The sequence below is a fragment of the Drosophila willistoni genome, assembly GCF_018902025.1.
Source record: "Drosophila willistoni isolate 14030-0811.24 chromosome XR unlocalized genomic scaffold, UCI_dwil_1.1 Seg143, whole genome shotgun sequence".
NCBI classification, from domain to species: Eukaryota; Metazoa; Arthropoda; class Insecta; order Diptera; family Drosophilidae; genus Drosophila; species Drosophila willistoni.
In genome coordinates, this window is record NW_025814056.1 from 2,495,179 (window position 1) to 2,556,126 (window position 60,948).

General features: G+C 34.8%; 2 protein-coding genes across 7 annotated transcripts; one reads left to right on the forward strand and one right to left on the reverse strand.

The window, feature by feature from the left end:
* Positions 1-3,545: 3,545 nt before the first annotated feature.
* LOC111519107 lies at positions 3,546-4,079 on the reverse strand. The gene is made up of 2 exons (XM_023178112.2): positions 3,941-4,079; positions 3,546-3,879 (listed from the first exon to the last, which is right to left on the reverse strand). The coding sequence occupies exons 1-2, from the start codon at positions 3,988-3,990 to the stop codon at positions 3,582-3,584; spliced, it is 348 nt and encodes a 115-aa protein (XP_023033880.1). The 5' UTR covers positions 3,991-4,079; the 3' UTR covers positions 3,546-3,581.
* Positions 4,080-20,749: 16,670 nt separating this feature from the next.
* LOC6646404 (gamma-aminobutyric acid receptor subunit beta) lies at positions 20,750-60,631 on the forward strand. 6 transcript variants are annotated; one of them, XM_023178094.2, is made up of 10 exons: positions 20,750-21,058; positions 32,389-32,486; positions 33,046-33,113; positions 43,470-43,696; positions 45,740-45,822; positions 51,051-51,188; positions 54,941-55,225; positions 59,482-59,756; positions 59,841-60,074; positions 60,145-60,631. In XM_023178094.2, exons 1-10 carry the CDS (start codon positions 20,919-20,921, stop codon positions 60,304-60,306), a joined length of 1,710 nt encoding a protein of 569 aa, XP_023033862.1. In that variant the 5' UTR covers positions 20,750-20,918; the 3' UTR covers positions 60,307-60,631. The 6 variants fall into 6 exon arrangements, with proteins under 6 accessions (XP_023033862.1, XP_015033069.1, XP_015033068.1 ...); XM_015177583.3 differs by having other exon boundaries at positions 59,844-60,074; XM_015177582.3 differs by lacking the exon at positions 51,051-51,188 and adding an exon at positions 48,711-48,848 and having other exon boundaries at positions 59,482-60,074.
* The last annotated feature ends 317 nt before the right edge of the window (positions 60,632-60,948 follow it).

Sequence of the window (60,948 nt, forward strand, 5' to 3'; positions counted from 1 at the left end):
TTCTCCATCTACCCACTACTGACTACCGTCAAGCAGCCATCTCCATTTTGCCCTATCTTTTCGTCTTGCCTGTCGCTCGCTTGCTCTATGTTTGGTATTGTTGCTGTTTTTGTTTCGCTTTTGTTTCGAACATTGTCGCTGTCGTTGTCGTCATTGCCCCTACTGGCCCACTACCATTTGCCGCTGTCCCAGGCCAGGGCAAGCAATGCCATGCCATGCCATGCCATGCCATGCTATTGCCAGGACATGCCAGGAGGACAGGGCAAGGCAGGCATTGTTGTGGGGCTGGCCCCGATTGTCGTTCTGTGAACGCCCCGAGCATAGACAACTTTAATGAATTTCCAGCGCTGCTCATGTGGCCTTCCTCTACACCCAGAACCAGCAGCAGCAGCACCAGCGCCATCTCCATAACCACTCCCCTTTTCACTCATTGCTCATTGCCCATCTTTATGCCTCATGGCTCATGCCTTCCATGCCTCCATGACTCCATGCCTCATGCCTCATGCCCTATGCCAAGTTATCTGGCGCAGCAGCCACAGAGCAACAGAAAAGGGTTAAATAAGCGGTTAATTATGTGTTTAAAATTTCTGACATGACGCAGTGCAAATTATTTATTTACATTTTATTTTTAGCAGAGCATTTTGTGGTGGCTGCCAGGCTTGTTTTCTGTCTCAAATATTGTTCATGTTGTTGTTGTTGTTGTTGTTGTTGTTGCTGCTGCTGCTTCTGATGTTGCCTTGGATGTGTATTATGTGCGATTTATCTTATTTTATTACAAGCAAACAGCAATCGCGCAATGTTCAAAGCATTTTTAGATGCATAAATTTTAAAAAACTACGCGGCATACATATACATACGTAACGCAGCAAATACATTCAGTCAGCCATAACGTATACGCAGCGTCATGCTCAACAACAAAAACAATGACAGTAAAAAAAAAAACAACTCTGGCCAAAAACTTTTGCAAAAGTATTTATCTTTTTAGGTCAAATTGTAGCAGCAGCAAAAGCATTACGTTACGTTTTATTTGTCGATGGCCAACGGCTACGGCAAACGGCTACACGGTCGCGCAGCCATTTTGGTTAGCCAGCATTTCAGCTTTTTGCCAGAGTTTTCATGGCATTTTGCACTGGTGACCACTTAATTTGTCCTTGGGTCCCACATCGTGTCGCCGCCGCTTTCACACAGCATCGGCACAAGCCGCAGTAACTAGCGGCAAGTGTAATTAATAACTTTGTTTGCATAAGTGACCCAAAAAACAATTCCCTCCCCAGCCCCCTCCTCAACAAAAAAAAAAAAAACAAAAACGATAAAAAGAACACAAAGCACACACAAAGAGACAGAGAGCGAGAAAGAGAGAGAGAGGAGAGAAAATGAGCTGACCTAACCAAACGAAGATCGCCTTCTAGGACAAAAACAAAAAAAAAACATTATTTATTTTTCAAGTTTTACTTTAGCTCTTTCAGTTTTCCAGTTGCTGCTGCTTCTTCGCAATCGTCGATAATACAGATTATGGCAAAAATATGCAAAACAGCGCCAAAATATCGCAGGGTATGAAAACAAATGCCACCAAAAAAGAAAAAAAATTTGAACCAACAACCAGCTTGGCAGTAGCATTGGCACTACCGGCACCGGCTCCAAAATAAAGGAAAAAACTGAAAGACATCAACTCACGCACCAGTTTTCGAGAGGCGCATTCAAATGAGATAAGGCAGCAATTTTTTTCCTTTTCTTGGCAACTAACTCTCATGAGTGTGTGTGTGTGTGTGAATGGATATGTGGGTGGTTGGTTGAATGTACCCGACACTGCCATTAGATGGCAGCCAGAGCCAGCAATTGTACGCAGTTACGTTTCTATTAAGCCGAACAACATTCCCCATTCCCCAATCCCATTCTGATTCGTTCACATTCGCATTCCTCAGTAACCATTCTGCCAACAGTCGTCCTTGTCCAAAAACGAACATTTTTTTGGGCGCATAAAAGCAAATGGAAACAAGTATGAATTTCATTGAGCCAAGAACGAGGATCAACGAGCTGAATATCCTATATATACTTATATAAATAAAGTACCCTTTTAGATAGTATTGATATGTAACTTGGAAAGCTATCTGGGACTTTAAGTTTTTTGTTTTTGAATGTTCATAACACTAAAAAAGAATTATTAGGAACGTTAATTAAACTTAGGAACTTAGAACCGCCTGTAACATAATGATTGGGAAGTCTGAAGGATTTGAAGTAAACAATGTACGAAATAAAACATTTTAATATGGTTACAGTCATTCATGTATATACTGTACTTTGATTTTATATAGGGTATACATAATGCATTCAGCTTCTTGCCGACAAAATGGAATAACAGCACTAACATACACTCACATACAGTCACTCACATACACTTATGGGCAAAAATGTGCCTTGGCTGGCCATTTTTGGTTTGGCAATTTCATGGCGGCGTCTTTAAAACGCCATTCGTTCCTGTCACAGTCACATTTACACACTGGCACACAGATAGTCACATATACATATGCAAAGTGTATTCACACATATAAACACACACAAGCATACAGAGAGTCGAATAAATCGCAGCGAACATTTGTTTGTTTGGCTTGCCTGACGTTAAGATTTCCGTTTAAATAATTCAAAAATTTGTCGAAATGACAAATTACGCGACTCTGCATGTGTTTCATTAATTTCGCTTCAAATACGCACAAAGAACCACACACATACACACGCAACAGACAGACATACATACATACGTGCCAAAAGCGGAAAAGCGGAAAAGCGCTGCGTGGCATTTCATTTTCATAAATTTTAGGGACCGCCACAGCGACAAATGACAACGGCAGACTCAATCAATTTGCGCCCTTTGTGAGAGGCGTTTGGTCAGGGTTTGGAGGAATCAGGCTAAAAACGAGAGAGTGGGATAGAGAGAACGAGATACGAAGAGGAGTGTGTGTGTGTGTGTGTGTGTGGTTATGAGTATGTCAAGTGTGTGTGTGTGTATTTCTGCGGCTTACCCATATTGCTTTACGTGCCAAAATGTATGCTTATTAAAAAAAATCAGCAGTGCGCATCGAAAAGTCAACTTTGGTTGACATCGTCAGGCCAGAGTCAGTTCCAGGGCCAGAGACCCAGAATCATACCCAGAGGCGGTACGGGACAGGACAGGACAGGACCAGAACAAGCCGAAGGCGAAAACTCTATTTCGTAGTGACACCCACCATGTTGTCCTGTGGCCACAAAATGGCCGCCTGAATGTCCATTTGCCAAACCAGTTTTTGGATTCTGCTAACTGTATTTCAAATAACTCTGCATCTCTCTCTATATGTGTGTGTGGCTACGTGAGTTTCTGTGTTTGTGTGTAATAAAAACGGAAATGTATTTAATGGTTAGCGATATATATTTTAAAAGCCCTTACTGCATATGACAATGAAAGATACATTGAGTCCCACGTCGTTCAGGATTGAAAATTTTCATTGCTAAACCAAAAAAAAAATTCCAACTCACATGTAAATAACCAAATTTAGTTTAGCACTTTAACTAATCCGTTTTTTTGTTTTTATTTTTCTCTTTTGCTTTATTTACTTTTCATCATCTTTTATTACTAAGGCCTCAATATCTTTCAGTAACTCTGCATCACGGGGATCCATTTCTGCTGACTCATTCGGAGGCTGCTCGTGCATTTCCTGAGTAACCAAATCCAAGTTAAGAAGACTCTCAAGACCAGGAAAATAATAGTTGTGCTGAGATTCCAATTCGGGAAATGATACAGGATTGATGGTATAATCCAGTAAATCCTTGCCACAGGGCAGAAATTTGAGGTCCGGAGCCACATCGGGTAAGTCATTGGTATACTTAATATCTCCAAGAAATTCATCCCTGATGAGGGGTCATATATACATACTTTATTTTTCTAATACTATGTCGCTTTTCTACTTACTTTTTATCTTCCTTTTTCTTAGGTTTTTCAGATTTATTGGGTGCTGCCATTATGAAAAATTTAATAATCTTTAGCTGGTTGGCACAATGACTTTCCTCTCCGCTTTGTCACGTTGTAATAGAATTTGACAACTTTCTCGTTCGGTAATGTGACCAATCCAACTTTAAAAAAGCCTGCTGTTTGTTCTTTAAAATGCCATATTTTATTTTAGCTAAAAGTATTTTCATCTAGATTATAGCTAAAAGTATTTTCATCTAGATTATAGCTAAAAGTATTTTTTTCTGGATTATAGCCAACAATAGCTGTTTCTGGCCCAAAAAAAAGCTCCACTTTACTCTACAAGCAAAAATACTGTTCAGTTTACAATATTTCTTGTTTTCATAGAAACAAATATTTGTTTATTTATATTAAAGCTAGGTATAGTTAAAATTAATCGTAACTTATGTTAAAAGCGCTGGCTGCTTTTAACTGGCCTTCGGCTTGTATTGGTTACTTTTCATTTTGGTATACTATTTACATATATTAAATATTTACATTATATATTTATTTAAATAACATTAACCTGTTCTCTTAGAATGTCTACAATTTATACGGTGTGGTATGTATTTAATTGTTTTAACAATTTAATTATTATTATTACAAAATATATTTCAGTGCTCCGTCAGCCGAATATTCTTCTATTTTATAAGACATATTTTAATAAATTATATAAATTATAATTCGAATATTCTGGTTTGGCTGCCAAAGCAACCGAATATACCTCTATTTCATTAGACAAAATACGGTTTAGTATACAATATTTGCCTGCCAGAGTAGGACCGAATATTCCTCGATTTAAGGAAACCAAGTTTTGTACAAAAATAATCTGGCTTACGTTTGGCGATCTGGGTTTAAATTAATAGGGTACAAACTTAAATACCAAAATAAATACAACTCAAACTACGCGCCAGAAAAACTAACAACAGATGGGCAACGCCATAATCCACTAAAAATCGCGTTTATCAACACTTAGCCTCACTTTAGCCAATATTTCCGCCGCTATGCATCTTTCAACACTCAAAACTCGAGTAGCTCAAGTAAATATTTACCCTACATTAAACAATACCGGGAAGAGCCATTTTTCAAGAGGTCTTTTGTTAGTATGAGTCAAATTTGGAAAGCATTTTTTTACCATACACCCATAGGGTGAAATGGTATATTAAAAACGCCAAAATGTATGTAACAGGCAGAAGGAAACATCTCCGACCCCACAATATATATATATACATATTCTTGATCAGGATCAACAACCGAGTCGATCTAGCCATGTCCGTCTGTCCGTCCGTCCGTCCGTCCGTCCGTCCGTCTGTATGAACACGCAGATCTCGGAGACTATAAGAGCTAGAGCCACCAAATTTGGTATGTAGACTCGTGTGGTAAGTAAATATATAGAGTTAATTGGAATTTTCACCACGCCCCCTTACGCCCCCAGAATTTACATAAAACTGTTTTTCTTAAAAAGTATAACGGATAGAGACCTCAAATTTGATTTATATACTCGTTTAGTTAGCGCGCAAAAAAAACTTGTTCCAACTTTTTGCCACGCCCCCTTCCGCCCCCGGAATTTACAAAAAACAGATTTTCTTAAAAACTATGACGGCTACCGACATTAAATTTGGTATGTAAGCTAGCTTAATAGACGCGCAGATATTGACTATTTCAAAATTTTGCCACGCCCATTTCCGCCCCCGCAAATTAAACAAAACAGATTTTCTCGAAAACTAAAAAAGCTAAAGTCACCAAATTTAGTATGTATACTGGCTTAGTATGCGCGCAGAATACATATATTTTAATATGTTGCCCCGCTCACTTCCGCCTCCATAATTTAGAAAAAACCGATTGGCTCTTGCAATTTTTTGACCATCGCGATCAAATTTGGCAGACTAATAAATCTTATTTATTTATTTATTTGTACAATGTTAGCTTATAGATAAATCTATAGCTACAGGGAGGACAGCCATAGCTGCTAAGGCCTTCGGCACTAATAAATCTTATTTCTACCTATTTCTACCAAACTACCAAATTTCATTGAAATCGGACTAGAAACATGCAAAATATACGTATGAACGTATTTTGCTACGCGATCCATAAGGGCAGAATTGGCCGTTGGCTAGTGGCGGCGCTAGAGTGCTTGTATGTTTGTAGAGTGAGCGAGATAGCATATGGTATAAGGGCATGTTAAGACAATTTAATAGACATCCATTTGGTTTTCGAAATTTAAAATATTTGTTTCACCTGCTGTATGGACTAAAAAGATTACATATATTAGATCTTCCAAATAGGATTTAACTTTTGTATTATATATGTACATATACATAAATATAAATATATATACCATATAAAATGAATATATAATAATACACATGTATAAATACTTAAGTAGATTTAATTACTCGTCTGTACAACTTAGAGTTTATATATAATAGTTGACTCAGTGGAGCCGACTATTCCTGTTATGTTTTTTATGTATCTCCAAATTTACTGATTGTCCAAGGACAGATTGTAAATAAAAAGAATTGGTAAAAAAAAAAAAAAAAAAACCTGCTGTATGGTATACCCAAGTCGGCGAGACGACTTACTTACTTCATTTAAATTTGATTACTTGCTGGTGATATTGATAACCACAACTAATAAATGATAATGATAATTCTTATTGCAAGTATTTTAAAATGTGTTAAAAAGTTCGTCGGTACCTCGGCTGACCCGGTAGATAAATTATTATATGACAAAATTGTTATATGGATACCCGTTAAACACGTTCAAACCATTTATTTAACTTAAATGTATTTCATACGGTTAATATTATATAATACAAACTTTTTCGCTAGCGATTTGTTTTTTTGGCAAAAAAAAAACATATTAATACGAATGATCTTTATATTGTTTTATTGGATTATTAACATCACTAAATTTGACACCACGATTTAGATTGACATCGTCTGTTAGAACGTGCTTTGCTAGTTTCTTAAGTCTATTTCCCTTATGTTTTTGCTTTTATCAAAGAAAGTACACTATCATAGTATTTAGAAAGAGTGACATATATATAATGCATATGACAGTAGTAAAATAGGTGAGTTATAAGATTTACAATTAAGTAAAAATAAGTATTTATTCTTTATTGTTTTTTGATGTTGAGTCGAAGCCATTTGATGCAAACACTGAGTAAAGCGAGGTACATGTGTATTTGCTTCAAATATGATGCAGAATTGGAGTATTAGAGTATACACTCGAATTGAGAGATGGTATTTAAAAAGTTTCTATATTTACATTTATGACAGGATGCAACTAGGAGTTCAGCTTTAGGTATCTTTATTAGTTCAGTTCAATTAAGGATTTATATGAATGTTCTTTTAGTAACACAGTTCTTATTCACGGTTAGGTTAGGTACACAATGGGTGAACTTAGAATTAATTACACGACCGCCTTGTTCAACCGTTTTGCTTAGACCAGGGCCCGGCACAAAGAAAGCGCTAAAAAAGTTTAGTTGTATGTGTGCACTTGCTTGTATGCGTATGTTGCTTTACACTGCGCAAAATTAAACTTCATCAAATTCTGCCTCAAATCAAGAAAACTAGTGCAGCAAATAATCTTACGCAAGAAAAAGATAGAGAAAACAAAGCAGCGATAAATTTTTTCATGTGTGTTCTCTCAACAAAGCGACTTAGATCTGCTTGCGTCGAAATGCTGAGTGAAACTAAAACCCACCCTCATCTTCTGTGAGAGGACTTCGGCAGCCGTTCGGTTACACGCATACGAGGTGCCGAACGTGTTCGTCCCCCGGGGGATATGAGTGCCGGGCTCTGCCTTAGACTGGCACGCTTGCTCTCTCTCATAACTCTCGCTGATCTCATAATCGTTCGCTCTCTGAGAAATATGCCAGAGTGGTCACAGAGAGAGAGAGAGAGCCTGCTACAATTCGGCCGTTCTGACAATATAAGATCTCCTGATCTTACTGTTCATATACGCTATACAATTCAAGCTTAAAATTTAACATATACTATTACAAGATATACTTATGTTATTTCTTTTATACATCTCCTATCCATGGTTTTATGTTTTGTCCACTCCGTACTCCTTGATATGGGTTTCTGGAAAGTTGGAATCCTTCTACATCTTTTAATAAAAACCTATCATTCCTTAGAACCTTTTGTATGACGTATGGTCCCTTGCTTTTTGGGATAAGCTTACGAGATATACCTGCTGTGCTGTCAAAGTTCTTAACCATAACATAGTCGCCTTCTTTATACTCTCTTGCTGAAGTTCTTTTGCTGTTGTAGAGCCCTTCGTTATATTCTTGTGATCGACGAATGTGTGAAGCTCCTAATCTTCTTATCTCTTCAAAGTCTATTGGGCTTTCTGTACTATCCAATTCTTCAATCTTTTCTCTAAATTCGTCTATAACGTTTCCTCTTTGAGCTATTCCGAATAACATTATGCTGGGGTATTGCTTGATGCTTCTGTGAAAAGTGTTGTTCAGTGCGTGTTCTACATCCTCGACAACTGTGTCCCAATGATTTCCCTTGTCTGGTTCTGCTAACTTTGCTATCATAGGTCCCATACTTCGGTTTAGCCTTTCTACTTGCCCGTTGGCTTGCGGGGATCCTGTCGCTATCTTTACATGTTGCACACCCTGACTATCTAAAAACGTCTCGAATTCTGATGAAGTGAAACAACTACCCCTGTCGGAAACTATACATCTCGGCCTACTATAACTCCTGAAATATGTTTTTAATGCTTCTATCACCTCTTTGGTACTCGTCGTCTTTGTCGTATATAGTCTAACGAACTTTGTAAACCCGTCCACTACTGCGAATATATGTTTCTTTGCTCTTCCTGCTTCAATCGGACCGTAATGGTCAATATGGACTAAGTCAAATGGTTTGTCCCCTTTTGGGATGCTGTTCAAAAACCCTTCCCCTTTGCCGCATTTGGGAGAAAAAGCTACGCATCGTAAACAGTTTTGTATATGTTTTGTCGCCTTATCTTTAAGATTTGGGAACCAGTGACTCTTCATCAATTCATCGTGGTACTTATATAGGACATGATTCTCCAAATCTACTTAAAGCATCCACATGCTGCATTTGATTTCCCGATCGATGTACTAGTTCGTAGTCATATTCTTGAAGCTCGAGCGCCCATCTTGCTATTCTGGGGTTTAATTCTACTTTGTTTAAAGTAAGCGTCAAGGAGTTGCAGTCTGTTAAAATTTTGAAACGTTTCCCTTGAACATATATTCTGAATCTACGCAAGGCATATACAATTGCTAGCGTTTCCAATTCGAAACTATGATATTTTGACTCCACTTCGCTCGTTCTTTTGGAAAAATAAAATATCGGATGCCATTTGCTATCCGCTTTCTTCTGTAACAAGGCTGCGCCAAAACCCAAAGCGCTTGCATCGCAATGCAGTTCTGTTTCGTCTCTATGATCGCAAATTGACAATACAGGTGCCTCAATAAGTTTTTGTTTGAGCATTAAGAAACAGTCTAGTTCAATCTTTCCAAATTTAAACTCTTTATCTTTCTTCATTAAATCATATAAAGGCTTGGCTATTATTGAGAAATCTTTTATAAATCTTCGAAAGTACGAGCATAATCCTAAGAAACTCTTAACCGCATGTGTTTTGTCTGGTACTGGGAAATTTTTAACTGCATCTAAGCCCTTATCATCTGCACTAATTCCATTCTCCGTAATTTTGTAGCCCAGGTACTTTATGCTTGACATAAAAAATTCGCACTTACCCATTCGTAACCTCAATTTGTTCTGAACTAATCTTTCAAATACTTCTTCTAACGTTTGCATATGATCCTTTATATTCGCACTAGCTATCATGATGTCGTCCATGTAGACGAGGACTTCTCCTTTTCGAATCATATCTTCAAAAATTCGGTTAATAAATCTTTGAAATACATGTGATGCGTTTTTTATCCCCATTGGCATTCTTAAAAACTCATATTGTCCAAGTGGTGTAATAAAGAATGTGTATTTGACTGACTCTTCGTCAACAAAGACATGAAAATATCCGTTCTTCAAATCTAATTTTGAAAAGACCCGTTTGTTTACTAGTCTGTCCAATAAGTCGTCAATTAGTGGTAGGGGGTAATTGTCTTTAACAATAATCTTATTTAACTTTCTAAAGTCTATGCATAAACGTATATCCCCAGTTTTTTTCTTTACTAACACAATGGGTGACGTGTATTCAGAATCGCTTGGCCTAATAATTCCTTCTTTTAGGTATTCATCCAGCAAAAGTTGTAGCTTTTCCTTCTCAGTATATGCTAATCGCCTAGGTGCACAACTAAACGGTTTAGAATTCTGTAAGCTTAGCTTCATTGAGCACTTGATAACTGGTGTTTCTGGTCTATAGGCATCAATATACTTGTTTCTAACTAATTGCTGAAATTGGCGACGCGTTTTATACTCGATATCCTTACTAATCACATATTCTGATTCTAAATCGTCTTCGTTAATGTGGCAAATCTTTAGCATGCTCTTGTCAAAATCCTCTACCAAGTACAATTTCTCTTCATTGTTTCCTGGTTGTTCTCTGGTTTCTCCTATGAAAGTCTCGTTTGTTAGTGTATCTTGTGGTTTGTGATCAATTTTTGTGTTTTCGTCTGCACTAAGTACTTCTTTTCTTGTAATTTTCGTTTCATTATCATTAAACATATTTTCATTCACATCTTTTGCATTACCTACTTGTTCATTAAGAGTAACATTTTCATTTACATTATTAAACTCTTCATTCACATGTTCATATTCATTAGAAAATTTGTCGTTAACATCTTTGTGTACATTAACATATTCACATACATTAAGCATTTCATCAGTTTTGTCTACCTTTACATAAATGTTCTTGACTTTCATTTCTGATATTTCACTAACAATTTCGTCTTCTTTTCCATTACAATTTTCAATAACTGTTTTTCTATTATCGTTATTTTTGTTTTGTGTTGCTGACAAGTCGCTTGTGATGATTTTACTTAAACATTTACGTTCTTCTACTATGGCAGTCTTTAAACAATCTAAATCTAATTTTATATCGCATGCTTCCAAAAAATCCCTTCCAAAAATAGCGTCGCAGCTCATAGACTCGTCGGAGACAATAACTAAGTGAAAGTAAATTTTATTTGAATTTTTCATAATGTAACATAATGTTTTTCCAAAAATAATTAGTTGGCTTTCATTAATGCCGTGATAGGGTGTATCGACTGAAGATATTTGCGCTTCGACGGGTAGGAACTTCTTCTTAATTATAGAGATTGGACTCCCCGAGTCTACGAGGCACGCTACAATAATGGAATGATAAGGAATGTCTACAAAATTTATCTTAAATCTTCTTACATAATTGTTGTTGTGCTGCGTTGTATGGAGGCGGCTTTTGCTTGGGTAGTCGTCATCATTTGGGCCGCTGCTCCTGGCTGATTCGGTCTTCCTAGCTGTTCCGTCAGGTTCTGGGAAATTGTCCTTAGTCGAATAGCGCGTCTTGGGCGGGCATTTAGATGCCCAGTGTTCCATTGAACCGCAAACATAACATGAGCCACGGGCTCTAATCGTCTTGTTGCAATCCTTCCACAAATGTCCTTTGTGTTACAGTTGCGGCAACGTAACTCATGACGTCTGGTGCCGGTGTTTATGTCCTTTGTAGTTTGCTCAGCGACATCAAGGCAATGCACCCCAGCAAATGCCTTTAACATTTGTCTAGGACTAGTGAAGCATTGGATGCGCGCTTGTGTGCGCAGACCTTTGTCCGGGATGCCTTCGATGACCTGATCCAAAAGCTCCTCGTCGTCGATGTTGACTTGATTAGCCAGCATTAGCTTATCCTCCATGTATATGGTAAATCATTCGCTTGGTTGCCATTTGCGTTTCTCGAACTGACGGCGCATCTCAGATTTAGACGTCTTTTCACCGAAGGCTGCAATCAGCTGATCGCACAGAGCTGCTACCGGGTCACGAATGCGAGAAAGTTCGGCATGTAGCCAAGATTGGGCATTTCCCTTCATTTTACATATAAAGAGCATCCGCAAGTGGTTGTCGCTCAGATTATAGACTTCGCCGATATTCGTCAATTGAGCTGTCCATCTCTTAGGTCACGAGGTGCCATTGAAGTCAAACAAAATTTCTTTGGCCAGCGAGAGAGCCATCCCTAGAGCTTCGATCACGGAGTTGCCAGCGTTCAAGTCATTGGTGGCCCCACTATCGTTATCGATGTTATCGGAAGAGTTGCCATGCTTATGGGAATTGGTGGTGGCGTTGCCACTGTTGCCCGAATTTTTTGAAGATCCGTTAGGAGCTTGTTCATGGCCTTGAACCAACAACTGAAGCTGCTCAAACAGGCGTCGAACCGACGAGAATTCGCATGAATTTACCGTTTCTTGTTGCAAGGCGTCATCATTATTGGCGTCGCTCTGGCGTCGTGATATTTGTCTGGGTAACTGCTCTGGGTGAAGCAATTCTATGTCATTCAGATCGTGGCTTGAATAATCCTGTTCGTCGTCCATAGGTGGTGCGCTGCCACGTGTCTCGATTGGAATTTGGTTTAAGCGGAACACTAGTTCGGCTTTAGGACCACTTGATGGCATTTTTAGTGCCACCAACCATTGCTTTAATTGATCTACTGAATAATCAGCTATATTTATTTCGTCACTCATTATGTATGTGGATAAGGACCACTTCTGAAGTTATGACAGGATGCAACTAGGAGTTCAGCTTTAGTTATCTTTATTAGTTCAGTTCAATTAAGGATTTATATGAATGTTCTTTTAGTAACACAGTTCTTATTCACATTTAGGTTAGGTACACAATGAGTGAACTTAGAATTAATTACACGACCGCCTTGTTCAACCGTTTTGCTTAGACTGCCACGCTTGCTCTCTCTCATAACTCTCGCTGATCTCATAATCGTTCGCTCTCTGAGAAATATGCCAGAGTGGTCACAGAGAGAGAGAGAGAGAGAGCCTGCTACACATTCTATATTAGATTTGATGGTTTCAAAGTTATCCCAATGTTTTCATACAAAATGTGATTTTTCTTAGATTTTTTTTAGAATTGGACACGCTACTTAAAAAGATATTTCTATTTAGTTGAAAAGGGAGTTTTGGACATATTTGCTAATAAGAAACTTTCACGCTCTAATTTTATATCTAATATGCTGAAAATAAAACCTTAAAACTGTCCTTTATTTCTCTTTCTTTTAAAATTATCGTTAAATTATTGAATATGAAGGATCAAGTCTGACTTCGTTTGCAGCCAAGAATGAAAGCAAGATAAGATATCTTATATTTCTCACATAGTCGATGTGAGAGGCTTACACAATAAATTTGTCCTGCACTAATATAATTCTTATACTGTTGAAATTAATTTTGTTGGTTGTTTATATTTTACTTATTTTTTCTCTCACTCAATGGTAAAATGTGAGTAATCCTAGATAAAGCTTGTTAAAATTCTGTCTAAGCAATTTAATATCTAAATGCAAAACAATGATACTTTGAATCGTTGAGGCTTTAAGCAGTTTAATAGCGATTATTATGAGAGAGATCTCTTCATCCATTGCGATGAAAAATGCTTATAACTATGTTTCAGCTAAGAGTCCACATCAACAGACACACAAATACACAAACACACACACACACACACACACACAGCCAAACACATACATAGAATCCACACAATCTGCAAACTTTGGTTGTGGTTTCTGATTGATTCCACTTCAATGAACTTAATAAAAAGCAATTTAAAGTCCACTCGATACATAGATACATACATACATACGTAGTACGTACATATACATATGTATGTATATATGTATGTATAGTGTACAACAAAAAGGTCAGTTTGTCTAGTCAACAGTTTACTGAAATTCATATACATTACGCATACGCCATGTGAGTGAGTAAGCGAGTGAGTTAGTGTATGAGTGAGTGAGAGCCTTGGCCTGAACATACACGTACACGCACAAACACACACACACACACACACACACACACACACGCACACACACATACACATACACACCATTGCAGCCAAATGCAAAACCAAACCCATGTACTCTATATATGCACCACTATCAACAACTGTGACAGCAACAGCAACAGCCCTCGTATGTTACTACTAATACAGTGCTTTAGCTGTTTTGTAGTCTTGCAACCAAGCAGCTCTCTCTTTTGCCCCCGGTCACCGCTTCTTGCCATACCAAATCCTAGCAAACTACCGACTAAACTCACCGACATCCCCTTTAGTTTTCCCCCAACAGTTACTGTGCTTGCTGTGTGTACTTGTATCCTGACGATTTAGCTGATTTATGTTGATTTGTGTGCGAGAAAGTTGTCAGGGAGGCATTGAGGGAGGCAAAACGATTCCCGGTTGTACACAAAGAGCCACACACACACACACCCAGTGCCAGAGGCAGCGAAACAGTTGCGTGTGCTTTAAGCCTGCACCAACAACAACGAAGACCTACAACAACTGTGCCAATGTAGTCCCACCGCCGCCAATGCCGCTGCCACCGTCACAACGTCACACCGCCATCGCCGTTTCGGCAAAAAGCTCTCCACAGAGTCCATCGAGCAAACGACCAAGCGACCGACTTGCCGACCGACCGACCAACTTACCGAGTTATTTGCAGCCCATCGTATCCTAGTTGCTTCTCGTCTTATTTCGTTGCACTTCGTCTTCTCGTCTGCGCTCCTGTCGTGTCGTCGTTTTGTCCTTTCGTTTCGCTTCGGCTGCCTGGTCGCACCCAGAATTTATTTATTTTATTTTGTTTTTTTTTTTTTTGTTGTTTTGCAGACCTTCGTCGTGATGTAAGTAAGGCCACTGTGACTGTGACTGTGCCAGTCGGTCGTGAGCGAGTTGATTTCAGTTGAGTTGAGTTGAGTTGAGTCGAGTCGAGACGTTGTCGTTGTCCTTAACGCCGAGCGGATAAAATTGTTCAATAAACTCTTAGGGCATAGATACATTTTCCACATTTTTTTTTCGTTTGGTATATATAAATAAAGTTTAAATATAACAATAACAACAAAAAATATTAACAATAATAAATAAATGCAAAATTAATTTATACATCTTGTGTAAAAAGAAATAACAACAACAACAAAAAAAGAAGCCGAAAAACTGAAAAAAAAGCCCATCAAAAAATATTTACATATACATATATGAATCACAAATTGAACCCAAAAAGAACTTGTTAAATTGTTATAGTAAATTTTGCTGCCAAAAAAAAAGAGAAACAAACCCCAAAATTAAAAAACAAAATAACGAAAAAAGGCGTAGCTTATGCATATTTCTGAGTATACCGAGAGCAGCGCGTCCATTTGTATGTGTTTGTAAGAGTGACTATGTGTGTTTGTGTGTATTTGTGTGAATGCGTATGAGTGTTCGAAAAAAGAAAGAAATCACACGCACAGAAACAATAAAGTGTGTTGAACTATTCTCGAACCATAGTAAAAAAATTTACAACTAAACTTTAAATTATATTTTGGAAAACAAAAGCAGGACATAAAAATTATACATTTTTTAAGCCATATGCCCACGGACAGAGAAATTTGGCCGAATTTGCTAAACACATATACTCACTTACACCAGCACACATAGCAAATGGCAAACACAAAGTCAAAGGAAAATATCAGTAAATAAATACTGAGAGCAAAGGCAAAGGAAAAAGGCAAAGGCTGCTGCTGCAACGCATGGTATTGTATGTGTGCGCGTGTCTGTTTAGGTTGTGTGTGTGTGTGTGTATATATTTTGGTATGTGTGTACATTTTGTTTGCGTGTGGTAGTCTTCGTCTTGGCAGCTGCTGCTCCTTCTTCTGCTACAATTCCCTTTTTACCGTACGCCCTTTGCTTTGTTTAATTTTCAAGCAAATTGTTGGGGCGGCCTCGTTGATTAGCCAGACCCAAAAAAAGATGAAAATGAAGAGGAAGAAGAAGAAGATGATGAAGTAAGGAGACAACGACGATGGCAAGAACATGGCCCGCATATGCTTTTAATTGCCAAAAACGTGCCCAGCCACACATCAAGAACAGCAGCAACGGCAGCAGATAGATAGAGATGGAACAAGAAAGCAAGACAAGAGAGTGCTAACAACAGACCGAGAGAGAGAGAGAGAGAGAGAGAGAGAGAGAGAAAGAGAGAGAGAGAAATTATGTTAGCAACGTGAGCAGAGTAACAAAGATAGACATGGATGGAAGTGAGATGACTGAACGTTGCTTTGGCTGCCGTTGCTGCTGTCTCATGATGATGACAGCAGCCACGAGGTTAATGGCTTAAAGTCTTAGCCAACTTAGTGTGTTCCCCCTTAGCCCTAGCTTCTTCTTCCTTTTCTTCGTTACCATCAACATCATTATCATCATCATCATCTTGGTGTTCTTCTGTCCGCATGAATATTTCAATGAAATTTATTTAACTTTCAACCCAATTTCCTATCTAAATTCAATAGACTTACATAGCAGCAGCAGCCGCAGCAACAAGAACAACAAAATACGAACTATGAAATTCATAGCATATCTTTTGGGGCCAAGTACCTCTAAATACCACCCCATCTCGAATTCCCCAAATGCTGTGTGTGCGTATTATAACCCTAAACAAAATGTTTTGCCTTAAATATAAAATCTGATTAAGTAATTAGAAAGTTGTCATACTACGGTTTTTTGTCTTTTTTCAGTTATTTTTGTATTGTAGCTTTTCTCTTGCTCTTTTTTTTTTTTGCTGTATAGCAGCATTAAATATGCAAGTTCAAGTTAAGTATGGCATATTTAAGCGGAGCCCATCAAATATGCAGCAGGGCCAAAACTCATTAATAACTGTCTTCGTTGCCACGAGTCGTTGTTGTGGGCTGTTGCTGTTTCGTTCATTTCACAATATGAAAATATTTATGCAAGCCAAACAAAAGTCGTTTAAAAAACATACACACATATGCATGTACATACATATGATGGTGTGGAGGAGGGAGAGGAAAGTGGGTAGGGTAGCATGGGGAATCTGGCATAAATTTTAATGCTTATATGTGTGTGTGTGTGTGCGTGTGTGGAACTGCAAGTGAAATGTAAAATGTCAAATATAAGCGAACGCGCACGCACGCAACTCTTGCCATTTTAATTAATGTCAAACTCTTATCATTGAATATAAAATATGCAGAGCAACACCAAAAAAAAAAACAAGAAGGAAAAAGAAAATCAGAAAAAGGGTTGAGGTTGAGAAAAAGTGAAAGGCTCCTCCAAAAGAATCGGATGTGGCGGGGTGTTGAGCTGGGTGATGGGGGGAGGTGAAGTAGTAGAAGAGGCATACACATCATTTACATATAACCATCCATCCAACCATCCATCTATACACATATATATTTATATGCATACATACATATGTATGTTAACGTTTCTTTTGTCAAGTTGAACAATGCGATTTAGCCTCCATCTCCTACTTTTTTTTTCCTTTAACAACGCGTTTGACAAATCCTTTTTTGGCTTGCCGCAAAAAGCAATCAAGGCAGCACCAACAACGGCGAAAGTGGCGGCGGCGGCAACGACGGAAACAGAAGAAACGCATGCTTACCAATTAACGAGATATGTGTGCGACACAAAAAGTGGCACAAGAAAGCGCGAAAATCTCCCCTCAACCCATTCCTTACACACAAACACACAGCGTAGACAGAAGGCATAGAGAAAAAGAGAGTGACTAGAGAGAGAGAGAGAGAGAGAAGAAAAAACTGGCATACAAATCACACAAAATACGCTTAGAAAAACTCATGCGAAAAAATTTATAAAAAACAAAAAACCAATATAAAAGCCAAATGGCTAAGGCACTGGCCGGGCCATGAGAATGAGACGACACACAAACACACTCACCCATATACATACATATACACAAAAACACACATCGACGCATATTTCAATACATACATACATACATATAGAAAGTCCACAGGACAGTTGGGGCATAGACTGGGGGCCAGTTTTCGACTTTTGGAGCCAAGTAGCAAGCGTTTATGCTAAACAGAGTGTAACTGCCGGGGTTGCCAGTGAGTTGTGTGACATTTCTGCACAGAAGAAAATGCCAAAAAAGGATAAGGAACTCGCGCTCTCTCTCTCTCTCTTTTTTGTTGGCAGGCAGCGTTCTCTCTCGTTTGTTCGCGTGCTCGCTAGTTCGCTCTCTGTTGTCCTTTGCAGATATTGTACCATGTTTCCACAGGATAACCAGCAGGAGCAGCAGTAGCAGCAGCTCGGGCTCAAGCTATTTTTGGCTCTCTCTTATTTTTCGCTAGAGAGCAACTCTCTCACACAGCCACACACACACACACACACACACACACACGCTATCTCTGAGTCTCTGCAAAAATTCTGCTCTTGGCCTGGCTTTGGTTTGGCTTGGCTTTACTTGCCTTGTTTTGGGCTCCTCGAGCTGTCCAACGACAACTCGGTCCTGCCAAACGGTGTTCAAACGCTCAACTGAGAAAATGTAACGGACGGAAAAAGCGGGCCAAGTGAATACAAAATTTGTATGTTGAGAAAACGCCAAACTCAACAGAAAACATTTATACAAAACTCAAACTGTGTCGTCTCTGTCTGTGTGAGTGTGTGTGTATATATATATGGGAATGTGAGTTAATTTGTATGTATGCGTATATAAATTAGTTTGTATGGGCGTGTATACAAATGTGTGTGGGCTTTGCTTGAGATTTTTTTTGAAGTTTTTCCTTTTTTTTTAATTTTTTAGATTTGTGTGTGTATGTTTGAGATAAAAACATTTACAAAAAAACTAAATAAAATCAACAATGAAGTTCGATTAAAAAGAAAAAAATTTCAACAAGAAGTGTAAAAAAAAACAGTGTAATAAATTCTTTTTTAATTCTAATTGGCAGCAAAACTAAACTAAAACAAACGAACAGAACACTATTCGAATTCGAAAAATTATATGCTTATTTTTTTCACGTTTTCAAATTTTTTCAGTGTTAAAATTTAGAACAAATTTTAAATATACACAAAACCAAAAAAAAAAAAACAAAAAACAAAAACATAAAAATGTAAAAAGAAATGTAAAAAAAAGTAAAGAAAATGATGAGAATTGACAAAAGCAACAACAACAAGAACAACAGCAACAACAGTAGCAGCAGCAGCAACAATAAAAATAAACGTAGAAATAAACATAAATGCAATAATCTAACAAACAATGCCAAAAGTTAAAGCGAAAGGCAAATCGAACAATCGAACACAAGTAAAATGAGACAAGTTGCCTGCAACAATAATAACAACAGCAACATCAAAAGCAGCGGCAGCAACAGCAGCAGGGCAAGATTTTGCAACAAGGCAAGCACGTTGCAGGCAACAGCAACAACTACAACCACAACAACAACAACAACAACAACAACAACTAAATAACAACGATATTTTAATTAAGCAATGAGAAATGGAGCGTCCCATTGGATGATGAACTTAACAGAAATAAAATCAGAATTAGTGCAACAGCAGCAACATATTAATAATAATAATAATACAAATAACAATTGCAGCAACAACCAAAACAATAACAAACAGAAACGAAAGAACTATGAATTATAACAAAAGAAAATGAAGAAAATTAATCCGCGAAAATAGAAAAGAGAGAAAGAGAGAGCAGAAAGCAACATACCAGAAAAGGCATTGCGGGATATAAAATGTACATTTTGTATAAGCACATTTAATACACACATTCACTCACACACACATTTACACACAACACATACATACACTCACTCACACACACTCATACATATAGACAGCAAACAAAATCCCCACAGGACATCATCATCAGGCTGACACGCGGGCAACAGAAAAATACGATACGAATTTCCGAAAAGAAAAGGCAAAATAAAACAGACTAGCAAAAGAACAGGAAAAGGAGAAAAAAAGGCACAGCTCAATTTCAAGGAATTTGCAAAAGGGAGCTCAAAGTAATTAAAAGAAAATATAAAACAAAAAGGAACAAACTCTGACAGGAAGCAGCAGCTAAAACAACATCTCGACTCTCATTCTCTTCTTGTAGCCGAACAAAAAGTGGCGATCTTCGTCTCCCAATCAAATTCCATCATCAGCCAAACAAACAAACAGAAAGAGGGAGACAGAAATGATATACAATTGAACTGGTTGATCCTGGCAAAACTTCTCTCTAGTGTAAATTAATAGAAAAAGGAAACAGGAGGAAAAAACCATTCGAAAGAAGAAAAGAAAATCTTCTCTAACTCACTCACTCTCTCGCTCTAACTCTCTATATATCTCTCTCCACTCTCCCGCAAACACCCACTCAAACACACACACATAATCACATTAAGAAGAAATAAAAAGAAAAACAAAACAAAACAAAAACAACAACACTACACGCACTGAAGTACTGACTGAATGCCTCGCTGCCTAATTAATACAACCAACTAACTCACTGACTGAGAAACTTCAGCAAGCAAAAACAACCAAAAACAAAAAAAACAAACAAAACAAGTAAACATACAAAAATAAAAGCAAAGAGACAAGAGACACTGCAAGGATAAAACGAAATCGAAACGACACAGAGCAAGATCAAGAGAGCAAGCAAGGATTCAACGAGAAAGCAACTAAATTCACAAGAAAGAAACCCAAAAAACAAAAAAAAAACAAAGGAGCGAGCCTTGACTAATAAACTGCAACTATAACTTACTTTACCCACTACAACATCAACAACAACAAGAAACAAATACAAAATTCAATTTTTAATGCAAAATTACTATAACTAAAAAGTGAAAAACCCACACCAATAACAACAATTTTAATAAAGCCACAACAACTTGTATGTAAAAAAAAAACAAAAAACCAACAGAGGAAAAACCCCTAACTTCCAAAAATTTTGAGCACCATTATCACAACTAAAAAAACTACAACAACAACAACTACCATTAGCATCACAATTAACCACAATCATAAACCAATAGAGCACCACCATGAGTGATTCAACAATGAACAAATTCGCCAAATTGGCACCTCTGCCACGGACACCTTTGCTGACCATTTGGCTGGCGATCAACATGGCCCTGATCGCCCAGGAGACGGTCAACAAACGGTTTCACACAGTACAAGCAGCGTAAGTAATTAAATCTCAATCGAATTTCACTTGATTTTTCATTTGAAACAAGAAAGAACATAAATTTGACCGCACCTAAGTTCTTATATTCTTGTAGTGTCGGTTATTTTAAAATCGTTTATTCCTTGAATAAGTTTCGTTTTTGAAGTATACTGATTTGTATATTATGAGATTTTTCTATATTATGTGAAATATAAACTTTTTTTTATACCTATACTAAGATATTTCTCAATAAAGTAGTGTTTTGAAAAAAAAACAAAAAAACACTACGTGGCCATCGTTGGCTTATGGAATCGGAAACTTCTCCTTCTCTGCGCTACAAACATCTGAGCAGTTTACGGAGGCAGAAAGGGGCGTGGCAAAATCTTTACACATACAAAATGCGCGCATTTACTAAGCAAAAATACATACAAAATATGATTTCTCTAGCTAGAATAGTTTTTGAGATGAACGATTTTTTTAAAATGGTCGGGGTCGGAAAGGGGCGTGGCAAAAATTTGAAATAAACTCGATTAGTTTACATACAAAATGAGCCTACATACTTCTAAAGACGATTCAAGAAGTAAAACAACACAAGTATTTTGAAAATCAAAAAAAGGAAAAAAGACTTTTAGTTTTTATTTATTGATGTTTAGCCGGAAAATAATATAGTTTTCAACACAATTTATACAATACATATTTTGTTAATATTTTATAGTCCAATTTGAGAATTCCAATTATATTTTAAGCATAGAATAGAATAGAGTAGCATTAAATAAAACTTTGTTTAAGAGTAAATAAATGTTGAAATATAAAATTGTTAACAAAGTATTATTAATACTTTTCAGCTGAAAAGTCATATAATAAGTTTAGACTCTGAAAAGTACTTAGCTAGCTTTAAGCTGAATATGATAATCAAGGAAATGAAGCATTTAATGATTTAAAATTAAATGTTGAACTTATATAAAAGCTTACCTTATGATTTTTTGACGTATTGACTTTAAAAGTCTTTTTTTAAATGCTCGATAAAGTTCAAGCCTTGCACTTATAATACTATGAGATAGATCTCTTCAAATAGGCTTTGAATATTTAGACGCATAGAATTTCCCCAAAATGTCTTATGCAAATGCATCATGTTTATTGGCAACGAACTAGTCCAATTATCTGTAGTGCTTAGTGGTTGGCATAAGGTGCATGTTTTTCTAAAAGTTCTATCTATTATTTCGATGGTTTTACCTGACCTAAACAACAACAACAGCAGACACATGCATGAGGGCCGCATTTGATTACTAAAATTAAACTTAACACTAAAATGATAGACATAGGTTTTTGGGGTTTCATTTGAACATGGAACACACACACTCGATGCTTATATGTGGTCGGGTCTAATGTTTGTTGTTTATTGGTTCATTTTATGATTTTGTTTTTTTCGTTTTTGTTATTGTAATTGAACACGCCCCTCTGTCAACTCGAACAAATTTTCTCCCACCTCTCGCCCACACCATTCTCAAAATGAATGAGAGACAAAAGCTGTCGTTGTTGTTGACGGTCGTCGTTGTAGCTGTTGCCGTTGGTGGTATTGGCCAATGTTGCCGTCCGTTTACACAATTAGTGGGCATTTACAACTATCAATTAGGTTAATAACTTCATAGTGGGGCGTACGCGTTTGTAATTCGCATTAAATTATGACCAAATAATGGGCACTGTGGCATAGAAACAATACATACACTTACACAAACGCACACACTCAAAAAAAAAAAAAAAGAAAAACAGAAACAAGAAACTCATAATAGCAACAATAAATTTGTTTCGCTTCTGACACTTTGCTGCAGCATTTTGGGCAAGCTTTATGCCACCCAGGTGCGTGTATATACAATGACCCATCTCCCCTCCCTCACCACTCTCCTCTCCCTGCCCTTGACTCTTTTGGTTCCAATCGCCATTTCCCCACAGGAGTCATAATTCATGGTAATTTATGATTATTCAAATTATTTTTTTGCTGCAATATGCGCTCAAATGTATGCTATGTTTTTTTCCTTTTTGTATTTTGAGAGGAATTACTTGTGACCGAGAGTCGTTTTGGTGCTTGTATTGTGCGCTAATTAGGCAGAATGACAGCGGTCAGCAAATAAAATTTCCGACTGACTTTTGAATAAATGAATGGCTATTTATTTTGTAGGCCAGATCCACATCGTCATTGTCACATTTGCATGTGCCAGTCATTAAAAATGGCCAATGGCGCGCGAGGATTGAAAAATGACAACTGCCATTCTCTCAGTTTGTCGCCCCGTTCCAGCCGTTTGACTGCTCACTGTAATTACTCACCCGTCCTCGTCAGCGTCAGTGTGGCGAACTTCGAGAGTTTTTGTGTATTTTTTTTATTTACTTTTTTGGTTCGACTAGCTGTTTGAACAGAGTTGGTGACATTTATAGGAGAGATTTAACCAATATGTAGATACACCCCTATGGCCCCCCTCCCAACTAAATAAAACACAACCCACTAAACGTACATTCGGACAGTTTGTGCAAAGAAATTGCCACAATTGTGTGACATTAGCTGTCGCGTTCTGTCAACTTAATCACACAAATTATGCAGAGCCCAGGGCTTAGTTCCTGGTTCTGGTGCTCTTGGTTGCTGTTTTCCTTTTTGGGTTAGCGCTCATTAGTAAATATTTAGGCCCAGGGTAAAATAGAGAATGTGATAGAGAAAGAGACCAAGAGAGAGTGGGAGAGAGAGAGTGAGACTGCCGCAAACATTTGCATAACATGGCAACGTGGCAAATTAGGCAAATCAAAAGAAGGAGGTCTTTTTACTGTCGACTGCCGCGCGACAGCGTTGACTGCGACGACTGCGATGACTGCGACAACGTACTTGAGTACAAATGCACGTTTATGGGATTACACGATCGCGTGCCACGGTGGCACGAGGACACGGAGATATGTACACGCGACGTGGCATGTGGATGACTGTGTGCCAAGAAGCCATGGAACAAAAAAAAAAAAAAAAGAAAAAAAAAATAGTAAGCCAAAAACCAAAACGAAACAAAATGTCGTGCCAAAAGTCGACTCATATATACACAGCAGCTGGTTGGATGGTTGGCCGGTTGGTTGCTTGCTTGGTCTGGCTGGGCCTGTGTTTATTTGGGGCAGGCTCCATGCTAGGCTCTCAAGCAACGTTTACGCTACTTTTTCATGCAACATTGCACAGGCGCCGCCACAAAGTATGCAACAGCAAAATGACAGCCTTGCCAAAGCAAAGTAAGGTAAAGGAAAAGGAAAAGCAAATGTCCCAGGACCACCATATCCATCCTCTGTGCCCACAGACCCCGCATATCCCGCACACCCCGTACACGGCGGATCGTTCTTTTTCTATGTTTTTTTTTTTCTCCCCCCTCCAGTGAAAGGTCAAAGGCCACAGCGACACAGTTTGCTCACTTTACACGCTGCCACTTCCTGTGAGGCAAAAGCTCAGGCTGCTGTGCCACGCCCCGTTGCCCAGTTCTGCCCTCTGGCTGACTGGCTGCCTGGCTGCCTGACTGCCTGCTGTGTGCGCCGTTGTGCTCCACTTGCCACACAAGTGCCCACTTCACTTGGAATTTATTGATAGCAGATAATGCCAAAGTGGTAGCGACAAAAGCAAAGACCCAGACCCGGACCCAGACCCGAACTCGAGCTTTTGTCCGAGTATTTGTTTGTGTGTGTGTCTGTGTGTGTATGGCTGCATCACTTGGCGAAGGCAGCAGCGCCAACAGCTCGCCGTCAAGTGTCATTGAGCGTAAATTGTTGTTCCTTCACATTTTGAGTATGATTGAAAATATCTACAAACGGTCGGTCCTGGTGCTCGTCCTGGTTCTGGGCCTGCCCTGGCCTCATCTCATCTCATCTAGTAGACCTACTAACTGTATCTGTATGCCCAGCCGTTGCCATTTGCCATTTTGTCGCTCCGCTTATACTCGTCTTGCCTCTACGTATACTTTCCGCTCTCTCCTATCAAATATTTAATAAAGCCCCAGACAAGGCAGCTCTAATTTTTTTCACATTTACCCACGGACAACTATTTTTATTGGCCTCTGACTAGGACTAGTCCCAACTATGCTTAGACAATTCCATGCTGCCTGCTGCCTGCTGCCAGCAGTTGCCAGTTGCCAGTTACCAGTTTGCCTCTGTTCATTTTGTGCAAAATGTCAAGGACTTGCCAATGCAATTCAATTTTTTATGCATTTATCGCCGCCGCCGCCGCCGTTGCCCCCTCTATCGGTTCTATACTATTTCACCCTATCTATAACTTCCCTTACCTTTACCATCTCAATTGCAGTTCGAATTGAGAATGGGATTGGATATGGGACTCGGATTGAGATTGGCACCGTCACCGGCAACGGCACCGGCACCGGCGCTAGCAATTGGAATTGGAAATTGAGTTTAATTTAATCAGGGACCACAACGAATGGTTTCATCGTCATTGGCGCCAGCTGAACAAAAACTGATGTATCTGCTTGCAATATCATAATTTAAGGGGCTGAAGAATGAAGCAAGCAATTATATGAAATGCAATCGAATCAATTGATTTGAATCTAATGATACTCTTAAAAATATTTCTTATACTTATGATTATAAGCTATTTATGTGTGTGTGTCTGTGTGTCTGTGTGTGTGTGTGTGTGTGTGTGTGAGGTCTTTTTTTGACAGGGCCAATTCTTAATATTGGGCGTGGCCTGGCCAATCTATTCTAACATGTCCAATCTGTCCGTTTAGTTTTCTAGCTTCCATGTTCGTCCTGCTCCATTTTGCTGGCGGCTGCCTTATTAAGCGGATGTGTTTATTTTTAGCGACTGTCAGGCGGCTGTCAGACATCGAGTTATCACTTTATTAAAAAACGCTTACTCACACACACAGCCACACAAACAAACACGAACACACATATCCCATTTTGCCAGAGGATAAAGTCGGGAAGGGACTGATGACACCCACACATAGACACAAGGGACTTTTCCTCTGGTAGAGGCATCTTTTTGCTTATCTCAAGCGTTGGCGTTGGCGTATTGCTGCTGACACACGGTCGTTGTAGGCAAGAGGGACTTCTGGTGGAAGCTGGGAAGGTACGAGGATTGGCAAGAGAAAGGAAAGATAATATTTGCTAGTAGTTTTCGCATTTCCGTTTTGTTTTAATGTTTCCCCTTGAATTTATGCAATGGCGCGTGTCCAACGCAGCGTAGACGTAATGGCCAAAGCACTCAAAATGCCACTAAAAACGACAAAGACAACGACAACAACAAACAATAACAACAATATTTCTTAGATTTTCATTTACGCTGACCACCAGCAACAGCAACAGCAGCGGCAGCCACACCCACTTACATACACACACAAATACACAGAGTCTTTTGTGTGTGTGTGTGTGTGTGTGTGGGTGGAGGGGTGTTGCGGTGGGTGGGAAACTTATAAAAGAACGTGCAGTGGCTCAAGATAAGGCTACAAACTGTGGCCAGCGATAAGATGGCAATGGCGTGGCACTTGAGGCGACACGTTTTGGGCTTGGTGGCTGTCGTGCGCATGACTTTGCATTTTCCTTCATCTTGTTGTTGTTCTTGTTTTTATTGTTCTTGAAGCAGAAAGTAAGGGTTTTTGTTTTCTTATCCTACTACTTACTTACTTACTTACACTTTGCTTCCATTCCCTTCCAACTTTTCGCCAAAAAGAAATTAAACGAAAAGTAACAGTAACAAAGAAACAAAAACTAAAGAAAATTGTTATGTACTTTACTTTACGTGAGTGCACAGCTAATTGCATGCCTGCAACTAAAATTGTATTCCACAAAGGGGAAAACGAAAGAAAACCTCTTCTTTTTTTTGAACTGCAAAATTAATGAAGTAGAAAAGAAAATTGTTAAGTTATTGCTAGTTATTGTTGTTGGCCCACGATTAGTCCAATTAGTCCAAGTAACAAAAGCCATCAACTAATTGGCAAAATGAGAATTTCAAACTGCAAAAACCAAACAAAAAGAAACTAGAGGGCTGCCCCCTGACAACTGATTGATATTTCTTTAATTAGTTAGCCAACTACTTTCTTAGCCATTTTTGACGCTGGCATTTCACTTCAATTTTGTATTCAGTATGAGTGTATGTACGTCTTCTTTGTCTATGCCTTTTTTTTTTTTTGTTGTCTTATGTTTTCATATTTTTTTTTTGCTCTTTAGCTACTCTATCAATCAATAGGCAAATATTTAGACGCTTTCAAGTACGACCTATTGACATTTTGTAGTGCTCTTAACGACAAGCATGCCTCACATACGTACACTCACATACAGACACACACAGCAACATATATAATAGAGACTCAGACACACACACACACACACAGAGAGACATTGCTGCATAAATTATTTGACAATCTTAGTTACTTTCTTACTTACTTAGCATATTGCGTATACGCCACCATGCCACTAGCTACTATGTAAGTAGTAGCTGCAATCGAAAAGTTTGTTTAAATGTTCGCGTCCTTCAAGTAATTTTTACGACAAACTTATTGACAGCACATACCACCTGGCATCCGGGTGTTAGGTAAGCCTGAACGAAAGTGTTAATAAACAAATAAACTTCTACACAGCTATAGCTAAATATATGTACATACATACTTTTATGCAGACCTCCACAGACACAATCTAAAACTCAAATCAAATAGCAATCAAAACTTTTTCATTATCAACATCAAAACCCCAACAAAGAAGAACAGAAACAGGGAGAAGGAAAAAAAGAAGAATGAAACCGCATATCAACTGTAGTCAGGCAACGAAACGAACGCAAAAAATAAAAAAAAACCTTTTGCCTTATACTTATTTTCATACATATTTATAAATAGGCCTCTGCAATTTTAGCCCATCGACTTGGGTTAAAGCTCAAGCGTAGGCTACAAGAGTGACAAGAGGTGTGAAGTTAAGGGAAAATCAGAGAGAAAAAGAGCGAGAGAGAGTAAAGTAGAGTCACGCCCCACCAAACAAATAGCGGTGGAGGTATGCGGTAGAGCGGGAATTGAACCTATACAATGATAGCATACTTTTGTGAGCTTCCGAAATTAAAATCAAATCAGCAAATCATCTATAACAATTGACTTGTGAATGCGAGAATTGTGCAAGCCAAATGATAAAAAGTAATATAGAAAATATATAGATGTATGTATTTATATGGGTACATATATATATACATATATACTTATATATGTTTATATATGGTATAAAAAGGAAAATGAAAAGCCAGCTAGGAAAATGCTAAACAAAGAGACAAACCTGCGCGCGCGCATACAAAGAGACAGCGGCAGGCAGCAGCAGCTCATTGTGTGTAAGCGTCTGTTTGAGTGTTGGCAACGCGTTGGCAAGAGGCCCTGGGGGGGCGGGGCGGTGGGGATGTACAGGGGCTTGGGTGTGTTTATTTGCAGGCGCAACTTTTATTAAATTGTGATTTCGCTCACCCACACACACACAGACAAACACTGGCATACGGAAGAAAAAGAGAGAGAAATACATAGAGCAGGAACCCAGTTCCTGCGTTGAGCTGGGTCTCTGTGCATCCAATGCCCCGACTCGACAGTTGAAATAACAACAAACGCGCTTTAATAGCACAGTTTAGCGTAGAATAGACGCAAATAAACAGGCATTGAAGTGCCTCTACCTCAAACTCTGAGCGCTTGTGTGTGCCTTCATTGCCAGGCACTTGCAATAAATAATAAACACACACATAGCACACTAATATACGTATATGTATGTATAGAAATATATATACAAACACACAGATAAAGGAGCGCACACATGCCGCACAGGAGAAACACACAACATACCCACACTCACACACATTCATGTGGGTGCGTGTGTGGGCACCGTTGATGCCGCAAAACGCAAAAGTAGCACACACGCGCACTTAACCTGCAACGCATCGCAACGCAAACGATGTGGCAGGCACCAGGAGCAGCAGCACTGCTTCTACTTCTGCCTTTGCTTCTGCCATCATTTATTGTATTCCAGGAAATGCTAAAAGTCCTTGCCACAAAATGATGCAGAGCATAGCAACAAACAAACAAACAGACAAACACAAATATTGTGCCACTTTATACTACTAGAGCTATGCATATATTTCTGCTCTCTTTTAAATTTGCTTCTTCACAGAAACTTAAATAAAAAGCCATTTTTAAAAATCAACAATATGTAGGATTATTTTTATATATATTCAAAATAAAAAAACCAGAGGGCCGGGACCAACTTCGACCGCGTCAAAGTTTGTATACCCTTGCAACTTTTTTGGCAACTCTTTCCTTATATTGATGGCTATAGCCATCAAAGTGGAAAAATGTTTTAGCTACAAAGGCTAATATTTGCAAACGAATGGGCTACAATCTTAGCATAGGAAATAATTGGACAAAGTCACAGTTTTCCACCGATCGTTCCTATGGGATCTATATGATTTATTTACCCGATCTTTATCAAATTCGGCACAGCCATTAACAGATATATTAAACTAAGAAATGTACAAAGCCCCTCGTATGCACTATGGTCTGGATGTCGATTTTTTTGGCATAAACTACAGTTTGAATGCTAGAGAGTTGAAATTTTGCAAGCATGCTGGAAATACTAAAAAAAAATTTCAATTTTTTTTTTTTGGAATTGCACCATGGCTTTACCGCGATTTGTCGAAAACTATAAAATTTGACCCGATTACATACTTTCAGGCTGCATTTTGAAATATTCGGAACTGTTTTGACCAATTAATAATTATATACATACATGCACAAAATAGATAGTTTAAAATTTTTTTCGTATTCCAGATGGTTATTGTTGACTGTATTGTAGATCCATTCTGATACAGATTTTATTTCTCGATTGCTGCTGCACCAAATATCGATGAGTTCTCTATGATAAAATTCGAACTTGCCTGAATATTATCAAATTAATGGAAAAGGGGGAAAAACGGGGCGAAGGCATTAGTTTGCGATCAAAGACGACATATATAGGTACCAACTTGTGTCATTACTTTTTGTCAGCAGGTGTCAGCTTGTTAGTTCTATTCTACGAAACTCAGAGAACGCAAAACAATTTTCTAAAAAAATACACATTTATTGGACATTACACAACACTTAAATCCTAAGACTACACATAAAATAAATATATACATTAAAAACTACATACCTTGATGTATATTTTCCATATTTTAAATTATTTTTATGTGCAAAATTTCGCAAATGGTGGCACTTTAAACTTTAGGTTTTTTTTCACTTTCCAAATGTCGACTACGCACAAAGCACATGTCTGACTTTGAGACCCTGGTACGAACCCAGGGATGCCATTAAAAATTTTTTTTTTATGGATATTTTGTGCTCAGGGTATCTACTTTCATAATCAATTACCAAAACCACCGAATGTTTTCATGAAAATTTGGACTTCATGCCAAAAAAATCGACATCCAGACCATAGTGGTATGGATGTATGGATAAATCCAGACCACGCTCAGTTAAATCTGAAATGGAAATGGAACCGGATGTTACAAATGGTCAGCAGCCCCCTTACATGAACATACTGCCAGAGAACAGGCCGTTTGTTGTGGTCGTTTCTTCCTCGGAATGTGATAAAAACTTTTGCGATCTGTTAGAAGAGTTCTTTGGGATAATTGTAGATTTCTGAAACGTTCGCTGCTTAGATTTTAATGATGTCACTCCGGTGACTGAATACAATGGCCGGCTCTACATCGCAACGGCCAACGAATACACCAGTTCCATGGGACTCTATGAGGCCGTTGGTCTTATAAACTTCCTGCACCTGACAGCGGCCAGAGTTACTTGGCCAAAGGTTGAGGCTTGTTTGCTGCGAATTTTCACGCTCCTGGAACTGCAAAACTCTGATATAAAGACGGAGAAGTGGGCTGTGGTGAGCCGGGAAAATGTACCCCCTATAGTCACAGATATTTGCCCCAATGAACAGGTTGAGATCTGGATGGATGCGGACAGTGTGGATATCATCAAGGAGAGATTCAACCGCCTTAAACTATCTTCTTGGACGATCGAATTTGAGTTTTGCGATTAGATGACCATTATATATTTTTATTTTACCGAATTTATATTTTGAAATGTTAAAAAAAAAGTTACGATTACGGCAGACTCGTTTGCCTACCGATTATTCTGCTTTACTACCGATCCGGCTGAATCCGAGATATACAACCCCTGCAGTATATACAAGCCTACATGCTAAATTTTAACTCTGTAGCTTTAACGGTCTAGGAGAAATTTACGTTGATCCAGACGGACGGACGGACATGGCTATATAAACTCGTCTCGTCATGCTTATCAAGAATGTGTATACTTTATATGGTCGGAGATGCTTCCTTCTATGCGTTGCACACTTTTGACCAAAATTAATATACCCTTTTTGCAAGGGTATAAAAAGAAGAAAGTTCTCAGTTTTAAAGTTTAGTAGGAGAAAAAGAATAAAAAGACTTTGAGGTTTTCGTGCAGCAAACTTCAAGAGGTTAATAATAGATGGTTGTTAGCGACTAACTTTTTTGTAAACAATGCATTTTAATTTTTATTTTTCTAAGACTGCACAATATTAACCAAGAAGGAAATACAACAAAAAAACATGTTTTCCATATATTAGATATAGAAAATGCATATTTTGTAGTGTTGGGTTGCTTTTGACTGAGTGAACAGAATTGAACGAACTCCCTTCAGTGAGTGACTGAACACGTTCACTTAACATGTTCCGTTTTGATTCACTGACTTGTGCACTTGGTAACTCACTGACACAGTGACTCTTTTATTCAATGAGTTAATAGTTTACAAACCACTAATAGTTTTTTATACTTTACAAACGAAATATATTTCTATAAAATTTATTTTCTTCAATATTGTTCTTGCTAAGTACATGAACCGATGCTAACTCCTACTTATACCAATGATTTTTCCTGTGTTTTTCTGCAAATATCTTCCATATTTTTAAAGGAAACAAGCTCAAAATCAAATTAATTGTATTATAATTGAATCGACAATCTATAGTCTTTAATGCAACGATTTAAATACCTATTTTTTTTCACATAACTATAACAACTAATTACGTACCTCAGAAACCATTTAACCTTGATTGAGAAAGTTTTAGCTAATTTCAACCAAATTTATCTATATTGACGTAATATACATTGTTTCGATTTCGAAGCAACAAGCTCGATAAAAGAATACAAAAGAATATATTGTATATACATTATGTCGCAATAATTAAATTTTTAAAAATTTTCAATATGCTTATTATATATGTATATTATATTCATATTATTAATATATATACTCATTAATGTGCCACTCTTTTTCTCTCTTTCTTTTTAGAACTGGCGGCGGCAGCATGTTGGGTGACGTAAACATATCCGCTATACTCGACTCCTTTAGTGTTAGTTACGACAAAAGAGTAAGACCCAATTATGGTGGTAAGTAGACCAATTAGCCAATATTTAGGCCAAATTAGTTACACTCTACCAACAAAAGTAAAAGCTAAAGAAAAGCAGAAAAGAAAACAAAAGTTAAAGCTAAACAAAAAGCAAACCCAAACGCAAAACGCGACCTGAACTTGAAACGAAAATGCCGCAAATTGGGGGCACAGCCCCGATGAAAGAAACCGATATGTATTATAATAATAAATAATTGAAAATCAAAATGAATCAACTAAAACAATAATTTAGTGAGGTTAGAGGTCGAAATTAAAAACCAAAAACCAAGAAATTTTTTACTACGTATATATATATGTATGTATGTATATGTTAGCAGGCACTAGACAAAATATATAAGAAGAATATACACCACTATTAAATCCAAACAACTATCACTCTCTACTGCTATCTATCTATATTCTTTAATTCTACAACTTTTAACTTACTCGCCAACTCTCTAAATATATATCGTATAGGTACATATACATTTAATATATGTACCAAAAATATGTTATTTGAAATCGAAATCACAAACAAAACTACTGTACATGTTTTTTAGGACCTCCTGTTGAAGTCGGAGTCACCATGTATGTGCTATCGATCAGCTCGCTCTCAGAAGTGAAAATGGTACAAACTAAATGACCTTTGTACCTCATTCTCTCTCTCTCTCTCTCTCTCTATCTATCTATCTATCTATCTACTCTATCTATCTACTCTATATTTCTGTCTATCTCAAGCATATTATCAAACTATTCATCTATCAGTTCGCTCTCTCTATCTCTCTCTATCTATCTGTGTTTGGTCTTTGTTCTTGGAATTTTTTATTTAATATTTTAATATAAATAACTTTTGTTATTCAATTGTTTTCTTTGTTATTTTGTTAAGTTAAATATTGTTCAACCACATTTTAAATTAGTTTTATGGCCTATACACACACACACAGTTACATTTATTGTTTTGTGTCCACAATTAACAAATATTCAAAACTATTTTTCCACTGTTCTGCTTTGTATTTCAACTAAACCTAACACCCAAACAAAATCAACAATATGATTTTCAACCTACAAATAAATATATATATAGTTAATTATTTTTTTGGCCAAAAATTACACCGGTTGAAAGTGTTTTATTGCGAATCTTTAAGTCATTGCCTTTCTTTAAAATTATTTGATTTCCATTCAATGTTTTTTTTTTTGTTTTTTAAACAGTTTTTAAGCTGCTGCATTTGTGTTTCTTGTTTTTTGGGTTTACTTTTCCTGATTTTGATTTCGAATTTCCAATAAATGATTTGTACTTACTTTTCCGAAAGCAAAACAATAAAAAATTCTACTTAGGTCTTCTTTCTTAAAAAAGTCGCTCTGTCTAGGAACTTTTAAGTAGATCTATAATTTTAGGGCTGCAAAAACAAGAAACACAAGAAACATTTAGGAATGAAAAGGTTAACTTTTAAGCTGTTAATGAATTTCACTCTGAATTTCCATGAACCGTCAGCCCCCTCAAACAAAATACCACACACACACACACTTACTCTTACTCTATCTCTCCCTCGCTCGTTGTGTGTGTCTCTCTCCCTCTCTTTTTCTCTCTGTCTCTATCTCTGCCTCTGTGTGTGTGTAGATCTAGCATATATATTTATATATGTGTGTGTGTCTATCATCGTTCCCCCAATGTACCCTTCCAACCATACAAAATCAAATCAACTTCAATTGGCAAATGCTTTTTATGTTCTCTTTCAAACTTTCCTTTTATTATTTTTGTTTTTCTAAATGGACCAAACCACAACGTAACAAAACTAACTAATTCAACTAACTCAGCAGCAACTTCGAAATTACATTTTGTTGACTAAAAAACAACACACAAAACACACGCACACAGAAACAGACACACCTACTTTTATGCGTAGTTGTGTGAGTATGTGTGTGTGTGTGATATATTGGCCAGCACAACAAGAATAACAACAATATGCACAACAGCAACAATTTCCTTTTGGGCACACACATACACACACAGACAAATATGTACACACACACACACATACACAATAGGCACAACTACACCACATTTACGCCAGACCCCCCAAACGTTCACCAACCCCACATCACCCCCTACCTACTAAGCCCTGTCATAATCCAATCCAATTCCTTATGATATGTATATAACTAAATGAAAGAAATTCAAACCAAAGATATCTTATGCCTAACTCCTGATTCCTTTACTGTCGTTTTCGCCCCCCCTCTTCCACTATCTCTCTCACAGCCTCTCACTCTAACAATCTCTCTCTCTCTCACTCTCTCTCTCTCTCACTCTCTATATGTGTGTGTCATTCATGTCATGCTTAGGATACATACAAACATACATACTTACAAACATGCCGTACATTGTATATGATTTTGTCTTTCTTTTTATAGGCCCCCACATACTACTAGTACCTTCTACCTACTACTACTACTACTACTACTACTACTACTATAAATCATATTAAGCTTCAAGATTCAAATTTATTACTTAAACAAAATGCAAAAGAAAAACAAACAAGATCAAGCTGCCAAATCGCAAATGGTGTGTTAAATCCGCTATTTAAGCAATAAACAACAAAATAAAAGAAATAAAAAAAAACATAAAAATTAGTTTAAAACAATTGACACCCTAGAGTATATTAGAAAGAAGAACGATACAGAAAACGAAAAAACTGAAGAAAGAAAGATGGTAAAATGTTTGGCCCTTCTCTCTTTCGTTACATTTCTTCGTTGAAAGCTTCTTCTAGAGTGTTTTTTTCGAGCAGAATGCAAATCTCTTTCGTATAGCTGAGCCTGAGCAACTCTCTCTCTCTCTCTGTTTCTATCACACTGTGTCCTCTGTCTCTCTATATATATCTCTCTCTCTCTCTCTGTTCTCAATGTAGTTCGATTGATTGATTTGGTTTTCATTCGGCGTCGTGTAACAAGCAGCGAACAAAACAAAGCAAAAGCATCAACACAAACATAAAAAAAACAAAAATATTAATGAAAAATAAATTAATAAAGCGCACCCATTTTTAACTGTTTAAACTGTTTTATTGAACATTGTATATTTAATTTTGCTAATGGAAATTAAATAGCACCCACAACAACAATAACAGCAACAAAACCAAAACAGACAAATAAATAACAATAAGAATATTATGAATATAAGTCCTAACATCATTTAAGCCCTTTTAACCCCATTTCCCCCTCCCCATCACCAACAGGTTAAAACAAAAAGTGTAAGCAGCAATTGGGACAGTGCCTGGCCAAACGACTATGTCTATGTCCTTTTGGTTTAACTCTTTCTTTCTTGAACTTCATAATGTCTTTCTCTTCTGTGTCGTCCTCATCATCTTGTGTTAATACCCTTGCAACTTAGTTTTGTTTATTTTGGTCTTGGTATTGAACCAGAAGACTTTTATTGCTTCTCTAGAATTAAGTTGGTATTTAATCCATCTGTCCATCTGTTAGTCCTTGGGATATAGTCCGCAAATATTTACTGTGCATTTAATAATTGATAACGTTACCTCATAGTTTAACGTTTCTATTGATTGTGATTAAAAGTTAAACCTTCAAACTAAGGGGAAGAAACAAAAAGAGAAAACCAAAAACAAAACAAAGCTAAAAGTCACAATATGCAAGAGAAAATCTGAGAAGAGATTCCCAGATAAGTGAAGAGAATACCAAAAACGAGAGGTGAATATGGGTGATGTATTCAAATTTTCAAATCAAAACAAAAGCCTAAGAATATGGAAATCTTCTAAACTAAATCGATCGATCGATTAACGAATTGTTCATTAAATTTGCGAAAACAAAAAAGCTTTAATGCTAGATTCAATGTGAATTTGTAAGGGTGTTAAATATTATGGCATTGCCATGTGTAGACTGGCCCGCTGATCATCTGTTGTAACTTTTGTCACTCACCCTTTTTACTTCTCGCTGCCTATCTAGCCTTTTCTATCTCTCTCTCTCTCTCTCTCTTTCTGTCTGTCTATCTCACACTCTCTCTCTCTCTCTCTGACTGACTCTTCCTCTGTAAACTTGTGTAACGCTGTGTGTGTGTTTCTGTTCACATGTTTTGGGTTTTAGTCTACACTACCATCAAAACACCAACAAAGAACAAGAACAACTATCAACAACTAGTACAAGAAAGATAAACAAACTATAAAAAACCAAAAAAAAAAAAGAAAAACAATAAAAAATAAAATAAAACCAACAACAAGCAAATAAACAAACAAAATCCCTCAAAACCAAATAGCAAACAAAAATCCATCAATCTCTCGTGTGTGTGTATATGTTGCAGGTCCCCCTGTGGAGGTTGGCGTCACAATGTATGTCCTCAGTATCAGTTCGGTTTCGGAAGTTCTCATGGTACATACGTAACATAAAAAAAAAAAACAATTAAAATACCTACATAATAAACATTAAACATAACATCAACAACAACAAACAATAGACAAAAAAAAGATTGTTTTTGTTTACTTTTTCAACCAAACCAAATTTTAATAATTTTTACAAAAAACGAAAAACAAATTGCATAAATCTACTCGACTAATTCTTAATTTTCTTTCTGTCTCTATCTACCTTTTACCTGTATTTCGATCTGTCTCTCTCTCTCTCTCTCTCTCTCTCTCTCTCTGTCTGTCTTTTTCTATATATATAAATATATTTATCTATTGAAATATAAATCTATCTCTGCCTCTTTATCTATCTCTCTCTCTCTCTCTCTCTCTGTCTCTCTATATTTCTGTCTCCTTCTCTGTTGCTTTAAGCTCATTTTGTGTCTTAGCAATTTATTCTCATCTATATTTGTTTATTCGCAAATTGGCAAGATCAAAAAAAAAATATAATCAAAATTTTTAAACAAAAAATTGTTCGTTAAATTTCACAAAACATTTTGTTCACTTTGCGCTTTCATTACAATACATTTCTGTTTATTTTTTTTTTTCGGTTCATAATTTTATTCAAAGCAATTTGCAAACGCCCTATACATATGTATATGCATTTATATATACGTCGTATATGTATAATTCTATATAAATCGTTAACAAAAATATTACTGATATATGTATGTATAGCGAAATTCAATGTTGTCAAATTGCCAATAAAAAAATAAAAAAGAAACAAGCGATACAATGTTGCATATATTAATTGGTTTTGTCTGTTTTTATAGTTCTCAATGTGTTTCAATTGGCCAATTTTCGTTAGTTGTTCATTTTGTTCGAGTTACGCAAAGTCAAAGCAAAATATAAAATAAAAACCGCTTCAAAACTTCAGCAAATTATGTAAAATTACATATATTCATAATCGAATTTAATGTTGTACTTTGAAATGCAAAACAAAAATAAATAAACCAACACTAGAAAACTTTATAAAGAAATTTCATTTACAAAAAATGCTGCCTCTCCCTCTTGCTATAATTCGCTCTCTCACTCTTTCTCTCTGTCTCTATTACTATCTCTAGTTGTTTTAACTTTACATACTGTAACTATCTCTCAATCTTGAAATTCAATTTTAAACTCGTTTAAACAACATTTTTCGTATGCTGTCTCTCGCTTTGACATTTTTCGATTCTGGATTTCATCTTTTACATTCGTTTCATTCTTATACATATTTATTTATTTTGTATTTTTGTTCTTTTTGTTTGGTCCCCCTTCATTGCATCCCCCTCCCCTTTCCGCCTATCACCACCAAAATGATGACCTAAAGACCCACCCATAAACCCTTCAATAAGATTAACCCAGAATCATCATCTATCTAATCAATTCTTAATCATTGACACCCACACGTACTGACACTTTGTTGGGCCACAAAAGAGAAAAAATTGAAATATTATTGTCGAACCTATACGACTATTCTATACCTGTTACTTAATTTGTTAATGAAAAGTTGTTTATTTCTCAACCGATGTGAGAAACGGCTAAACTATTTTTGCTCATTTTTATAGAAAACTTGAACCTTCTTTCTGACTGATAGTTTATAATGTTTTTAATCAAATGATTTGAATATTAACTTTTGTGATCTGATTTGTGTACTAACTTTTGATATGGGTAATAAATCCAACACTAAAATTGCTGTTTATAGAAATACGATCAAGATCTTTATTGAGCATAACTTTAAATGAAAAATGTCAATGCCCATTAATAATTGCTGTCCGGTTTTGAAGTCAAACAGTTAGTTTCAACTTTGTTGTTCTGGCAAATTGAGTAAACGGGTATATTGAGTGATATTTATGCCATATTCATATATATAAATATATATATAACCGTCATTTCAAATAATTATTAATATATATATGCTACTTAATTGTACTTTATTGTGAACAAATGCAAAAACAACAAACAAAATCAAACCAAACAGATTAAACCATTAAAACACAGCAGTCCACATTGACAGAGGCTGCGCGCATGCGTATTTGTTAAACAAGATGAATATTGAATGAATATCCATTATAATATAAACCGATCAATGTAAATGTGCTAGTCGAAAATGATACACATATTTACTATATAACACATATGTATGGCAACTCATGTGCTGCCTGTTTATGTGTTTCCTTGTTTGTTTCGTTCCTTTGTTACATTGATTTCACATTTAATTATTTGTTGAATTAAACTTCAAGTTTTTTTATGGGATTTAGCAAAACAACAAAATTTCCTTTTCTGTATGGTTTTTTGTTTTATTTTCATTGTTACTTGGGGCTAAACAAACGACAAGAATACATTTTTGTGGGCCAAATCTATTTTCATGCAATCCAAAATTCAATTTCCCCCCTACTTCCCACAAAAAATATCCAAAAATTCATTTCTCTAGATCATTTACCAACTCATTTAACCCAACAAAAAAATCAAATATAAATATATAAATATTTTTTCAAACTTTACATTTCCATGGCAATGAGTGCGTTGAAAACTAAATGAGAGAGCATTTGATATTGGCAATTTCCATAACACACAAATCACTCTTACACACACTAATGTTTTGTTGATAGCACAGTTCAATGACACAGTTAATATACCCGAAACAAAAATGAAACACGGATTGCACTGAAAGCCTAGGCGCCACCCATTTACACCCAGAAAACTCTCTGATCACATTTCGAAAAAACACGTGCACAAGTCAATGGTAATCAATTGATGCGACATGTGAACACAGAAATGCCAGAAACATCAACACGAACATCAACTGCAACTGCAACACGAATATACAAAGACAACAAATAGCCGTGGATACATACATACATATTATACATAATATTAACATATATACATTGTGTTCTCCATACATATTCAGTATTACATTTAACACTGACCAACAAATTCACAGTATGCCCAAAAATGTTTAACCAAAATTCACTTTCTGAATAATAAATAAATAAATAAGTCTTTCTGCCCAAAAAAATATGCTATACATATTCAAAGAAAATACCAGGCGATCACAGCACTGTGGGAAAAATTGTGTCATTACCAGGACAGATAATAACTTAAAAAAAAACAAGTCGTACATTTAATAGAATTTTAACAGTGTTTACAGTGAGTCTAAATTGATACCAATTAATTGATGGACTAGTTTTGTCGAAACTATTAGTTTCAAATGGATTCATAAAAAAAAAATACATTTTTATTATCATGGCCCAATTTCAAAGTTCTAAAAAACAAAATTACATTTTCTTCTTACAACTAGATGGTCCAAAATTCATGCTTCTTGGCATATTGAATGCCAACAGTTGTAGTTTTTGCATTATAGAGTATCCTACGTAAAATGTATAGCATACTTTTTTGGGTAGGGGCATTCAGTCGTTTAATGATGAATATTTCTGTAATAATAATTATAATAATAGAAAATCTATTGCCAAAGTATTCTTGGTATGAGAAATGTCCTGAAATTCCAAATAAATTCAATTCGATCTTATCGAAAGACTATATTAAAAGCATAATTATTTTTTAAGACGTCTCCAAACCAAAAAAAAAAATTGAAGTAGACTGATAAATTTCTCTAAGTTTGTCGAGCAATTTTATTTCTACCGATTTCTACCGGTAACAAATCTATGAGCACACAAATTTTGTTGGCCAGTGTATTTTTTGGTTGTCACATTATTCACATAGCATTTTTATGTATCTGTTTCCTCAGCGTCCCTGTCCTGTTTATATAACAAAAAAAATCAACATAAACTGAGCCAATGCCAAACCGAAAAGACAACAACTGAAATAAAGGAAGAAGAAGAAAAACAACCAACCCACACAAACACACACACATACATACATACATAGACACATGGAATAAATAGCATCAACAACAACATCAACGAAAAAAATAACCAGTTACCTCTTTATATATAGTACACAGTCGTACATATGTAAATTGTAAATGAAACAGAAAATAACAACCAAATCGATAGACCTGCTCACCTTTTTTGGGGTTAATTGTAATGCCGTTTTTATTGTACCTTGCCCCCGCCCGCCCAAAAGTTTATATATAAGTATATATATATATATATATGTACTTATATATGATATAAATATTTAGAGTTGAACAAACCTAACGTCCCACTCCCCCCGAACCACCACCAACCTTAAGCCGCCTGCCTTTTTGAAAAAGACAAAAAAAAAAAAAACAAAAACATGAAACTGAAAGACAAAAAAAAACATAAAAAAAAACAAATTAAAGAACAGATTTAATTTTGTTAAAAATTCTTATAAAATATATATATATGAACTTTTATGATTTCAAACTATAATTTATATTGAATTGAGTTTTCTATTACTTTTCTTGAGTCTGTTGAGTTTTTGTGTTTTGGGCGTGCCTGTACTGTACCGAGTGGAAACCAAATCTAGCAGCAGCAAAAGCAAAAAACAGCGAACCAAAAATTGTGCTCAATAAAGGATAATTGCAACTATCTCACGAGTACTGCAAAAAAAAAAAAAAAAGAATATGCAATTAGTTTGCTATGCTATATACATATACTAATATATATATATATACATATATATACCGATATATGTATCTATAAATTATATAGAAATACTTTGAGTTGGGTTAAAGTCTTGGCAAAGTACCCAATACTCAACTCAAAGCACAGCAGGGCTGTGCTCTGTCTCTCTGTTTATAACTCTCTCTCTCTCTCTCATTCTCTCTCTATCTCTCTCCAATCCTCTGCTCTGTCTCTATAAATATTTATAACTACTTACAAATGTTATTACTGCTACTACAACTTACTATTATTATTACATTTACATTTACAAACCTCGTTTCTCCTACCTAACTACCTAACTTCTCCTTTACGGTTTCTTTTCCTGAATACCCCCTCAACAGCCCCACAGCACACCAACACTAAACCCTAACCACGCCATACCCCTTCAACAAAAAAATCCCAAATGTTGTTCAGCGCAACGTGACGCGCTTGAAGATAATGATATGCAAGGCTATAAAAAACAAATATCCCAAAAGAATGAACTACATATACATAAGCTACTCAAGTGGTTTACTTTACTCCTTTTCCAGTCACACCCACTTACACAAACACACACACACACTGACAGAAACATATACAGTCACAGTGTGACAAAAACCTACTCAATTTCCCTAACCAACACACACACACATACACATATAAAATGCTTATTGTGCCTTACCTCTTAGAATGCTTTAGCTTTCAGGCACTGCAAAAAGGACAACAGCAGCAGCAACTACAATAACAACAACAACAACAATAGCCAAATACCTACAATAACTACAGCTAAATGCCCTTTGTTTTAAACTTTATTCTCTATATATTATTTGAATTGTATAAAACAACCAGAAAAAGAAACCAAAAATTCCAAAGTCTATATCAGCCTTTTTTTGCCTTAGCAGTCCAAATAAGTTCAATTCCAAGTAGTAGCCAGAGAAAGCCCTTAAAAACAACTACAATAACAACTGATTCACATGAACAATCGTATTACCATTCTATATGTGAGACAGGGTTTTCTAAACTATTCTCTACTGCTACTAAAAATAAAATTACTACAGCTACTACTACTACTACTACTTCTATTACTATTACTACTTATTGCTATTGTAAATAAGCTAACTAATAGTATACCATTTATTTAGTGGCCTATTTCGTTTTGCCTTTTGCTTTCAGTTAACAATTAACATTAGTTTCCTTTTACTACATTTCTTTGTTCTTTTTCTTTCTGTTTGTTTATCATTTGAAAGCAGAAGAAGATGAAGAAATGAGAAGATTCCCCTTTAAACGCTGTACAAAGTATAGTTTATCTTATGTAAATTTTGATTTCAGAATTTTCATTTTCCTGTTCCTGCATGAGTTCTTTTTTTGACCTTTTCCCCACACCGTAAAAGAAAACCCCCACTGCCAGTTCCTAAACACCCCCCTCCCCAAGAGAAGAATTGTGTTACATCATTTTTTTTTAACAAAATTGTTGCACGTTATCAATTTTTCATATGGTATATTTTCTTTGTGTGTTTGTTAAGTGTATTTGTTGTGTCAATAAATCAAAAAAACAAAAAAAAAAGTGCCCAATTTCCACCTTACTATATACCCTTTAACTTTTACCTACCTCAATTCTCTAACTGAATTCTCTCTAAAAACAAAAAAATTTGGTTTTCCTTTACATTTTTCTTTTAAGTTAAATCTCCTTCTCATTTGGTTACAATATACACATAAAATACATATATATAAAAAAAAAAAATTAAAAAACAACAAATACAACTTTTAGTTTTAGTTAAACTAGTTGATAAGTTAAATATCTCTATCTCTCTATCTATCTTTCTATCTATCTCACTGAAAAAAACAAAATTATAATATACTAATCCGATACAAACATATATCTCTTTTTGCTACCTTTCCAACAAAAAAAAACAAATACAAAACTCGAACCCAAAACAAAACAAAAACAACCAAAAACCAATCAACAATAAAACGTTCCCCTTCGACGATTGAATCGAATCGATTATCATTCGATTATATATCAATATATAGGACTTTACATTGGATTTTTACTTTCGTCAATTTTGGACCGATCCTCGTTTAGCGTATAGAAAACGACCTGGTGTAGAAACACTGTCGGTTGGATCAGAGTTCATTAAGAATATTTGGGTACCTGACACCTTTTTTGTAAATGAAAAACAATCATATTTTCACATTGCAACAACCAGTAATGAATTCATACGTGTGCATCATTCTGGATCGATAACAAGAAGTATTAGGTAAAAGCAACAAAAAACCAATTTACTTACAAAAAAAAACCATCAATTTCAAAACGCATTCAATATTATTTGTGTTTTTTTTTATATGTTCTCCTTTATTTTTCATTATTACTACTACTACTACTGTCTGTAAATGTGTATGTGTATTTGAAAATTTTCAACCAAAAAAACAAAACCTTTAACAAAACAAAAGCAAAAAAAAAAAAAAAAACCAAAAGAAAATAATGAAATTTTTTTAAACAGAAAAATTTGTTATTAAGCTCTTTAATTTAACTTTTGATTTTGGAAACCTTTTTGCAACTATTCTTTTTCCTTTCGATATGTGTGTGTGTATAAATCGATGTTGTAATTTTCTTAAAGATCTAATAACCGAAATGAAATGCAAATTTCTACAGAACGAAACGAATTTATTTCAAATCTATATATTAAATAACAATTTTTTTTTAAATCAAGTGAGTTCAATTGGCAAGCGATGAAACAAAACAAGAAATTGTGAATCAACCTAATTACCTAACCTTACCTACCTACTACAACTGTTACTACTACTACTACTACTTTATTATATATACAAAGAGTGAAAGAAAAAGTTGGCAAATTGCAAACGTTATTTCTACCATATATATATATATATACTATATACAATCATTATCATTTTCTTTGCTATCAGGCGTTTGTCCGTCTGCAAACGATACTAACTCTCAGCCACTATACCCACATCCCCGCCACAATTAGGACACACACACACACACACACATACACACACCACAAAAAGGTTTGACTGGACCCCAAATGTAGTAGAACGTATCTAGAGATTACGCGCTACTGGGCATTATATTTTCTACTACCTTTAAACAAGAATCTGTCCAAAATCGCCACACACACAGAAAAAAACCATCGTCTGCAGTCTGAGTGACTCTTTCAACTTTAGCAACAATTACAAAAAATTTACCAGCTATATATTATTCTCAGTGAATTGAATCCTTACCCCATCTTAAGAAAACAAAAAAAAAAATCACTTCTCAATCCCCGTCCAAAATCAAGTATAAGTAGAGTGTTTGCAAATTTGTTTAGATACTTTATAAGCAAAACAAAAATCAATAATTTTCAAACAAATCAAATTTCGGCAACCCGAAGTTTTTAATACACTTGCAGATGCTTTAAGTTAGCTTTGACCAAAGTGTTTAATGCATATTTCGGTCCGATCTTAACAAATACAATATATGAATTCAAGTTCAGACCCATAATCGTGGAACAAGTTGCCAATATATTTCAAAATAAAATTATTTATTAGGTTAAGGCTTTGAAATATTCTAGATATTCTTCTTAAATACATATGAGATCAGAACAGATGCTTAGTTATTGAAAACTTTGTAAAATACTTTTTAGTTTCAATATTTGTATCTTAATCTATAGAGAACTGATTTGTAACTAACACGGAGGCGAACGATTCAATTGAATAAATTGGTGCTTCTTTAAAAACCGTTCACAAATCCAATAATAGAAATATCAAGAGTCCATGGCTCTCTGCAAGTGTACACCAAACCAAAAACAAAAATAAAAACCACAACGTACTTTAATTAAGTTAGTATCAACAAAAGCCCTTTTGTTAGAAGCCAATTGCCGCCTCACCAACTGTACAATTGAAATGCCGCTTCGACTAATCGATATAAACAAAATGTATCTCTCACTAAGTGAAAATTAAATAGAAGCAAACTGAATGTAATAAACTAACTTAGCTCATATCCAATTGAACTCGCTCCCTTCTCCTTGACACACCCAACACTCCACTTACCCGTTGCCCTTGCCCCCATGCTCCACCCAAAACAAAAAAAAAATTATAATATATTTAAGAAACTACCCAATCCAAAACTGCAAAACTTAAACTACTTGTAAATGTTGTATGTATGTATTTATTGTACTTGCTTAGCGTTTAGTATGCTCGTTTCTTACATATATATATCTTTATACATATATTCTCTATTAGTGGACTCAATTTTAAATCAATTACTAATTAAATTTCCTTTTTATCATCACCACAACAAGATTGACTATTACCGCATCGTGTCCGATGAATCTACAATATTTCCCAATGGATCGACAACTTTGTCACATTGAAATTGAAAGCTGTAAGTACAAATGCAATTGCTAATCAATTTTAAATACCTTTAAAACTCAAAAAAAAAAAAAATATTGAAACAAGAAATCAAAACAATTTCAATTCTAAAATTATATATATATATCAATAATCTCACAAAAATTCGAATTGTCAATAAATCAAAATTTAATGCAAACCCAATACCAATAATCATTATAATATTAAACAAAGAAACAAAATCGAAATAAATAAAACGGAAAAACCGAAAATTGCAAAGTAAGAACTTGCAACAAGAAAATCTAATCAGAAATAAAAAAAAACAAAAAAAAAACAAATTGTCAATAATAATGTTATTTACATAAACGAATTGTTAATATTAATTGTATAACAAATGAAACGATTATGAAATGATATGAGAACTCATTCAGAATGTGAAGCAGTAGAAAGAAAACATGAAAAAAAAACACAAAAACAAAAACTGAACTCTGAACTGAACTGAAGTGCAGGTACTCAATGTCTAGTGTTGAAAAGTGCCACAGTAGTGACACAATGTTGTTAAATTTCGTAGCTTTCCCGCAAAGAAAGCTTAAACTTAAACAAACTTTATTGAACATGAAATATCAGGGCCCTAACTGCTTTCAAAAATTCCCTTTTCTCCCACTTTCTCTCTATCTCTATCTGTACATCTCGTGTTCTATCTATCTCGCTGGCTCTTTATGGCTAGCTAGCTTTATATTTATATTTATCTCATGCAAAGGCCTTGCCCCGTTTGTTCAGAGTTTTTTGAGCAAAAGTAAAAAAAAAAGGATGCTGTAACAGCAACCAACCAAGTATAATGAAAATTCAAGCAATTAAATTTTAATGTTACACACACGCACACACTCTAACAAAAATCATTTTTCCACACACAAAGACAGGAGGGGTAAAAGCAATTACACAATTATTCGATGTCAATTAATTGAAATTGTGAACAATTTTGAGCAATTAAGTTCTCTAGAAAATTTATTTAAATTTAGTTTTGTACAAAAAGCAAAAAAAAAAAATACAAATAAATAATAGTATTTATTTATAAACAATTGTCTATAGGCAGAGTTTAGGCTGAATATATTCGAAATGTTCTTCTAATTTTTGTTTTGATTTTAAATTTTCCTCTTTGTTTCCACTTTATGTTCATATAGCTTCCACTTGTCTAGGTGTCTTTAAGTGATTTTAGTTTTCTTTAGGTTTTCCTTTTTCGGAACTCTTCTTCAAATCATTTTGCAATTCATTTACTTTCTTTCAATCAATTTTATGCCCGCCGCCACCCTGCCCAACAACCAAAAAACGCATATTCGACAATGACAATAACAACAACAATAACATATAATTACATTTAGTTCTCTTCATTCATATATCCATATATCTCAAGACAAGGAAAAGTTATGTTTAGTAAAAAAACTCTTTCAGACAATTGAAAACTAATCAAAAAGAGATAAAAGAGATGAATAAAAAAAAAAACAAAATAAAATAAAACAAAAAGAAAATTGCACAGCCTTCACTTCGGTATTCTTCAAAAATATGAATCAAAGAGCTAATTGTAAGATACGTAAACTTTATGAACAAATAGTATTATTACTTGTTTTAAAGCATAGAGAACAAACTTCAAAAATCACCAATCAATGAACATTTTTCATTCTTCTACTATACCATATTTATTTTCTAACTTTTCAAATATGGTTTTGAATGAAATTCGTTATTGAATTTCCTTAAAATTCTGATTAAACATTTGTTTTCAAATGATAATTTGATAATAATTCTATTAACGTAACGCAGATGATAATAATTCTATTAACGTAAAAAATTACTTGATTCTTTGATTCAATTTTTCTAAGGCATTTATTTCTGTGTGTATCGATAATCAAAAATAATAATATAATACCAAGTTATAATCCTCTCGTTCCCCATCCCTACGTCCAAAACACAAAATTCTTCCCTCTTCCAGTAACTAAAACTTATCCCCCGCATTCACCCCAAACAAGTCACCCTTCCCTCCCCAGCACAGTTCACAGTTTCAGAATCATAAAATTCAGATTGGTTGGTTTTCGGTCGCCTTCTCACTTTACAGCAACAGCAGAAGGCTCCTTTAACTGATGATCTACTGAAAAGAAAAAAAGTTTAAATAACCCAAAAATGTTTATACTCAACTTACATATATACATATAAATATAGTTAATGATTAGTTTTTAAGACAAATGGTTATTTAAAATATTTAGTCTAAGTTATGTTTAATTGATTGTAACAATCATATAAAGATATATATATATCTATATATCTAAATACACATGGCACGCTTTTGCTCAATATTCAATATCAATATCAATGTATATTGTATATACATACATACATCAATACATGCTCTTTTCATTCACCTAATCACTCTAGCTAACGTTATAAAAACTTCATATATATACATACATATATATGTATATATGTTCTGTAAATTTCTTTGTTAAAACTCGCCACAGAAACGGGAAAAAAACAAAAGAAATTACTCCCACACACAAACACACACGCAGAGACAAAGAAACAGTCATAACTAGGACTCAACTTTGACTATATCGTATATGTATCTTTTTTTTCTCTCTCTCTCTGAAAATATATCTATATATACATAGAAATATATATATGTATATGCATATATATTTTGTCCCAGTACCAACACTTAACACAAAAAAAAAAAATTCAAATTAAAAATAAAAACAAATTAATTAACAACTGCCCCCCTTTTTACAATAACAACAACAACTACTACTACAACAACAACATCAACCACAACAACAACAACAACAACAACAACAACCTAACATCCCATGCATCCGCATCTTCTACAACAACAACAACAACAACAACAACTACAACAACAACAAACCACATTTGCAGTCGGTTACACGATGCGAGATATCCGTTATTTCTGGAGAGATGGACTGAGTAGTGTTGGCATGAGCAGTGAGGTCGAACTCCCGCAGTTCCGTGTTTTGGGACACAGGCAGAGGGCGACCGAAATAAACCTAACCACAGGTACCCCCATAAATACATTACCTACCAAAAAAAAAAACCTATCAAAAAGAAAATTAAAAAAAAAAAAACGAATATAATCTAATTATAAAAACCAAATAATAATTACATTAACATTTCCGTTTTAGTTCGACAAGCATTTTTATCTAACTGTGTTTTAACTCTTTTGTTTTGTGTAACAAATTTTTTACTTCATTATTTTTACAATAACAAATAAATATATATATACAAAAAGGTTAGCGCAACGACGAAACAAAAAGAGAAGTGAAAGCGTTAATAAAAAAGAAAGTCGAGTCAGAAAATTAAACACGCACATTTTCCTCATTAATTCTGATTTCTTCTTCTTTACTTTTCGTCCTTTTTAGTTTTCTTTTGTCCACATAAAATTCTGTTAACTTTTTATCGAGTGCTAACTGTAACAACTTGTGCTACTTAACAATACTAACAAAAATAAAAAGAGACAAAGTCGAAAAACTATATTATATACTCAAAGATTCCCCTCAAATTTTCCAACACTACCAAAAATCACCATCAAACCAACACCACAACCACCACCCACACCACCAACACCACCGCCGCCGCCGCCGCTGCTGTCCTTAACCCGTTCCCACCCCCATTGTGTTTGAAGTGTGTCCTCTCTACTTCTATTACTTCTACTACTACTACTACTACTACTACTTCTACTACTACTTCTACTACTATTCTCTACTATATTATTCAAATACTAACCTCTTTGTTGTGAGTTTATTATTTTCAATTCTGCGATTTTAATTTCGTTTTACAACTAACTTCTTGAGTATATTGAATCAGCTAATCAGTCGTTTTCAGTAGTCAGCAATTGTGTCCAGTAGTGCAGACAGTTTAGCCTAGGATTATGATTCAGAATATACAATACAAATATATATACATATATCTCTTTTATACAATATATATATATGTTTGTTACTTCTTGTTCTTTTGTTGGTTTTTCTTTTCAAATTTTTGAGTTTTGTGAACCCGTCAATGAAGTAAATCAAACAGAAAAAAGAGAGTCCAGTTCAATTTGCTTGGGTAGGCCTAAACGTATATACTTTCATACTCCTCGCATACAAAATAAAAAAATGTACTATATGATTAACATGAACATGAATATATATATATATACTTAAATGATTAAGCAAATATATGAATACGTTGGAAAATTGTTAACAGAAACTAATTATATACAAGAGCACCCATTTCTGCCACATTTTATCAACAAACCAACTAAAACATATATATAACACATATGCTATATAATTTTATATCCCTACATACTTCTATATATATCAAACATAATAATTCTAAATAGTCCATAAGTCGAAAGCAATTTAAACCAAATACTACTGCCAATAAGAACAAACAGTAGCTCTAAGTTTAAGTAAACCAAAAACCAAAAACCAGAAAACAACAACTACAACTAACTATCTAAAAGGGCCTACTAAAATGCTCAAATGAATTTTACATACAATTAATTACAATTAGTTATGCTTTGCCAAATTAAAAATCATATTTAGAATTCAAATAGCATTTAAACAAAATCAAAAAATATATTTTTGCGAACCAACACTTTAAGCAACAAGTTCTGAATGAGACTATTAATTGACAAAACAAAATGAAAAACAAAAAACAAAAAAAAAGAAAACAAAAAAAAAATAATGATGAAACAGAAACCAAAAAAAAAAAAACAGACAACTACATGAGCAGCAAAAAAAATATATAATGAATGCATAAATTCAATAATTAAAACGAAATTGTATAACGAAAAGAAAAAAAAAAAAGAAAACCATGAACCAAAAAAAAATCAAAAATAGCAAAAATGAGAAACAAATAATGCAAATTTCTTTCAACCAAAAATAGAGCTTATTAATAGTCTCACAAAATGTATTTTTTGTGTTTTTGTGCATATTTTTCGTCAAACAACTACAACTACAACAACAACCTCGTATCGACAACAACACCGAATTGTGCCAACAACAACAACTACTACTACAACAACAACAACAACAACAACTGTAAAATAAAACGTTTCCTTCAACACAAACAACACCAAAAAAAAACAAAAAAATTACAACAAAAACCAACTGTACAAATAAACCACATACAACAACAACTAACTATATATACACATATATATGTATATATTTATATATATATATGTATATATATATGCATATACATATATAGTCGGCTACACGATGCGCGACATACGCTATAAATGGAACGAGGGCCCTAACTCGGTTGGTGTCTCGAGTGAAGTTTCGCTACCCCAATTCAAGGTCTTGGGTCATCGTCAAAGAGCCATGGAAATCAGTCTTACCACAGGTACCTGTAGACGGTTACCGATTTTCTTTCTCAAAAAAAAAAAAAAAAAAAAAAAAACAATAATAATACAAAATAAAACAAAACTTTTTTTTTACTTTACCCAAATAAATATAATATATATATATATATACATATATATATATACAAATACTTATAAATGATAATAATGACCATGTCAAGAAAATATATCCACAAACGTATATATATATATATTATATCTATTACTAAAACCTAATGTTTGCCTTTTTTTCTTTAACCTTTTGTCTTTATTTTTCGGTTTTGGGTTTGGTTTCGTTTATGTCAGTCTTTTGTTTAATCAATTGCTTTTCAACAAGATGACTCGCCTCGCTCTCTGTCTCTCAAAATATCTTATTTATTTTTTTTTCCTTTTTGTTAGAAAAAGACAAAAAAAACATTCTAGCAAAATGCCAGCATTTGTAAAAAGTACTTGCTAATCTATCTACTATTAATAAATTGAATATCAGATCATACTATATCAGATCAAAAAACAGGCTTATTAATAACAATTTAAGCTTACAATTTTGTAGGCTCAAATTGTAAGCAACTTCAACTCGATTAAAAAAAAAAAAAAACGAACAAATCCAAAATCAAACGAAACCAAACAACCAACCAACCTACAAATAAAATGCATGTTAAGAGCATCTTAAGCATTTCAGATTTTTGCATATTATCTTTCAAATACCATTTTAGCTAGCTAACTAGTTTATATATTAAAAAAAAATTAACAACTGAACAACAAACGTTTAACATTTAGGCCTCAAAAAAAAAAAAATAATAATAATCAATCAACCAACCAAAAACAACAAAAATATAGCCTGAATACGCGACTTAGTGCTTCTCACAGTTACTAATTATCATTAAATCCAAAAAACAAAAAAAAAACAATCAAATTAAAAGCATGTTAAGGTAGCCAAAAAGAAATTAAACCTTTTTTAATTACATTTTCATTGTCTTTTTGAGTTTATTCTTCATTAAATTTGATTCGATTTCGTTTGCTTATACATATATACCTCTATATATATGAAACTTTTATATATACTTACTTATTAAATCAAACTATTTCAAATGATTTATGTTTCGATTCCAATTTAATTTACAACGCTCTCATAAGTTCATACTAATATATACATAAAACAACAGCCAAAAAAAAGTAAACCAAAAAAAGATCAAAATGAAATCGAAATCTCAATCCGAAAGACTGAAATTCACTTCTACCCATATATATATATATATTTAACATAAGATTTAACACAAAAAAAAGCAAAAAGAACAAAAAAAAATACTTTTATAGGTCAAAAATATAATAACTACAAAATATATATTTACAGTTTAAAAAAAAAATATCAATCAAAACAATCAATTCAAAATGAATATATATAGCAAAGCTTAACTGATGATATGGCTTTAACTTAGTAAATCATGCTTTTGATTTATGCCTGACGTTATTATACACATACACAAACACCGACACACACACATACACACACACACACACAAAGACGCACACTCATTTTATGCTTATATAGTTACATGATTAACTAGTCACAATTAGTTTTTAATACATTCTAAATACAAAACGAAATAACAACAAACCAAACACAATACAAAAACCAAATACCGTATTTAATTATAAAAAAATATTTTGAAAACGCTATCGAATCTCATTAGCCTAACAAACAACAACAACAACAATATTAACCCTTCGCCCTATCAATCCTTGCCAAAATACACCATCAACAAAAACAACAACAACAACATTTGTATTATTGTAATGATTAACAACAACAACAATTACGACAACAATAACATTAGCAACAGCCGCAACAAAAAAAAAAACAAGCGCATAAAAATCTCTCTTAATCTCCCAAAAAAGTATGCTACATAAAATTTTTGAACTTATTTTATTAAAAAATTAAAATCGCAACATTTCAAATCAATTAGATCAAGATCAAACCAGCAAAAAAAAACCAAAAGCTCAGAAATCATAAACTATATCTACTCTTTCTCTCTCTCTCTTTATATTAAATATATACAATATATACCTTATATATATATATATATATATATATATACACACATATGTATATACATTTAAACAAGAACAAAATATATACCCTCTTTCTATAAAACTATATGTATATATATATATATATATATTTAAAGAATCGACAAAACAAAAACGCCCTCCCAAGCATGCTCTCATCTAATATATATATACATATATAAAAAAAACAGCAATTATCTCTTTTTTAACAAGGAAAACATTTTCGAAACAAAAAGAAAAAAAACTAAAGCCAGCCAACTTTGCAAACAAATCTGCCCGATATTAGGTCTTAGCTTAGATATCTCCAAAACTAATTTTATTGATATTTTCGAGTTTAGCCGTCTCCTTACGTTGATCTTATTAATTTTTGTTTACTCTGTTACCTTATTGCTCTTATTTCTTTTAATGCAAGTTTATGCAATTTACAATTAAACACCTAACAACCACTATATAACTACTTGTAACGTTGCTTATCATTTTTATACACAATTTAAATTAAATATTGATTAAAAACTTTAACCTAATAAACACAAAACTAAAAACTTGACTTAACTTTAGTTAGGAATCTTTTTTGTTTCTGTTGTGCACCTTCTACCTCGGCTTGTTCCGATGTGGATCTCTGTAAGTTTGCAGAGTTTTTAATTTGTTTTAAAAATACAAAAATCTTCCAATAAGTTAAAAGATTAGAGAATAATCGAGAGAAAGAAATTTTAACTTTTAGAGTCTTTTCGAACTAAATTCAGTTTTGAATCGACTAGAATGAAAGCTCTGCAAGCATACATTAATTATACTTTGAATTATACTTTGATTATACTTTGAATAAACTGAAAGTTCTTGCAGAATTTGATTTTACTTTTAAACTCCTTCGCCCAGTTTGTCTACCATTTTATTGTTTTTTCTGTTCTTTTCTTTTGTTTGTTTCGATTTTAAGAAAAAAAAACCTAAGTCTCTATAAAAACTACTACTCATAACAATAATAATTACCATTACGACTAAGAATATTGCCTGCCTTAATACAACGAATCGCCTAGTTTAATCAGAAGTTTTATAACTTCAATTTTCAAGCCATATACAAGTTATCTACTAAATATATATATATTTTCCAGAAGGTTCAAAGTAGCCATCTTTGTTTAACATCATTCCGAAATGCGCTCATATATTTATTATGCAAAAAATTTTCTTTAGATTTTCGGTTCAAATTGTTTATGTTTTTGTTAGTGACTTTTGATTTCGTATGTGTGTATATCTTTTGTTTGCTTTTGATTTTGGAATAAATAATTAATTGTTTGTGTTGTTTAACATATATGTATGTAAATAATTTACAATCAATATACCTACATATACATATATAGATTTATATATGCAAAATGATGAATAAATTTGACAAAATATATACTAATAATGATATTTTTCTCCATCCTTTCTCTCTTTCTCTCTCTCTCTCTTTCTCTCTCTCTCTTTATCTCTTTCTACTCACTATGTGTTTTGTAAAAAAAATCAAAAATAATAATAATAATTTTATTTTTTACTCGATCTTCGTCATATGCGCAAATGATAAATGATGTTTGAAAACTGCACGCGAATAAATTATAAAAAAAAAATGTATCTACGGAAAACAACGAATCAACCCCTCAAAAAAAAAAAAATATGAAACATCTGAACAAAAATGATGTTAATAAATTTACAGGCAATTATTCGCGTTTAGCCTGCGAAATACAATTCGTGCGTTCGATGGGCTATTATCTTATACAAATCTATATACCCTCTGGACTGATCGTTATTATATCATGGGTATCATTTTGGCTCAATCGCAATGCAACGCCGGCGCGTGTGGCGCTCGGTGTGACAACCGTGTTGACAATGACCACTTTGATGTCGTCAACAAATGCAGCGCTGCCAAAGATTTCGTACGTCAAATCGATTGACGTCTATCTGGGAACATGCTTCGTTATGGTCTTTGCCAGTCTACTGGGTAAACTAAACTAAATCAAACAAATTAGAGACAAATTAGTAGCCAACAACAACAATAACAACAAAAAACAAAAACCAAATTAGCAAAACAAAACAACTAACTTCCCACACCAACCAAAACGAATTCCATAACTCACATTGAAATACAATCACACACACACACACCTATGCACACAATTACACTAACAAAAAATACAAATTTTTTTTTTTGGCCAAGTTTTTTACTTCTTACTTTTGGCCTAGAAACGACAAGGCCAAGACAAAGTCAATGTTGCCAAAAGTAGAAGATTAGCAATTAATTTATGATTTCATTTTAAGTTTCTACACACACACACACACACACACATATTCACATTGTTTTTCTGCTAGCTTTCCTTGCCACGCTTAGCGTTGGACACAGAAAACTCCCTAAAACCAAGTACCCAAAAAGAAGTACAAAAAGAAACAAAACATATTTTATATTGAGAAAAACGCTGCGTTCTTCAAAAATTTTAATTATAATAGGACGATCACTTTTAGCAAAATTTTTCTCAATTGGTTGGATCAAATGAAATGCAACGTTTTTTCCGTATTATACAAAATACATACATTATACATTTTTACTCTCTCTCTCTCTCTCTCCTCTCTAATATCCTATCTCTAACTTAAAAATTTAAGTCAATTCTATTTCACATCATTTATGGCATACGCAAAAAGAAAAAAAAGGACTATAAAAAGTTTGGCCATCAAATGTAGTGAAAAATAATTATTTTTTTCCACAAAAAATTAACTTGGCAAACGTGAAAATGTTTGAAATAGCTAAATATTTGGTAATCAAAAAACAAAAAAAAAAAAAAACAAAAAAAAACAAGGCAATTCCCTAAAGAAAATTGAAATTTTATTGAATATTTCAAGCGTCGTTTGTTGTTTGGCCAAGTTTCTCTTTTTTAACTTTAACTCTTTTTCTCTTACACAACTTAAACAAGAAAAGAAACCAAACAAACTTATATACAACAACAACAACAACAACAGCAACAAACTACAACTACAACAAATTGCCAATAGCAAACCAAAAACTAAAAAGAAAAACGAAAAGCAAAGAATCCAAACCATAAAGAAATCTCTTTTTTCGTATTTGTATGTTCTTGTTATGAATTTTTCTTGCATAAAGAAAAACCAAGCTATCATTTAAAGAAAATGTTTGCGAATTCATAGATACGCGCGCCTGACCAAATGAAACTTTCAACCAAACAAACAAAACAACCAAAAATAAACATACAAACAAACAATACAGAATTCTCACAATTAACACTAACTATGTATATATATATATATATATATATACTATATATATGTATATATATATATACTATACAAATATATAGTTGATAAAGGCACGACAAATTTCCAAATGTTTTGCACACGAAAATTTGCACTCACAAATCAATACTGTAAATCGAACAAAAAATCGAAGCATGCTTCAAGCAAACAATTCAAAAGTTAAAAAAAAAAACTACTCTAAACTTGCAATCAAACTAGCCAATCAGGTTGAGACACTTAACTAACTGATCAACCTGGAATGGTACCCAGATATCAATATACGCCCAGCTTCCGCCAAAATGCAACAACCAAAAAAACAAAAGCAAAAAAAAAACCCAACAACATCAAAAGAAAACAAAAATCTGTACAAAAAACAACAAAAGAAAACTCAAGCTAAACGCACCTCGTCTATTTTCCATTTCAAAAACAAACAAAAAAATTAAAAAAGAAATGCCCAGGGTACGGGAGAGTTTATTACAAAAAAAAAAAATAATAATAAATCGAGCGCATCAAAAAAACAAAAAAGAAACAAAAAGCGAAACGAATCTAGCATGCCCTGCGCCACACCTGGCTTGAGTCGCGATTGAATTGAATAAAAGATAGTTACACAACACTGTAAATATGGTTAAACCAACAACAACAACTGCAGCTAGATGGTGGCCCTACAGCACCCTCCTACCTAGCTCAACCGCTCTGCCACCCATTCATCACCACCGAAAAAGATGAAGATGACTCCTCTTGGCTCCCTGCCCGACCATACGGTCAATAAGAGCCACAAAAAGTCAACCTCAAAATATCATAGAAAGCCCTTTTTCCCCCAACCAAACACCCGCTCGTCGAATTGTTGTAGATTTCATATATAAATTTCGAACTATTAAGTTTGGATCACTTAAAGCACGTGATCCAGACATAATAGATCTGAGATTTTCAAATACAATACAAACAAACGAGAATGAAGCTTAAGAATGAATTTTGAGGTTAGGTAAGATATGGTTAAGTAGTTGCTCTTTCTTCCACCCTCTCTTCACTTCTCTCTCTCTCTCTCTCTTTCTCTATCACTGTCTTTCTCTCTCCTTCTCTCTCTCTCTGTCTCTCCCTGTCTATCTCTATCTCTCCTCTGTCTCTATCTGCTTTTCTGTTCTGCCTTTTGCAGCATTGGCGTTTTATTTTTGTAGACCGCAAGAGAGAAGGTAAGTACACTCGTTACTAAGTTACTCGTTACTGGTTACTCGTTACTCGTCACGCTCTAGCATTTCTTAATATACATACCTGTATACGTATATAACATATATACATATATACATATATATGACTTTATATGTATAATATATACGTATATACTTACTATGTACATTTGTACATTCTCTCACATTAACCATTTTGATGGCCAACAAATCGAAATTCCGCAATCCGCAAAACCGTAATACAAAATCCATGAAATCAAGGATAAAGTGCAAAAAAAAAGACAAAAAGCAACAACAATCCGCTCGTCCCTCTTAATCAACCAACAAACAACAACAACAACATGAAAAACAAAAAAAACAAAAATACAAAATCCGAGCAATTTTCGCAAAACCAAAACAAAATGCTGGAAATTTGTTTCGTGTTCCTTTAACGGGCGAGTTACTTTGGTTCAATGAATTTGCATTTAAGGCACGCACATGAACATTTTCCTTGAATGATGGTCTCCAACTGCAGAAATAAATGTGTACATAAATCGTTTGGCTTACAAATGACTTTTTCCACTCATTTCACTACAACAACAACAACAACAATAACAGCAACAATAACAACAACAGCAACGACAACAACAAACAGCAAACAGCAACAACAAATCAAAGCAATACACAGGCTCAAATATATATATATAAATACACGCATATATATACCATACATACATACACACATATTCACACACAAACACACGCACAATTGCTCTTTCTCTCTCTCCTCTCTCTATATATATTTTTGGCTAAATATATTCATATATAAATATATTTCTATTTAGAACAAAACTCTCCTCTTCCATACTCTTCCGCAAAAAGAAAAAACAAATCCCTCAAAAAAATTTGCTTCACATTCACAATTTTTTTTCTTTTGCCTGGCTGCAAAACTAAAACCCAAACTAAAAGGAATAGTTTCTTTTAATTAAAATACACACACACACACACACACACACAGACACACACACAAAACAACAAAACACAGCAAAAACATCGACAACAACACAAACAAGTTTAAAACAAATACGCAAAATTTCTTTAAGCCGCCTTGAACACCTCTTCTTGCCATCACACACACTCAGAAGCATTTACCCGCAACTAAAGACACACACACCAACACACACACACTCAAACTCCCACACTCACAAAGCCAACTCACCCATTTACTTAGACGTTGTAAAACAAAAATAATTGATCATATTGAATATCAAAATTTTTTTATCTCATAATTGACTTACATATCTATTCTATATATCTTTCTTTATATCTGATAACAAATCAAAAACAAAAACAAAAATATAAACTCCAAATGCTCCATTTCCCTGCACCAACAAACCAAAAAATCGAAAACAAAAAAACTGATCAAAATCGCAACTAATTCTCTGACATCATTATTACGTACTGTTGCATACGTATCGAACGACACGATAACCGATAAACGTTACGTATCGAAATTCATAATGGAAATTCTTATATACTACTGCATTCCCGCATAATCGTTTACCCCCCGTACCGCCACAACCAAACCGTCCATCCAAAAACAAAAACAAAACCAAATTGGTCAACAAAAACAAAAACAAAACAAAAAACATAACGTACATCAAAACAATTCGATCAATTCGCAATTCAAATATATCTATTAAATCAAAACCGATTCCAATCGAATCGAATCCGAATCGAAATCAAAATGTATATATATGTACATAAATATATATATATATATATATATATATAGAATACGCCACCGTCGGCTATATGGCAAAACGAATTCAAATGCGAAAACAAAGATTTATGGCGATCCAAAAGATAGCTGAACAGAAAAAGCAACAGCTAGATGGGGCCCAGCAGCAGGCCCAGCAGCAGCAGCAGGCCAATCCAAATCCGAATGCCACAATGGGAATCGGAGGCGGTGGCGGTGGCGGCGGAATGGGCATCGGTGGGCCTGAGCATGGGCATGGGCATGGACATCATGCCCACAGCCATGGTCATCCACATGCGCCCAAACAAACAGTGAGTAACCGCCCAATCGGCTTTTCAAATATCCAACAAAACGTTGGTACGCGCGGTTGCTCGATAGTGGGACCCTTGTTCCAGGAGGTGAGATTCAAGGTCCATGATCCCAAAGCCCATTCCAAGGGTGGCACCCTAGAGAATACGGTCAATGGCGGTCGTGGTGGACAGCAATCGCATGGTCCTGGCCCCCAGCCGGGTGGCGGCGGTGGTCCTGGCGGTGGCGGTGGCGGCGGTGGTGGCGGTCCGCCAGATGGTGGTGGCGACCCAGAGGCAGCAGTCCCAGCCCATTTACTGCATCCGGGTAAAGTAAAAAAGGTAAACTATTCACAAAAAACCCCCAAATCAATCTATAGTTGGCTAATATTTCTATTACCCTCCCATATAGGATATCAACAAACTACTGGGTATTACTCCCTCGGATATTGATAAATATTCGCGCATTGTTTTTCCCGTATGCTTTGTCTGCTTCAATCTGATGTACTGGATCATCTATCTTCATGTTAGCGACGTGGTCGCTGACGATCTGGTGTTACTTGGCGAGGAATAAGCATTCAATCGTGCTCCCCCACAACCCCCTACTAAAAAAACAAAACCAAAAACAAAAAGGATACACTCAAACACACACACAAACACAAAACAAACCGAGGAGGATGAGAGTGAACAGCGCACAAGAGAGTCAAACTGTGCAAAGCGCTGAAAAACAAAACCAAACAAAATATACAAAAAAAAACACGAAAATTAATTTTAACTAGCATTATGAGCAGACAAATGCAACAAATTATTATTATAATTTAATACCAAAAACCAAAAAAAAAAAAAATTAAAAAAATTAAAAAAAATAAGGACACACATATTACCAGGTCGAAAGCAAAGAATATTGTTAAATAGATTTACACATAAAATAACTTAGAATTAATTAAAGAGAATGGCATATAAATGAACGCGATGAAGAGTAATCAAAAGCAACAGCATAGCAAATTTGTAGTGAAAATTACTATAAAAAAAAACAAAACAAAACAAAACATAACAAAGCAACAACAAATTGAACATTAAACAAAATGCATCCAACACACAAATGTTCAAACCAAAATTAAACCAAAACAAAGCAAAGCTAAGCAAACCAAAATGAAAATGTGCAACAACAACAAAAACAAATTAATTAAATGAAAAGCCATAGAGACACACACAC

What these genes read in the sequence shown, in the direction of transcription:
- LOC111519107 (XM_023178112.2), bottom strand. Translation starts at nt 3,990, where the DNA reads ATGGCAGCACCCAATAAATCTGAAAAACCTAAGAAAAAGGAAGATAAA. An exon ending in AAGAAAAAGGAAGATAAAAA is followed by an intron (nt 3,880 to 3,940) that starts GTAAGTAGAAAA and finishes ACCCCTCATCAG; the next exon opens with GGATGAATTTCTTGGAGATA.
- LOC6646404 (XM_015177582.3), top strand. Translation starts at nt 20,919, where the DNA reads ATGAGTGATTCAACAATGAACAAATTCGCCAAATTGGCACCTCTGCCA. An exon ending in TTTCACACAGTACAAGCAGC is followed by an intron (nt 21,059 to 32,388) that starts GTAAGTAATTAA and finishes CTTTCTTTTTAG; the next exon opens with AACTGGCGGCGGCAGCATGT. An exon ending in CGCTCTCAGAAGTGAAAATG is followed by an intron (nt 33,114 to 43,469) that starts GTACAAACTAAA and finishes ATCAATATATAG; the next exon opens with GACTTTACATTGGATTTTTA.